Source organism: Eschrichtius robustus, chromosome 9 (genome assembly GCF_028021215.1).
Source record: "Eschrichtius robustus isolate mEscRob2 chromosome 9, mEscRob2.pri, whole genome shotgun sequence".
NCBI classification, from domain to species: Eukaryota; Metazoa; Chordata; class Mammalia; order Artiodactyla; family Eschrichtiidae; genus Eschrichtius; species Eschrichtius robustus.
Window position 1 is genome coordinate 64,051,335 of NC_090832.1, and position 72,089 is coordinate 64,123,423.

Sequence of the window (72,089 nt, forward strand, 5' to 3'; positions counted from 1 at the left end):
ATCAGTCTTCCTTTTACAGAAATGGAGAGAACTGATACCAACTTGTTTTCCATTAAGCAAATACGCATGACACATATGGATACTTAAAGATGATTGAATCTGTCACAAAATTCATGCTCAATTAATATGTATTTGAAGAATAAATAAAGTATCTAAGTAGAAAGATATATTGGGTTTGTTTGGTTTCGGTGGGACAGGAGAATAAAAATTTATATTTGAATTGTATACTGGCTAAGAATCAGGCTTTTAAAAATAAATAGCAGGTTTCCTATAATTAAATACTTATTATTAAATGATAATTTATAGCACTTTTAGAAACTGCATTGATTAGATTTAGACTTTCAGCTGAAGAACATCTCTCTGATGATGTAGTAAAATCTTTCATGAAAGGTGCTGGGAGACAAAAGACTGAAATTGAAAGATACAGAAAATCAATTGTGTTATATTGTTATATTTACAATGATTATGATATTAATCATTGTATATATATTTAACATGTATACAATGTTCATCATTGTTACTAATAATAATACTCATTTGATTTAGAGAGTTACAATGTGTTCTATATATTTTTATGCTCAAAGCATTAAACCATTCTTTGGTGTAGAAATACTCAATAATTCAGTAGTTATTAATGATTAGTACATTATGAATTCCACTTACCATACTACTCTCTTATATAATTACTGTATAGTATGAACCCTAGCCTACTGTATGTGCTATAATAAATATTATCTTTTGGTGGTCTTCCTGTAATAGTCTTAATATCTTTGAGCTTCCTTTATACAGTTTTGTCTTTGGGTCTCTCACTCCCCCCTCCCAACCTTGTTTTAGCAAGAAGGGAAGGGAAATGAAGATAAATAGACATAGTCTGCCCTTTTACAAGGTGACAAACATTCTCTATTAAATAATCCATGGTCGCGTACAAGTGGAAAATTAGGTGATACATTAGATACAGTGAACAAAATTTCTAGTTTTGTTAATCTGGATCTCATTCAAACCTCTACTCTTCTTTCTTCTTGGCTGTTATTGCTGGATGCTGCCTTTATTTTACTCAGCTACTTCTTTCTTCCTTTCTATTATTGATATCAGGAAAAAATATATTATGCTTACATATGTGTGTGGTTAGAGATACGTATATGTATGTACGTGTGTGTGTATATGAGAGAGAGCGAGAGAGAAACCTTTCAATCATAAAATAATTATATATTTTCTAAAATATATCTTCTCTAAAACTTCAGCTTTGAAAATATTTGCTAAAACTTCTTAATAAATCAGTATAAGCAAACAATAAATAAAATGCCAACTGCTCAATGAAAAAATATTTATTCTAGATTAAACAACTATATTTATCAATTATATTGCCTTTTATACTACTGTGGGTAATCTGATTCCATAGCTTCTCCAAATGCAGTTAATATATGATGGATTATAAATTGTTTTTAAGAAAAGTATACTTGCAAGTTGTTGAGTGTTTTAAAACATTCAACAGAAAGTCCTGTCATGTATTAATTACAATGAATAAACCTCATAGTGTCAGGAGGCTCATATCTTTTAAATATAAGTTCTCAAAGCAAGAATCACTCTAATTTCATTCTTTTCAAAACTTTCCCATCATAGAATTGGCTCAAACATAAGCAGCAAAATTGAAAACAAAGACAAAATAGTCTTCTTCAATCCATTAATCTAACCTATATAACGAAAATAAATATTACAAATAATAAATGGGTTTAAAGTTCTCTGTTTTTGAATTACTAGAAAACATATTACTTAGAATTTTAGTATGTTCAGATTTCTCATGGTTTTTAAAATAGCTTGAAAGCTGAACGTTTTACATAAATTGTCAGGACTCAGATTGATATATCATCAGTATCTCTATTTTACAAATGAGGAAGGTGAAAAAAAGAACAATAAGTGATTTAAAATATTTTGCACACAACTGTCTACTTTATACAAAGACTAATGTCAGTGCTTTGTAGGATGATATTATGAATCAATCAATTTTGAGACCGACCATGTTCTACATTTGAACAAATCTTAAACATCAGACCCTGAGGATCTTGAGTGCTGAGACTCCAGTCCATAAAACAGTCAAGTGCTTGCAATTTTGAAAGCATTTGCTAAACTGAACTGAAAAGAGTTTTTCATTGATGAACACCCAGTGAGAGTGTAGACTCTTTAAAAGACTCTCCTCATTCCTTGAACTGTGTTTTCTCATTTGAAGATGAAGTCACCACTAGACTATTATTCCTTAATATTCCATTTTCCAAGACTCAAATGTCAGTTTCTTTATATACTACTTCTCAAACATAGTTAGAAGAACTAACATCATCGTGCTAGTCTACTCTACATATGCTTCAGTTTGTCAATGTTTATTGTCAATTTTGTCACCTAAAACAAAGTAACATACTTTAGATGATTGAGATTTTTACAGTGAGAAATCATCTCAAATACTAGTGGAAGGGAAGTATTATTGTCTATGATTGGGACATTGTAATATTTCACCTCTCTGAGAGTCACCTATTCAGAAACCTCAAATATTCACAGGAGACACAAAAACCAGACTGTCTCTCCAGGCTTGTCAGGGCAGCCGGGAATCATGGCAGTCAGTCAGAGCAGATGGTGTAGACCATGCCTTGGCAGTGTCAGATCCCAAGACAGCTGGATTTAAGAATGTAGAGATGGACTGAACACAAGTCAAATACATGCTGGCCAGTTGAATGTATCAAAATGAACACAGACAAGAGGGGCACTAAGGTCAGTTCTGTGTGAGCTGCTATTACTGCTTTGTTCAATCTCGTAATAATTATCTGATTCAAGGCAAGAAAAATGTATTGTCTCTTTCCTTTGAAGCAGATCTTAAAGGGACCTTGATGTATTAGAGTGAAGTTGAAGTCTACTCCCCAGAGACAGTAAGTTTGGTTGTATAAGCATTTATCCTTACTTTTCCTCTCAGTTGGTATGTGTGCCCAGAAGTAAGATTTGAGACTGTAATGTATACCCCTAAGCCCTCTGGTAGTGTAAATATGATAAAATAGTAAGTGCAATTCTCATGTTTAAGGTTCATATTTTAACCAAAATGGGCCTTAAACACAAGCCAATTGCATCTTCTAACACTTAACTGAAGAAACAATAGTCTTTTTCAAACTGGAAGGAAAACTAGCTGGTTTGGATTTGTTCTGGGGTGGTGTGTAAGAGTGCAACATCACGGATTCATAACGTATTTTCAAGAATAATTTTCTTTATATGAGATTTTCTTCCATACAGTATTAAGAATCTGTAATTTCTACGATAGATTCTATTACTACAGGGTATTCAAGTAGAGTAAGCATAAACATAAATAGATAAATATCCAAGTCTAAAATCATGGCTTTATTCTGTCTCAAAATAAATGCAATGGGGAAAAGGATCAATAATAGAGAAAATAAACATCAGTCTTGTCAGCAAAATTGACTAGAACTTCTTAGTGGCCCTAGAGATTTAGCCTGGATTTTGAGAGAATTCTTATTGACAGAAGGTTATATTATATGGCCACAGAGTGGTCCAAATAAAGCTACATAGTGTAGACAATGTGGGTCAAGTTCTAAAACACTTTTTAAGTTTTTAGCATAGATGGTTCATTTGTTCATTTATTTATTCTTTCATTCCAGTAAACTCCAGTGTTGACTGAGTATGTAACATGTATCACACACTGTCCTTGACATCTTGGGAATAGCAATGAATCAGATAGACAAGGATAATTCCTTTAAGAATTTTTACATTTTATTTTAGGAAGTCTGACAACAAGTGCAACAAAACCAAGGGCAAATGAATAAACAAGAACAATTTTATATAAGAGTAAGATACTTGAACAAAATAGGAATGAGTCAGGCAAGGCGTCATCCAAAGACCTAGACTTATGAGACATAAGTGGCAGCTCAACAGCATTATTATTTTGCCTCTCAGTAAATGGCAGATTATAAATTGCAAGTGATGGAGGGGTCTACTGGCTAATCAGGATAAGAGAAATGTTTGGTGCTATATCTCCTATAATCTCCACGTGGGTGATTGGTTGATTTTATTATACACAAAGCAAACTTTTAAAAGGGAAAGCTAATGCTTTTGTTATCTCAGTTTTTCCTTCTCTTTTTTGTTACAGAAGGATTAACTTCCTGCTGTAAAAAGAATCATGTGCAGTTAAAATTTTTAGCATCGCATTCTGAACCAGTTTATTATTTAATACTCGATGAAAATGGCGTTATACAAACTGTATAAATAACAACTAAATTAAATATTATAATATAATCTACAAAATATACAGGATAACAAAGAGTAATTAGAAAATCTGTGCTCTTTTTCCAAAAAAAAATATGGTTAAAATCATAATTTTAGATGATTTAGTTACAATGTAATTCTTTCAAAATACCATGATTTTGGTTGGAGATTGTCTTCAGATCAACTTTTCTTAATTAGAGCTTGAAGACAAATAGACTTTATTTTTGTATGATCATGTATGAAGAAAAATAGCTGACTAATAAATCTATAAATGTATTGATAAACATACAAAGACTTGAAATTTTATTTGTTATTATTAATGACGAATACTTACAAAATTGCCAACACAAATAATAATTTTTGAATAGTTTCTAAAATGCTATTGGATTTCCCTTCAATATAAAAGTGCAATAATAACATTCTTTAAAAGCATACACAGCAAATGACAAAGTATAATTGACCACAAACCCAATAATGTTTCTTCTTGTTTGTTTTGTTCTAAGGAAGAAAGTATTTGATCATGTGGCCAATTTGTTCAATTTTGTGTGAAACAGACTAACAATGTAGATAATACATTCTAATTTGGAGGAAGAGTAACTGATGGTATAATATTCAGATACAGCTTATCTTTACATATGCATTGCATGTGACTAATTTTAAAGAAAATTAAAAGTTATTCAAAACATCATATTTAGATCTTTGAATTTTGTCTGAAATATATTAATACCAAGAATTCAAGAAAAAGTTTAATGTATTTTACATCTCCTTACTTTTATATATTGCTGACATTTTTGCTTTTAGAAGAAACTTCATATTAAAATAAATATAGAGGTGGATGGACCTAGAGTCTGTCATACAGAGTGAAGTAAGTCAGAAAGAGAAAAACAAATACCGTATGCTAACACATATATATGGAATCTAAAAAAAAAAATAAAAATGGTCATTAAGAACCTAAGGGCAAGATGGGAATAAAGACACAGACATACTAGAGAATGGACTTGAGGATACGGGGAGGGGGAAGGGTAAACTGGGACAAAGTGAGAGAGTGGCATGGACATATATACACTACCAAACGTTAAATAGGTAGCTAGTGGGAAGCAGCCGCATAGCACAGGGAGATCAGCTCGGTGTTTTGTGACCACGTAGAGGGGTGGGATAGGGAGGGTGGGAGGGAAGGAGACGCAAGAGGGAAGAGACACGGGAACATATGTATATGTATAACTGACTCACTTTGTTATAAAGCAGAAACTAACACACCATTGTAAAGCAATTATACTCCAATAATGATGTTTTTAAAAAAATAAATATATTTGGAAGATATTAGAAAACATGAAAATATATATATATATCCTATAGCTTTGTCTCATGACTGGGTTTCCTCTTCGTTTCCATGAATGATGCTTTTACCTGAAGCATCATAATCTGTCATCATGGAAATAGTAGCATATGCCAGCATCCCACTGCTTGTGATCAATTTGCAAACACTATGTGAAAGTTTGTCAGATTCATGTGTTTCCAGCATGCTACTTTGTCACCATCTTACTGGTTAAAATGCCACCACATCTACTGCTGCAGTTTTCCCAGAAGAAAACAGGTGTATATTGATTACATTGTCAGCAAGAAAGCAACAGATTTGTCTCTTCCTTACCATGTCATTATAATGTAAAGTAACAAATAAAATATGGCAACCAGCTGATATGTAGTGAACTGAAGGTAAAGTTCCCAGGTGTTTGGGAAGTTCTCAATGTGAATAGGTACACAGGTTTGATTCTCCTCATTTAATGATAGCATTTTGCTTATTGCTTTTTTGGAGAGCCCACTTTTCCTTTTACAAATATATATGTTATACTGGAAAGCAGTATAGCATGTTAGCAGTGGTTGGGGGAGGGGCATGGGATTACAGCTAATCTTTCTCCCCATAATTTTATTTATAAATATTATTTCTTCACTAAACATATTTCATTTGTAATTTTTAAAGTAGACTAATAGAAATATAGGGTTTTTGAGCAGAGACACTTAAGGATGCATTCTAAGGGTAATAGGAATGTGTATAAGTTGAATAACAGACATTTTTGAAGTATTTTTCTTTCCTTATAATATGTAATTAATTTTGTTTTTAAAATTGTTTTGAATGTCAATATGTAATTCATTTTAAGTGTTATCAACTAATACATACTTTACCACTGTAAAAATATTATTTTAGATGATGATTTATTGATTATGACTGCCACTATACATTTAATGACTATTATGATTAATTGTCATGATAATTAATTTTCTGGCAAAAGGTTAACTGGAAAATAACAAATTAGAAATTTACTACATTTAAAAAGTATATTAGATATTTAACTTAATAAATATTTTGCATATAGCAAAATAAATTTTAAAAACTTATGAACATTCACCTATCAATAAAATGGAGAGGAATTTTTATACAAAATATAAATGTGAAGAATAAAAATATATGGGTTTTCTAGCCCATAAATTAGCACATTGAGGTTCTGTTGTGGTTTGTGGTATTATTTCTTAGCAAGATCAAATACACTTTTAGATACCTACACATGGTATCTTCATGTCTTAGGGATATTGTCAAAATTTACTGAAACAGCCATATAGCTTAAAAAAAATCTTAGACATGGATTCTTATTTTCTCAACTTGTATTTCTTGAGTACCTACTAAGTGGTAGATTCTGGGTTTATTCTGTGAATGTAAACAATAAAGAAAACCAAGCACTTTTTCTCTCTACAAATCATTATCAGTCTAAACACAAACTCAGATGCGAATAATCCCCAAACTGTCTATTAAATGGTTTAACGGAGGTAAGCATAAAATGGTATGGAAGCACATAGAAAGGACTCTTTTGGAAATTAGCCCAGGCTTTTGTCTTGCTCACACCCATAACCTGGTCCTGTCCTGCTTTTTCCAAACCCTTCAAACCATCTTATATTTTACATATAAATATTTTTTCATTCTTTATATTTAAAAAGTCTTTAAGCCTTATGTCTACTATGAAGCTTAATCAAGTATACTGTTTTACAAATGTTAGTAACAGACTTAATTGTGGCAACAGTAATAGTGGTGGTAGCAGCCAAGGCAGCTACAGTATGTGTCATGCATAGGAGCCCTGTGTCCTGAGTACTTCTGACTGTATACAGGCATCGTCTCTTTTGATTGTTGCACAAACTTATGTAAACGTGGAAGTGGAAATTGAATATGAACCACTCAGAACCATATCTGAATTTATGCTAAAGAGATGACTCGGTGGTCCCCTAGATAGTTTCAGGATGGGAGCTCACCATGGGATTAGAGAACCCTCAGCCCCACCCCTCCCCCTCAGACCAAGTAGGAGAGAGGGGCTGGAAACTGAGTTCAGTCACTAATGGCAAATGATTTACTCAATCATGCCCACGTGATGGAACCTCCATAAAAACTGCTAAATGAAGGACCCCAGAGAGCTTATGGATTGGTGAACAAAATGAGTGCACCCCGTTGCTTGCCCTATGAATTGCTTTTGCTTGGCTGTTCCTGAGTTGTATCCTTTATAATAAACTAGCAACAGTAAGTAAATTGTCTTCCTGAGTTCTGTGAGCCATTCTAGCAAATTATAAAACCTGAGACGCGGGTCACGGGAACCAGTGATTTATAGCCAGTTGGTCAGAAGTATGGGGAGCCTGGATTTGCAATTGGCATCTGAAGTGAAGACAGTCTGGTAAGACTGAGCCCTTCACCTGTGGGGGCTGCACTAACTCCAGGTAGTTAGTGTTAGAACTGAAAGGAATTGTAGGACATCCAGTTGGTGTCTGGAGAATTGGTTGATGTAAAGAAAATCCCACACATTTGATGTCAGAAGTATGAAAGTTGCTTTTATACAAAGTATTCTACCTGTTCCTCACAGAAATTTTTGTTTAGAGTGTTTCGTGTATATATGTAAGACTATCTACAAACAAAACAAAACAAAACAAAAAACCCACTACAGCTAACACCATAGTTAATGCTGAGAAACTTGAAGCTTTCCTACAAAGATCAGGTACAAGGCAAGGATGTCCTCTCTTACCACTTATTCTCAACATCATACTGGAAGTCTTTGTTTATGCAATAAGACAAGAAAAGAACATAAAATGTATACAGTTTGGGAAGAAAGACATAAAACTCTCTTTGTTTGCAAATGACATGATTGCCTAAGTAGAAAATCTGAAAGAATTGACAAAAAACGTCCTAGAACTAAAAAGTGGTTATAGTAAGGTTGCAGGATACAAGGTTAATATACAAAAGTCAATTGCTTTCCTAACCAAAAATGAACAAGTAGAAGTTGAAATTAAAAACATAATACCATTTACATTAGCACCCAAAAAATAAAATACTTAAGTATAAGTATGAAATAATATATACAAGTTCTATATGAGAAAAACTAAAAAACTCTGATGAACAAAATCAAAGAACTAAATAAATGGAGAGAGATTCCATGCTCATGGATAGGAAGATTCAACATTTTCAAGATAAAGGTCTTGATCTATACATTCAATGCAATCCCAATCAAAATTGCAGCAAATTGATCTATACATTCAGTGCAATCCCAATCAAAATTGCAGCAAGTTATTTTGTGGATATCAACAAAATGATTCTCAAGTTTATATGAAGAGGCAAAAGACCCAGAATAGCTAACACAATAATGAAGGAGAACAAAGTTGAAGAATTGATGCTACCAGATTTTAAGACTGATTTAAAGCTACAGTAATTAAAGTAATTAAAGCTACCAGATTTAAAGCTACAGTAATCAAGCTTGGTGGGAAAATAGCCAAAATGATTAATAAAACTGAATAGAGAGCCCCTATATATTGTCAACTGATCTTTGATAAAGGAATGTAGTCAACACAATGGAGCAAAGATAGTCCCTCCACAAAAAAAAAAAAAAAAAAAAAGGAAAAAGAATCTAGACACATATACTCTTCACAAAAATTAACTTAAAATGGATCACAGACCTACCTAAACGTAAACCCCAAAACTGTAAAACTCCTAGAATATAACATAGAAGAAAACCTTGGAGACCTGGATACAGTGATGTAGTGATGTCTTTTTAGATACACCACCAGAGACACAATCCATGAAAGAAATCATGCGTAAGCTGGACCTTATTAAAATTAAAAACTTCTGCCCTTCAAAAGATAATATTAAGAGAATTAGAAGGCAAGCCACAGAATGGGAAAAAATTATTCTCAAAAGATATATCTGATAAAGAACTGTTATCCAAAATATACAAAGTGCTCTTAAAACTCAATAAGAGATTATTATACTAACTGAAGTTAGTCAAACAGAGAGAGACAAATACCATTTGATATCACTTATAAGTGGAATCTAAAATATGATACCAATGAACTTATTTACAAAACAGAAAAAAGACTCACAGACATAGAAAACAAACTTATGGTTATCAAATGGGACAGGGGGTGGGAGAAGGATAAATTAGGAGTTTGGGATTAACAGATACACACTACTATATATAAAATAGATATAAAACAAGTCCTACTTTGTAGCACGGAGAACTGTATTCAATATCCTCTAATAAACCATAATGCAAAAGAATATGAAAAAGAATATATATATATATGTGTAACTGAATCACCTATTTGTAAACCAGAAACTAACACAGCATTGTAAATCAACTATACTTCAAAAAAAAACTTAACAAGAAAACAAACTGATTAAAAAATTGCCCAAAGACCTTAACAGATACCTTACCAAAGAAGACATACAGATGGCAAATAAGCTTATGATAATATACTTCACATCATATGTCATCAGGGAAATGCAAATTAAAACGAGATAACACAACCACGTATTAAAATGGCCAAACTGGAAGACTGATGAAATCAAATGCTAATGAGGATACAGAGCAACAGGAACTCTCATTCATGGCTGGTAGGGAGGCAAAATGTTACAGCCACCTTGGAACAATTTCTTACAAAACTAAACATACTCTTACCATATGATCCAGCAATTGTGCATTTTAGTATTTACCCAAAGGAGTTGAAAACTATGGCCACATTAAAACGTATACAGGTGTTTACAGCAGCTTTATTTGTAGTTGCCCAAACCTGGAAGCAATCAAGATGTCCTTCAGTAGTTGAATCAATAAATAAACTATGGTATATCCAGAAAATGGAATACAATCACTGCTAAAGTGATTATGATGTATAAATGTAGGTTCATTCTTGGTTTATAAAAGTACCATTCTGTTAACTAAACTTATTGTGGTGATCATTTTGCAATGTATACAAATGTCAAATCATAATGTTGTACATCTGAAGTTAATATAATGTTATATGTCAATTATACCTCAGTTTTAAAAAATGTACGATTCTGGTGAAAGATGTTAATAAATGGGGAGGGTATGCATGTGTAGGGGCAGGGATATATGGAAAAATTTCTATACTTCCCTTTCAGTTTTGTTTTAAACCTAAAACTTCTCTCAAAAATGAAGTCTTAATTTTTTTTAAAGTAGGAAAGAAGTGATGGTGCATTCACCAATGGAGGCACATTCCAAAATTTAGCTTTATGAGGGTGCCTTATGTTTGGGGTACAATTGTCCCACCATTAATAAGATAACTATTTTTATCTTTATTTGATCTGACAATATTCTAATTGTATTATAAATGTATGAAATAACCTCACTGGTGGGGTTAGGGGAAAGGATGTCAACCTATGTAGTTAATGAGTCACATCACTATTGTCACAGTCTGGATTCTGTCCTGTGATCCTCTATCTAATTGATTTATTTTTAAATTTGCATACACTAAGGTCATTGTGCTGTGCCCTTCTAAGTGTTTGATGAATGTTTCATGTATCTATTATTATAGTATCATAAAGAAAATCTTGGTTTGCCTAAAATATCCCCTGTGCATCAACTATTCAACTCTTCCAATTCTCCTTGAATCCATGTCAAACACTGATGTATTCAGAGTCTCTATAGGTTTGCCTTTTCCAGAAGAATGGAACACAGCCCTATCTGACTGGCTTTTTTCACTTCACAATAAGCATTTAAAATTCACACATGCCTTTGCATGACTTTATAGAATATTAATATTTATTGCTTAATAGTGTTCTATTATATGGATGTACCTCAGTTTGTTTATCCATTCACCTATGGAAAGGCATCTTGATTGTCTCCAGTTTGGGGCACTTGTGAATAAAGCTGTTATGTATATTCATGTGTGGGCTCTGTGTTGACAGAATTGTTCAAATTAATTGGGTAAATAGCTTCCTGAGATTTTGATCAGCATTTCATTGAATCTATAGATCAAGTTAGGAAGAATTAACAGCTTAAACATATTGAATCTTCCAGTCCATGATAATGAAATATATCTCCATTTATTTATATCATCCTTTACTGTCTTCATCAGGGTTTTGTAATTATCTGCATATAGATCCAGTACATATTTTGTTATGTTTACACCTAAAATTTATTTTTGAGGGGTAGGGAGTATAATCATGAATGGTATAATTTTCAATTTCAAATTCCAATTATTCATTGCTGGAATATAGGAAAGCAACTGACTTTTACATATTGACCTTGTATCCTGTCACTTTGTGATATTTGTCTTGTAGTTCTAGCACTTGTTATGTAGATTCCCTGGCATTTTCTATATAGTAATTTTTATGTCTTTCGGTGACTTGGTCTATTTCACTTATGATAGCAAACTGTGGATGGATATTTGTTTGTAGACTTCATTATGTTTGTAGACGTCATTATTATCCTTTAGAAGTCCGTGTGAACAGTAGTGATGAACACTATTTCACTTATAATATTGGTAATTTGTGTCTTCTCTATCTTTTTTGTTAGCCTGTTCAAAGATTTATCAATTTTATTGATTTTTTAAAAGAACCCAGCTTTTGATTTCCTTGATTTTTTTCCCCTATTGTTGGTCTGTTTTAAATTTCATTGATTTCTGCTCTAATTTTTATTATTCATTTTCTTCTGCTTGCATTAGGCTTAAATTGTTCTTCTTCCTCTAGTTTACAAAGGTGAAAGCTTAGGTTACAGATTTTAGATCTTTCTTCCTTTCTAATATATGCTTTTAAGGCTATAAATTTCCCTGTATATGCTGCTTTCACTGTACCCCACAAGTTTCCAAAAGGTGTATTTCATTTTTATTAAGTTCCAAATATTTCTTAAATTCTCTTGAGACTCGTAATATGACCCATGTTACTTAGAAGGGTGTTGCTTAATTTCTAAATGTTTGGGAGGTTTCTAGATATACTTCTCTTAATTCATTTCTAGTTTAATTTCATTGTGGTCTGAGAATATACTTTGTATGCTTTGTATTCTTTTTATGTTGTATCTTATGAATCAGAATGTGATTGTCTTGTTGAATGTTCCACATAACCTAGAAAAGAATGTGTGCTCTTCTATTGTTGGATAGAGTATTCTATAAATGTCACATAGATCAACTTGATTGTTAGTGCTGTTCATGCTATTTATATCCTTACTGATTTTCTGCCTGCTTGACCTATTATTTACAGGATGATTACTAACTATAAAAGTATATTTGCTATTTCTTGTTTCAGATCTATCAGTTTTTGTCTCATATATTTGATGCTTTATAGTAGGTGCAGCTACATCATGGGTCATTATATCATCTTGGAGAATTTACCCCTTTATCTTTATGTAATGTTCCTCCTTATCCCAGATAGTTTTCCTTGTTTGGAAATCTGCTTTGTTTTAAATTCATACAGCTACTCCAGCTTCTTGCTGTTTGTATGTATTACATGGTATATCTTTTCCCATCCCTTTGTTTTTAATCTATTTGAATCTTAGTATTGAATCTTTATACTTACAGTAGATATCTTATAGGTAACATACATAATTTGTATCCATTCTAACTATGTCTTTTAATTGGTACATTTAGACCACTCACATTTAAAATTATTTGTAAAGTTTCATTAATATCTCTCATATTCATAATTGATTGCTTTGGTTGCATTTGTTCTTTGTTTCTTTTTCTTTTTTTTTTTTTTTTTTTGCCCTGCATTTCCTGTCTTATCTGGTTCTCATTGGGCATTTAATACCATTCTTTTATATCCTCTCTTAGTCTCTCAATTATACCTCTTAAAAATGTTTTTAGTGGTTGCCCTAAAGTTTCCTATATACATTTTCCATCTACCATCAAATAGCACCATATAATATCACATGTTGGGGCTTCCCTGGTGGCGCAGTGGTTGAGAATCTGCCTGCCAATGCAGGGAACACGGGTTCGAGCCCTGGTCTGGGAAGATCCCACATGCCGTGGAGCAACCAGGCCTGTGAGCCACAACTACTGAGCTTGCGCGTCTGGAGCCTGTGCTCCGCAACAAGAGAGGCCACGATAGTGAGAGGCCCGCGCACCGCGATGAAGAGTGGCCCCCGCTTGCCACAACTAGAGAAAGCCCTCGCACAGAAACGAAGACCCAACACAGCCAAAAATAAAATTAACTAATTAATTAATTAATACATATATATATATATCACATGTAGTATAAGTACCTATGAGAGTGTATCCCAACTTTTTTTTTCATATCACTTGTGTCATTGCTGTTACTCAGTTTACTTATCCATGTGCTATAATGATCCAGTACTTCCTTACTGTTTTTTTAAACAAACTGTTATCATTTAGATCAATTAAAAGTAAGAAAAATAAAAGACTTTATTTTACTTACACGTATTTTTTTCCTACATTTCACATCCTTTTTTATGTAGAACCAAGTTTATGACCCATATCATTTTCCCTTTGCCTAAACTTGGTTTTACCATTTCTTTCAGGGCAGGTGTACTGTTGATAATTTCCCTCGGGTTTATTTCTTTGAAAAAGTCTTTATTTGCTCTTCATTTTTGAAGTATAATTTTGCTGGATATGGAATTCTAGGTTGGCAATCCTCTTTCATCTCTTTAAATATTTCATTCTACTCTATTCTTGCTCATCTGGATTCTGATGAGAAGTCCATGGTAATTCTTATTCATATTCATCTATGGGTAAGGTGTATTATTTTCTTCCTTTTGACCCCAAGATTTTTCTTATCTTGGTTTTCTGTAGTTTGAACATGATATGCCTACATGTATTTTGGGGGTGTGTTTGATGTTGGTTGTAGCTGTAATTTAATCTTCATAGTATGTGCCATAAATTTCAAGTTCCTCTGGGATGCTTGTTTTTGTTAGCACTCTTGAATTTGATCTACCCTAAGTACTTCTAGAGAAAGAGTTTGTGCCTATAGCTCTTTCAGCTGTAATCCACTGTTATACTGCACTATTGTCATGCTCGTAAAATGTAGAGGAGGGAAAGTGTTCTGTAATCTTAAGACAACATCTTAGTTTTTTAGCGGATCTATGTCTCTGGGCTGTGATTTTTACAACTGTATGTCTAGCAGCGGACCTTTTTCCTCTGCCCTTTCATCTCTTCCCTGGTTGCAGCATTCCCAATCAATTTCCTTGAAGCCTTGACCCTTGTTGATTAGGGTTACTCTCCTTCCCTTAGGTAAGACAGAAATGCTAGAAGGGAAGGAATGAAGTGAGAGGAATGATCTTCATCCAGCTGGGATAAGTCTCAGGCAAAGTCTTTTTTCTTGAACAGTAGTAGGTTTTCTGTTTATTTTTTGTGAGTGTGTGGAGAAGTCTCTGGGAATACACCTGGGAAATAATGATTACTCTTTCCCTCACCCTGTTAGAACCATGAAGGCATCTTATTTAGATCTTCAATTTGAGAATATGGCGGGGTTCCTGGAGGTAAAGCCCAAAAAAGTATGTGGCTCTCTAAGAATTTAAACCTCAGGAACTTCCCTGGTGGCGCAGTGGTTAAGAATCTGTCTGCCAATGCAGGGGACACGGGTTCAATCCTTGGTCCTGGAAGATCCCACATGCCATGGAGCAACTAAGCCCGCAAGCCACAACTATTGAGCCCACGGGCCGCAACTACTGAAGCCCATGCACCTAGAGCCCGTGCTCCACAACAAGAGAAGCCACCGCAATGAGAGCCTGCTCACCCCAACGAAGAGTAGCCCGGTGCATAGCAATGAAGACCCAACACAGCCAATAAATAAATAAATAAATAAATAAATAAATAAATAAATAATTTAAAAAAAATTTAAACCTCAGGAGTTTCTCATGTTTACACTATTCCACACTCAGTGTCCAGCTATTCATCGAAGCTACCTTTTAAGAATTAGTTTATGGCTCTAGAGTCTTCTGCTATTGGGAAACAGGTTCTAAGCTGTGACTCTGAGGCTGCACCTGTCTCTACAGATTTCAGGTTGGTGGTTTTTCTCAACTACTAGCTGTCTGAAGCATCTAAGAAAATTCATTCGTTTTCTAATTATAAGAATGGGAGTTCTGACTTCTAAAATCTTTATATGTTGGAACTAAAGCTAGAAATCTTATTCCATTACATCCTCCTCCTCCCCCACCACCGGGTTTGTCTTATTTTGAGTTGTGAGAGGTTTTCTCATTATGCACAAATTTTCTCTATTAGATATGTTATTTGCAAATATTTTTATTAGACATTATTATTATTGTTATTCTCCTCAGTGCCTTTTGCAGAGTCTTATACAAAATTTTTTAATAGAGTCCAAGTGTTTATGTTTTGTTTGGTTTGGTTTGGTGTCATAACCAGGAAAACCTTGTCAAATTCCTAGACATAAATATTTTCTTCTATGAGTTCTTGTAAAGGCCTTATCATTTCACTCTTCACTCAAATCTCTGATCCGTGTCAAGTATATTTTTCACATGGTGTAAAGTATGGAGCAAGGTTCATTTTTTGCATATTATTACTTTTTCTGGTGTACTTTGTTCCTTTCTGTAGATCCAAGTTTCCCTCTGCTATCTTCTCCTTTCTTCCTGAAGAACTTTGTTCAACAAATCTTTTAATATGGTTTTCTTGGGGAGGAATTTTTTCAGCTTTTATATATCTGTAGAAGTCTTTATTTTGCCTGTTTTTGATAGATATTTTCATTTGATACGGAACTTTGAGTAGTGTTTTTTGCTCAGCTGTTTTCACTGGACAGCCTACTGTCAATCTTACATATTTTTTCCCTTTGTACGTAGTCTTTTTTCTCTTCTGACTTTTGAGATTTTTCCTTTATCAGAAGTTTTGAATGATTGGATTATAATGTGTTTTGGTGTCATTTTCTTCAAGATTCTTATACTTGGACATGACTGAAAATCTTGGATCTGCAGGTATCTTCATATTTGGAAAACTTTCAGTAATTATTTCTACACATATTTTTCTGGCCTCCCCAATTTGAGAAGTTCAGTTACATGTATATTAGCACACTTGAAGTTGTCCCACAGCTGTTTCTCTTTTCATTAATTTTTATTCTATGTTATATTTTAATAGCTTCTATGTATTATTTTGAAGAATTTCTATTACTATGTCTTCAAGTTTTCTAATCTTTTCTTCCTGCAATGTTTAACTAGCCTATGTCTCATCCCAGATATTGTAGTCATCTCTAGAAGTTATATTTGGGTCTTTTCACATTTCTATGTTTCCACATAACTCTTTGAACATATGGAATATAGTTTTAATGTCCTATTTTTCTAACATCTGTATCAGTCCTGGGTAGATTTGGTTGACTTTTTTTTTCTCCTATTCATGGATTATATTTACCCATTTATTTGCATGCCTGGTAATTTCTGATTTGATGGCATACATTGTGAATTTTACACTTTTGGATGCTGAATATTTCTAGATTCTCTAATGCAGTTAATTTACTTTGAAGTACTTATTCCTTTCATGTCAAGGTTCATCAGGATTGGTGCAGTGTTTATGGTTAAATATTTCCTACTACTGAGGGAAAACTTTTCTATATACTCTGCTTATTATCCATGAATTATGAGATTTTTTTCAGTAATGGGAACAGGCACTATTCCCAGCCCTTTGCAAGTGTTGGGCTCTTTTGTCTTTAATTTTTCAAATAATTATTTCTCTAGCCTTGGGTAACACATGCATGCACTGATCAGTATTCTTCTGAATATTCAGGGAGTTCCCTCTGTAGAACTCTGGAGTTCTTTCTTGCAAAGCTGTGTCCTGGTTTATTTGTTTGTACATTCATTTGTTTGCCTCTTAAGAGTTCTTTGAAACTATGGATTATTATATTTTATTACTTTTAGAAGTTCTCAGCCATTTCTTCAAATATTTCTTCTGACTCATTCTCCTTCTGGGATTCCAAATACATATATTAGACTGCTTGATATTGTCCTATATCTTTTGCACGAGTATGATAATGATGATGATTGATGATGACTTTCACTCTTTTGTTCTCCTTTGTTTCAGTTTGAATAACACCTATGGACTTATCTTTAAATTCACTGATTCGTTGCTCAGCTGCATTCTTACTTTTGGTAACCTGTCAAAGGAATTCCTCCTGTACATCTTGTATCATGTTTCTGAAATTGTTTAGCATATTACCTATAGTTATTTTAATGTTCCTGTGTGATAGCTGCAACACCTGTGTCACACATATTATATATTTAAAATGAATATTATGGGCTTCCCTGGTGGCGCAGTGGTTGAGAATCTGCCTGCCAATGCAGGGGACACGGCTTCGAGCCCTGGTCTGGGAAGATCCCACATGCCGCGGAGCAACTAGGCCCGTGAGCCACAACTACTGAGCCTGCGCGTCTGGAGCCTGTGCTCCGCAACAAGAGAGGCCACGACAGTGAGAGGCCCGTGCACCGCGATGAAGAGTGGCCCCCGCTCGCCGCAACTAGAGGAAGCCCTCGCACAGAAACGAAGACCCAACATACCCAAAAATAAATAAATTAATAAATAAATTCACAAAAAAAAGAAATGAATATTATGATATATTCAGTATTTCTGGTACAATTGGCATGAAAAACTATATAAACCCTCAAATGTATGCAAGTCTCTATGTTCTAAATTGCCTTCTTAAATAAGATTTCTGCAACAATGAAAATGCTTAGTTTGGTAGCCACTAGCCACTTATACCAAGAGAGCATGTGAAATATGGTTAGTGTGACTGAGGAAGTGAATTTTAAACTTCACTTAATTCTAGTTAAATTTAAATAGCCACATCAAGCTGGTGACTACCATATTAGCACAATTGTAGAATTTATCAAATCTAAGCATAGGATTCCTATTTTCAATTTAAAAAATTTAACTCAGCAAAATTGCTCCAGTATACACTGGAGGTACATATAAAGAAAATACTATAAAGCTCTTAGTAGCCCATTATGTGAAGGGTCAATTTAGATGTGTTCACGACTAAGACTTTATCAAGCATGACCAATAACCTTCCACGTCTATACCTAAAAATATTCATGAGTACCAAAAAACTAAATATTTTACTTAAGAAATATGTATTGTTTAAAAGTTCAACAATAAAATATTTTAGGTTTCCATATTATCCCTCTAATAAGAGACCTCAGGACTCCCTGGAGGATTACGGGATTTTTTTTTCTTTTATGTAATATAATGTGTATGAGTTTAAATGTAATTACTTGAAATAAAGGGATAAACTTATTTTATCATGGCACACAATTTTGACATATTTGTAAATAACATCATAGTCCAGTACAAAGAGATCAAAACTGGGAATTAGAAATGGTCATCTTGTCTGATTGTGCACCTGTCTTGAGCAACAATTCTTTGAGTGTCATTTACCTTTTGTGTAAATTGGAGACAATGGACTACCTCATGCAGTTGTTAATAGTGCAGAGGAACTATACGTATTTCAAGGATTATGATCTTTCTGTGGTTTTGCTCAGAACAGTCCCCAGGGTTCTGACATTACAACTCAATATAACCACTGACAACATTAAAATTTACATTTATTTGTAAATTTACGTGCATAGTACAAAATATTACATATGCATTTTAATTACAAGTACATCTACATGGTAGTGCCTCTAAAATACATGACCAATTCTCATTAAAGTAGCTTCCTTTTTAATCACTTACATGACTTAGGATGTGTGAGAGTGAGATATAATTCAGGTGTCCATTAACAGAATCTATTTATCAATTTGAAGGTTTGCCCCATTCACCCCCTACTGTTCTCCTGCATTATTTCAACTAGATGAGGTGGTGTACACACTACTGGTAATTTAGGGAGCTGAGAATAGATGCATACCATTTTAACATTGCTGCAGGGAGCCCTTGTCTTGCCTTTTCGGTTCAGAGCATTGTTACTCAAAGTAACACCAATTAACACTTGAGTGATAGAGTTTCAGTTTCTCGGTAAAAACTGGGAATCTCTCTTTCATGCCTCTGTACTAGGGCTTGTGTAGTTATGATATTTAATCAGCTGAAAGCAGAGGGCATGCACTTGTAGTTGTGTTATTATTTATAATTGAGTATAGCACTGCTGCTGTGGCAAACCTTACTGGCATAATCTGTACAAGGTTTAATGCTTTCTGGTGCTGCTCCTTATTGCTCACCCACCAGGCTCTTCTGCTATAATGTGGCAGAGTATTCTAAAAGACTTGTTTGTGACTGAAGTCAATTGGGGGAGGGGGTGGGGAAGTTGGAGAGTAAAAACAGTAGTGAAAGCTGAAACATATTAATTAATTTTCAAAAACAAGCATGATCCTTCTCCAATTCTGGATAATTTTCAAACTCACAAACATGATATAGCAATTCAGATAAGCATAAATAGTAAGGGTCAGAAGAGAATAAATAATAATAAGCCACATGTCCATTTTGAAGTTTAAAAAGACTTTAGCATCTGTTGTAATTACACACACACTCACACACACAATATACAAATGAGGAAAGAAGTGAGATTTCACAAATCATGTCCTAGAAACCTAGTATTCTGAGTTTCAATGTGCTAACACTTGGCTGTATTCACAACAGGACCTCTGGACGGCTGCTAGCATGGAAATTGGCATCACAGTTATTAAAATGTACATTTTGTACAAAGATAGCAGTATTACAATACAATAGCATCTAAAATAGGCCTGTACAAGTTTCTTTCACTAAATATACATTAAGTCCTTAGGCTATCATCTTTATGGGAACACTATGAAAAAAATATTTATTAGACAAAAATAGAGGCTACTATTGAGGTAACTTCACAATTATAAAAACTTTATCTGCTTTGTGTCTTCTTCCAGTATCTTTCCTCTGATTTTTCCTTGCAAATCCTCATTGTATTATCCAGGTGGTGCTCTGATTATTTACTGATGTCTTCAACAACGCAAAATTTGTGAAATCTCTACTAGATGTTAAACTTTAGCCAATATTTTTGGGATGCAGCATTGAACAAAATGAATTCAAATTTATCCAAGCATATTCTACAGCTACAAACTTCTACTTTCATAGAGTTTATATTCTACTGTAAATATCCTTGTGAGGCAAGCAATCATTCTCCCTTCCAATGATAGGTAAACACAATGAAGAATCACTATATTAGAACCAGATTGATTGGCATTACACATAAATATCCTTGATCGTGAAAAGCTGTGGCCAAAAGACAACCTAATCCTTTCTGCTCTGCTAGCTAACTTCTTCCTTAATTTTGAGATTCTGGTAACTATTGCAAGAGACTGGTTTTTGCTACTTCAATAGTCTTTCTATAAAGGAAAAGCTGCTTTAAGAGCAGCTGCTGCTTACACACTGGAGTAGTAATTTGAAAAATAAAATAATATAATTGAGTTGTTCAAATATATTTTAAATATCACACAAACAACAATGGCAACAGATCTTTCTAGTATAGTTGTGAAGATCAAATGAATTTGCACTTGGAATGCTTCCTTCATGGTTGCAGCACATTGTACACACATGTAAATATTAGTTTGCTGCTTGTATTACTTCTACCAGCCAGAGAGCACATTATGTCATGGTCTATATTTGTTTACAACATCTTGTGATCTGGAAATTAATAAAATATATTATGTGGTGGTCCACATTTGTTAATAATACCTTATGATCTAGAAAGTAATGGCATAGGAAAGAAAGAAAAGTATAGTAGAAAAAATCACTAGATGAGGATTTAAAAGATGAGGTTAAAATTCAGATATGCTACAATTAGCAGATTTTCAATTTCCACAATTCTCAAGGGTTGAGAGTAGATGAGCTAATAATTAAAGGATTATTTTATAATTTTAGAGAAAATTAATTGCAAAATAGTTTAGTCTTCTTAAAGTACTGAGTTACATGATACAAATATTAGCTTTTCATTTATTTAAGTGAGTAAATATATTTCCCTGTGAATTAATATATTAAATCTAATCTAAGATGTTTATAATTGTATGCAGTGTTTCATTCCCACCTCCATCATGGATGATGAATTAACAAGAAACTAACTTTGTTTTTAATAATTTGAAATTTTTCGATAGGCATAAAAGATAAACTTTATTAAACTGATGAACTAAGTAGGCATCATGAGTAAGTGATGATATATGTTATTTATCATTATATGTGAGATTGACCAATACCATCATTGTGTTTAAATATGAGAGCCAATTATAGAGCATCAATTCCAAAAAGGAAAAGAGAAAGAAATTGCTTCTGCACATATTTGTTCAGGTAAAGAGAGTCATGTGGCTGGACCTAACTTCCAATGGGGCAGAGAAATGTAGTCTTACCTTATAGTTAGTAAGCAGAGAGCTGGAAATGCTTGAACAGTATTAATAAGAACAATTTTATAATATTTTTAAAATGTGCTCTTTTTAACATTAAGTTTATTTTTCATTCTTTGTAATGTTAATAGTATTTTATATCATTTTGAAGAATATCTATACATATTTTTATAAGCTTTGGGCTAGTTAACTCTTCTTAAAACTTTAGAAAAGTTTACATTACTTCATATAATACAATTCTGTTTTGTAATGTCATATACATTTTAGTAATGTTATATATTATAATTTTAAAAAGTTCCAATTTGGAAAATATTTTATTAAGTAAATTCTGTAATTATGCCATTAAGAACTATTCTTATATATTTGTGCATGTTCTAATATAATCTTACCATATAGAGTTAATTAATCATGATTTGCTTTTGCAGCATTACTGCTATTGGTCAATAAGTCCATTTAAAAAATAATTTTTAGTTAACCATTTTGGGTTGTGAATCAGGATTTTCCTTCAATGGTTGCAATAATGAAACTTGAAAGAAAAGAGTAGTTGTAGAAGTGTGAGATGGTTTGTGATAGCAGTCCTCAGCAGAGAGTATGCGTTGGAGGTACTAGTTTTTGTCCTCCACAGTCACTTGACAAAGTCTGGAGACATTTCTGATCGTCATTACTGGGGAGTGCTACTTGTTTTAGGGGGTAGAGGCCAGCAGTGATGCTAAACGTCCTACAATGCACAGGATAGCCCTGCACAACAGAGAACTCTCCAGTCCAAAATGTCAATGGTGTCATGGTGGAAAATCCTGTGCTAAAAGATCAAACCAGATAGTGGGGCACCCCCAGGATAGCTACAGAGGGACACAGTTAACACCTCAAGGACGTCAGGGAAAAAGGAGGAAATAGTTACTGGTGCTCAGTAAAAGGTAGAATCTTGGATAAGTGTGCCTGCTAGTGGAAGTTATTACCACAGAGGGATGCAGTGACAGCCAGGGACAAATACGACAGCATGGACTTAAAACGAAGATAACTATGGACCTCTGTAATGCCTTGAGGAATTATATATTTTAAAAATATGTTAATGAAGCTCTTCTGATTTTAATAGTAAATAGGTCCTCCAGTTTAGTGCTTATCGAACTTTAGTCTGCATCAGAATCTTCTGGTATGGAACAAATACTTTAACTTCTGTCTCCTCCTTTAAACTGCCTATGCTACCATTAAACAAATCTAACCAAAGATAGCTGTCAAAGGAATCTTTTTTTAAAATTTTTATTGGAATATAGTTTACAATGTTGTGCTACATTCTGCTGTACAGCACAGTGAATCAGTTATACATATACATATATCCACTCTTTTTTAGACTCTTTTCCCATATAGGTCATTACAGAGTATTGAGTAGAGTTCCCTGTGCTATACAGTAGGTCCTAATTAGTTATCTATTTTATATACAGTAGTATGTATATGTCAATCCCAATCTCCCAATTTATCCCTCCCCCCTTTCCCCCCTGGTAACCATAAGACTGTTTTCTACATCTGTAACTCTATTTCTGTGTTGTAAATAAGTTCATTTATACCAATATTTTTAGATTCCACACAGAAGCAATATACAAGCAGCTCATGCAGCTCAATAACAAAAAAAAAACAAACAACCCAATCAAAAAATGGACAGAAGATCTAAACAGACATTTCTCCAAAGAAGACATACAGATGGCCAAAAAGCACATGAAAAGATGCTCAGCATCACTAATTATTAGAGAAATGCAAATCAAAACTACAATGAGGTATCAGCTCAAAGGAATCTTAGAGATACAGTGTCCAGGGGGTCAGTCTCCTGGACTGAGAGCAATACAGTAAAGGGCGGAGAATGGAACTGAGGTGGGGTAAATTGAGAAAAAGACAACACACCTATCAGATGTGGTTTGTGTTGAACTTTTACTGTGCTATTTAGATTAACTCAGTCTCCTAAGATAACACACAAAAGGGAAATTTGGATAAAGCGATCTCTTCTTATTTCCAAGACAGTTTGTTCCCACAGATATATATTTTTAAATGAGCAATTTGAGAACTTCTAAACATATTAGAGCATAATCTTTTCTATCTTTTTATAGAAGAAAAACATTTTACATGAAGTTCCACAGTTTAAGATGTTGAAACAGTTGATTTCCATTCACTTTTTTTGTTTAATATACATTTCCCAGGAAAATGTTCCCCACTAATGGCTTGTAGCAATTAAACCTGTGTGGGAGCCTAAGTTTTGAGAAACTTGCAAAATGTTACTACCTTATAATCTAACTATATTAAAAGTCTGCATTGTTCAGAGAGCTGATTTCAGTGTACAGGACCCCTCACTGAGGATTAAATTAAAATAACTCTTTTCATAGATGGCTCCCACTGGAATGTAAATTACAATTCTAAGATTGCTGGTTCTCATGGTCTGCCTTTGCTATTTTTCTATTGAAACTTCTAATTTTAGTATACATGATTAGTGTGTTTTGGATCTAATGAGAATGGGATGGCCAAAATGGACAAAGATTAACAGGTAAATCACACGGGTCGGATTGGTTTAGGTCCAGAGGCTGACTGGATATACTCATCAGCACAGAAACATGTGGAGTTTGTCTTTCACTATACAGAAACTATGCAAGTGAAATACTTGGGTTTTTTTTGTTTGTTTGTTTTCTATTTTCTAGGTAGACATTCAGCTTCAAAAGTAAACAAATACACAAAACAAGAAGTATTGAAGCTGAGAGCAGATCTAGCTCTTTTTCGTATTTTGATCAACTGTTTTATTTTTTGCTTCATTTCATGGTATCTCAATAGTCTTAAATGTGCACTATAACAATGGCCTTTGAAGTATGAGTCATAAAACAGCAGCATTAGCATCATCTGGGGGCCTGTCACTAAAAAATGTCATAGGCCCAATCCTGAACACTGAATCAGAATCCCTGGGTTTGGGGTCCAGGAATTGGCATTTTAACAAGCCTTCCAGAGATACATTATTCCATAGTTCCAGGCAAAGGCAAAGCTTCACTACTAATTACTACTGGGAGCTAACAAGTTTATTTTAATGCATCCCATGTTAAAATTCTACTCATCACTCCATCCACAACATATAGCAGAATGTTGGGATAGAGCAGGAGCTCATTCAGATGATCAAAGAGGATAAAGGAGCTGCATAAACATATGGATGTGCACATGAAGGCAAATAAGACAAGATATCAGGCCAAAGATTGATCTCAGTATAATTTCTTACCTGGTACAATTGTTTCAGTGAGGGGCCCTACTGGGCTGCTTTCGTTATCACAGAGTTTCTTAAAGGAATTAGGGCAAGTCACTTGAAACCTATGGGAAACAGGTATTAACAACTGAGCTAAGGTTAAGTTTTCAACATAAGAGTTGGCCTGTAACAGGCAAATCATCTTAGAATCTAAAGTATATAACAGAAACTGTCTCCATACACAACATAGACTTGGGAAAAGCCTAAAGCTTACAGGAAAAAATATCCACCACTGAAAATCTATGGAGGTCTTCCATGCCAATTATAATCAAAGGGGCCTTTGATGGGTCCTAAATTTGACCAGAATACCTCAACCTCAGAATATAGACAGCATGAAATATATTTTCAGGAGATAATATAAATATGCTTGCAGGGAGAGGTGAATAAGGATGGAACTTTTAAAAATATGTTTTCTATCTCCCCTCTCACCTGAAGTACCAGTCAGCAAAATTTTGCCGTATTTATAATAATATCCCAAAGGTCTGTTTCTCCTGACTTGAGGAAACAAAGGATGTTTCTAGAATTCTTTCAAACTTCAGGCTATTTCTGCTATTCTCTTCCCTAAAGAGTTTCTCTAGCCATCTCTGAGACTGGGGAATTGTCATTTTATAATCAGACATGCTGTTTGTAACTTTAAATAAAATCTTTCTCCTCTTATGTTCACTTTGTTTGCTGGCATCCTACTCTGCTCACTGTCAACAGCTCTGCCCCAAATGGGGTTGTCCAATCTGTCAATCTCTCTGTTCTTTTCTCTCCCCGCCCCCAGCATGGAAACTCCTTCCTATCTCTTTATACTCAACTCTTTCAGATAAGTTATCCACAGTGGAGCTCTTGGGCCAATAGTGGTACAATTCCTTCGTCTATACCATACCTTTAAGGGTAGTCAGATCAAAGAGCAGTTGGGCATAAATGCACAGTATAGTGAGAAACATGACTTAATCTTACATTCAGTCCTTGTCTTCCTTTGTGGCTCACAGTCCTACTACCTCACTCCTATGACTTTTCTCTCTTAGTTTTCATGATCTCTCTCTACTTCCAGCTTCTGGGGCATCTAGTCTCTTAGACAGATTTATTCTAATTAGAACCCTAATAGTGGATTAAGATAAACTCCTCTCCCCATTAAAATCAAAGGGCATCACTGTGTATGTTTCAATATCCCCAACGTTCTGAGACTACTAAGATAAACCTTAAACTTTCTGCTATTCATGAGAGTAGGTTATAGAGAACCATATAGGCATTTTTGCAGAATTTCTCAAAATAAATTTAGATAGGTTCTGACCCAACCAACATATTGCCACAAATAACTCTCTTATGAAAATTGGAATTTTGAGCACTGATACAGAAGAATTAGATTGGATGCTATGAGGTAAGAAGGAGATGGTCATGGTCATTCGATATCACAAGAAAAACAGCAGCGAACTTCTAAATCAAAGGGAAATATGAAGGATGGAAAAATTGAACTACATGAACTAGCTGTTTTTGTAGGCCAAAAGTAGTTGAATATTGTAAATTTAGTAATATTTCTTTTGATTTCAATCATGGGAAGAGATTCTGAGATTGGTTTTGCTACTTTTTGTAACCTGTATTTCTATTCAGGTACTCATGGTCAAACAAATCAGTACATTGACATTAAAGGCAATAGTCAATACGATGAGGCATTAGAGCAACATTGTCTAATTAAATAAGATGAGTGATATGTATAATTCTAAATTTTCTAGTAGCCACATTAAAATTTTTTAAAGTAATTAATTTTAATAATAAATATGTATAAAACACTAATTTTATCATCAATCAATACAAAATTATTTTATTTATTTTACTATTTACTATTATTATTACTATTTTACTTATTTTTTTACCAAGTCTTTGAAATCCACTATGTATTTTTTTTTTTTTTTTTTTTTAGAGGGAAGGATTATTTATTTATTTATTTATTTATTTATCTGGCTGTGTTGGGTCTTCGTTTCGTGCGAGGGCTTTCTCTAGTTGCGGCGAGCGGGGGCCACCCTTCATCGTGGTGTGCGGGCCTTTCACTATCGCGGCCTCTCCCAGTGCGGAGCACAGGCTCCAGACGCGCAGGCTCAGTAGTTGTGGCTCACGGGCCTAGTTGCTCCGCGGCCTGTGGGATCTTCCCAGACCAGGGCTTGAACCCGTGTCCCCTGCATTGGCAGGCAGATTCCAACCACTGTGCCACCAGGGAAGCCCCACTATGTATTTTACACTTAAAAATATCTCAGTTTGGACTAACTTCATTTCAAACGCTCAATAGTCACAGATGGCTACTGGGTACTCTACTAAGGGTGAAGTACTGGATTTTTGAATCTGTCATTGGTGTATTAAATTGTATTTATCTATTTTAATTTCTCTTTTAAGCCAGAGTAGTAATTTTTTATGAGAAACTAACTCATACGCAATGTACATTTCCCCAAGGTATTAAAAATAGTATCAGTGACACTGGGAGTATTATAATTTAATTTTGAAGATAAATACGCTTTGGATAAACTGGTTCTTATGCTTTTTGTACAAAATTCATATATTTTTGAAGAAAAAATATTTTAAGCAAGCAAAATATATAGTAGCATTCTAGAATTATGAAACATAGTATGAACACCATGATTGCACTAATAAAAGCATAATTGTCTAATAATTTTAAAAATTCTATTAATCAATTCTGAAGAAAGAAAGTATTAACTGGTTTAACATGAAAAATAAATCTCATTTCAATATCAATTGGCTTAATTTTGACCTATGAATCTTTATCACCAATTGACTGTGTCCTGTAGAGATACAACCAGAGCCCAGGTTTGTGAACAGTTGGTGAACAAAGGCCATCAGGCACATTTTTTCTGCCTATGTTAGCAATGCTGATTTCAGTGAAGGTCATTCAAATCATCCATATTTGATCACTGCCATCTGACTAGTGATTCTAACTGAATCACTAAAGGCTCAAGGTTCCTTGTGAAACTGGATTAAATCCTTTAGGGAAGCCTCAGGAGCACTGCAGAAGCAGGTGAGACCGATTCACTAAGCTCAAGCGGCAGGGAAAAGGGTCCTTAAACTAAGAGCTCTGGTGGTGTCCAGCATTTTGCAATGCAGCAGCAAAGTCTGGGGCTGAAGTGCCCACAAAGGAGAGTCTTTAGATCGTTCAAGTGATAGTGATTACAAGATATCCCCTGGAGTAGAGTGGTGACTGTAAAATAGCTGCCAGTGCCCGTCTACCTCTGCTTAAGTGGGAGAGGCACTCATGTTTCATCTAATGCCCGGTTTCACTGGATTGTAGTGACCAGTAATCTCTGGGAGGACCATTAAGTCTGGAGAAATGGAAAGGGCCTTAGACACTCACTACTATAATTCTCAGATTTATTAGAAGCTTTTTCTTCTATCTTCTTATTTGTTTAAAGTTTAAGCCCCAAATTAATGGCCCAACCATGACAAAACGTTTTAATTTTGCATTAACAGAGCCCAGATTAGCTTTACCACTGTTGTAACATATGTGGTTCCTTGGTGTGACTATATTTTTGATTTTCATAACTTGAAAAATTAATTTTCTGGCCTTAACTTAATCTGCAATATAATAAGCACCAAGCATAAAATGGCACAATTGTTTGCTAAAAATAATTAGTAGAATTATTTGTGGGTGGGAGGGTAAAAGCAAAATGAATTTATTTTATAAAAAGAAGACCAAGTGTCCTCTTTAATTTTACTTTAGTAATGGGTTTGAATTAGACTTGTAATTATAGTTGTGTTGTTGTACCTAAACTAGCCATGCATAAGAATTATTTGGGAAGGTTTTAGAAATACTAATTCTGAGAATCAGATACAGATAGTGATTATGATGGCCTTAAAGTTCTTCTCAGCTTGATGAAATTTTAGACAGGTGTTTTTCCTGACTATTGGCACCTCACCTCCCTTTTATAAGAGCATTTACTTTAGAAAACTTACAATTATAAATTATTTCTCTGCCCCCTTGTGATGTAAATCTTCTATAACCCAGAAATGTCTTTCTCAAGGACCTGGGAGACATTCCTTTGAATGTAATCATCAAGAAATTTGGGTCCCTATCTCCCAGTCCCTGTAGGAGGTAGAAACCTAACTCAGATAAAGTGCCGATTAGAAAGCACAGATGGACTAATCACACTGACCGACCTCTCACTAATGTCCTCTAGCAGTTTTTCCACTAGTTCACTCTTATGTACTTATCTCTACTTTTGTTTCAGAGGAGTTGAGTTCAATCTCTACTGCACCTCTTGATGCCAGTCTTACTGCTTATTAACAAGTCCAGTGAAAGTTTTCTTTGACAATAGTTAAATGAGCTAACTGCTCTCACATACTTTCCTTCTCTCTATCCCTTAATCTCATTAAAGTGATCATGAAAGTATGTCAAAAGGGATAGATTCATAATGGCACTGAGAATAGGTGGAGTAGACATAAGTGGCTATGAACTTAAATGAATTAAATGAATTTCTAGAAGATAACAATGGGATAGTTTGAGGAATACACCAAAGTATATGAAATCATAGGTGAACATTTTGGAGATGATGGAATTGGGGATGGAACTCCTTCACCATTCTTCTAAGGAAGACTCTTTGGGGAGTGGATTCAAGGTGGGAGTCTACATATATTAGAAGCAAGATGGAGAAATAGGACACAATCAGAGTAATTAGTTAGTGGCCTATGTAGGAATGACCATGTCAGTTCTCTTATTCACCTACTCAACACCCTTGCACAAATAGGATTTGTGATGGCAGTACCGGCTACTGTGCTAAATTCAGAGACCTTTTCTTTAAAACTAATGAATAATCTACCTGACAAGATGATTTTGGATGTAAATTATAGAAATTTCAAATAAATATTGCTTATATGATGTGAATATTTATCTTACATGACAAGAAGTCTGGAAGAAGGATTACTTATGGTTTGGCCTTGAATTCTCCTTCACCTTCTTCAGCCTATGGTATAGTCCTTAAATGTGTACTATCATTGTTTCAAAATGGAATCACAGGCAAACACATTAACACTGAAACAATAATATATCTGTTTTTATTGGCAACTTTTTTTGCAATAGAAAAAACATATTTCTATCACAATTTTTTTCTCAAAAATATTTAAGTTGGATAAAGTCAGAATATAAAAATATAAGAGTGTAAGTGTGTGTGTGTGATGTAAGTGAATGTATGTATTATATAGCTTCTAAAGCTAAACATCAGTGTTCAATATTTACCAGTTTTTTTTTTTTTATCATCCATCCTATGAAGGGAATGTTATATGTTTTTCTAGAGAAAAATTTTTTAAAAAAATATCTTTTCCTTTAACTTCACTTTTATGATTATAGAGTAATTGTATATTTTAAATGTACTACTTCTACATGCATTACAACCTTTACTTGAAACTGTTGTTTCAAAGAGTAACCTAATTAGTAACGTAAAACATATGAGCTAAACAAAGGAGGATCTTTACTCATTTATTTTTAAATTATCTCAAAATGTAAATGTTATACAATAAGGTTCTATTTCTCTTAAATTAACATTAAATGAAACATTAAAAATATTTTAAAAAACACCCCAGAGGATGCTATTTATTTTTTATTTATTTTGAGCATTTTTCATTCAATTATTTTTTAAACATTTAAAGAGTGTCTACTTTGCATCAGGCACCGTATTTGTCACTGTATAATTGACTGCACAGATATGCAACTTAAAAGGAGGCAATGTAAATACATGCTATTTATTATTAAAATTTTTATTATAACAATGTAAATATTTATTATGACAATGTAAATATACTATTATTAAATATATATTTAAAATATATGCATTTATTTTATAATATAATCTCTATGTAATATAATTAATATATAAATTATAATTATATAGTTTATAATTATAATAATATTATATTAATTATATATTATATGTTTTGTATAATATAATTAATAAAGCTAACATGAAAGTGTAGTCAATGGCAAAGAGTGATGTCTCAGCAGGTGAGTTGGTATTTGAGATGAGTCTTAAAAGATGAAAATTTGTAGACCGGAAAATGTAGGGGCTGGACATTCTAGTCACTTTAACCACAAGAGGAGGAAGCAAGTGAAAAGCTACATTATATTTGTTAAGAACTGAGCTGAAGAAAGCTGAGCTGCCAGGTGTAAGACAAAAGCCAAACTGAAAGTAACAGTCAAGTCTTTAATCACTTTGTGTAATAGTACAAGTGAGAGAGAAAATAGAAGAAAGCCTCGGCTTTCCCCATGGAACAGGGCTGGGTGAGGGTCAGGTTGATCAATGCAGATGTAGGGGATTCTCAGTGCAGAGGGAACCTTGAACAAAAGGCTCCAATTATTTTATGGACCCAGGGACCAGAGACTGAGGGTTGAGGGAGAGGAGGGAAGGGGTAAGAATGGAAAAGTACTGAAAACTGAGTCAGAGTGGAGACAAAGTATCTTCATGTTCCCGATTTGGAGACTTGCAAATGGTGGCATCTAGGATACACAGGCATATATGCATAAGAGCAAGGCGGCCAGGGAGACCTGAGCTCTTGACTCCAACTCCCTTCAGAGCCTGCAATACACTGGCTGTACACCAAGACTGGTGTGGGGAGGGCAGCTTTTCCTGATAATACCTGTCAGGTAAATCCTTGGTAATTACCTATAGTTGGGCCTGAAGATTATGCATAAATTTTTGGCGAAGAGCTGAACTCCTCAAGAGTCAGGATATATTATTCATTCAGAGTGATTTGACCATACAATATTTGATGGAACATGAAGTTAGAAAGCTAGTTTTATGGAAGGGCATGGAAGATTTTTGAATGCCATGCGATGGAGTTTATCCTTAATTGCACAGAAACTTTTAAAGGAGTTTTGTATTAATCTTAGAAAGTTCTTACAGTCTTAATCATACACATTTATTGAAGGGTTTTAGCAAGTGACTGAATCAATAATATTTGCAGTTTAGAAGTGCAGTGTCATCACAAAATGTTACTAGAGATAAAAAGGAAAATTTCATAATGATTAAAAAAGTGAAATTTACCAGGGAAATATAACAATAGTAACTTTGTGCATTATTAGTAATATAGCTTCAAAAATATAAAGCAAAAATGGACAAAAATCATAATGGAAAATATTAACAATACCCTTATAGAAAATGATGGAACAACAAAAAATCAGAAAGGATATCAACAATCCATAATAAAAACAGAGTCAAACAAATTAGCAAACTGATTAGGGTATATAAAAAGAATAATGCAATATAACCAAAGTTGTTTTTTCTGGAATTATGAGTTTGGTTTAACATTTTTAAAATCAATGAATGCAATTCTCCACATTAACAGAATAAACAATTTACATGATTACATTGATAGATTATATTAAAATTGTTATGATAAAAAATTTAGCAAACTAGGAAGAAGGGACGTTCATTCATCAAACTGAAAGAGTATGGATAGATAAATAGATAGATGACATTTCTACAGCTACCATCACGTTTAATAGTATAATGTTTAAAAAAAAGCTTTTCTAGATTGGAAACGATTTAAGAATGTCCATTATCATCATTTTTATTTATTAGAAGGTGTAGCCAGTGAAAAAATAAAATAATACGGTAAAGTGATTGAAAATGAAGAAATAAAACTATTATTATTTATATTAATTGTGAAAAATTAAACCTACAAACCTACCAAAATATTAAAATTAATAAGTATGTCAGCAAGGATTGATGAATACAGGGTCAATGTACAAACATCAACAGTATTTTTATAAACAGGTAGTAAGCAATTAGAAATTAAACACAAAAGAAAGTAATTTTTAATAGCATAAAATTTGAAAATATAAAATTTAGAGGAAAAATTAATGAAAGAGGTACAGAAAAGCTTCAAATAAAACTTAAAACACTGCCAAAGACATTAATAAAGAAAGAAAAATGGAGGGCTATATTATATTATGAAATAGTTATCTTAATGTTTTAAAGATATTAGTACTCCCTAAAATATTTAATGAAATTCCAGTAAAAATCTCAAATGTTTTGTGATGGCAGTTGCAATGAAAATTCCAAAATTTATTAGCAATGCAAAGGGTCAGTGATGCTGCATATGTACTTGAAGAGGTAGAACAAAGTGGAAAGAAATTCATCACCTAACATCAAGATTTATGTTAAAGCTGTACTAATTTGGGGGAGAGAGCAGAAAAAGATCAGGTGTGGAATCCAGAAATAGCATCTAGCACTACTTTGTGGCCAAGGTTGCTTAACAGAGTGGGAAAATATTCTTTTTAATAATGGGTGCTAGATCAATTGAGTATACATGTGGACAAATAGATAGTCACAATAATGATAAACTTAATTCTTATAACAGATTCTACACAGAAAATAATTCTAGGCAACTTGTGGGAGCAGCAAAACAATAAACCTTCTAGAAGAAAACATAAGAGAATACCTTAATAATGTGGAAATAAACAATGATTTCCTAAAAATGATTAATCATTAAAGGATTAAAAATTGCTCAGCTGGACTACATTAAAATTCTTAAAAGCTGTCTATTAAAGGACATAAGATAGAGAAGGAAGCTGTAGAGTCAAAGAAAGTATCTAAGACAAAACGTTCACATCTAGAATTCAATAAGAAATGGCAGAAAAGCCAAAAGAAAAATGAGCAAGAGATTTGAACAGGCATTGCAGAAGAAGGATATCCAAATGGCCAATATACTTATGAAAAGCTACTTAATTATAAGGTGATACCAAGCAGTAACTTGTTTAAAGTTTAAGAAGATGGACAGTTCCAATGAGTGATGACAGGAATGAAAAACAAAGAAATCAGATGTCCTTGCAAAGAGGTTTAAGTAAAACCCGTGTAATGGTTCATGAATGCAGAAATGAAGAAAGCACTGGAGAGTAAGATATAATATCATGAAAAGACTGTCATGATGTGTGTTTGTGTGTGTGTCTGTGTGTGAGGGAGAGAAAGATTGAGAAATAGAGGGAGAGAGACAAGATAATCCGAATAATATTGCACACATAATAACTTGATTTTTAAAAAACAAGAAAAAAAACTAAGAAGATGTGAAGGAAAAATGTTGTATTTTTCTGTTAAAATAATAAAATAAAAATATTACAGAGATACCATGAAATAAAATAAAACATCATAGACATATTGTTTTCATATTTTTGCATATATTTTAAATATTATAAAATGAGACTATTTTGTATGATTATACTAAGCTACTGTCCACACTAAAAAACAAATAATGGGGACTTCTCTGGTGGCGCAGTGGTTAAGAACACAACTACTGAGCCTGTGCTCTGGAGCCACGAGCCACAACTACTGAGCCCGCGTGCCACAACTACTGAAGCCCATGCACCTAGAGCCCGTGCTCCGCAAGACAAGCCACCGCAATGAGAAGCCTGCGCACCACAACGAAAAGTAGCCCCCACTTGCCGCAACTAGAGAAGACCTGCGCGCAGCAACAAAGACCCAATGCAGCCAAAAATAAAATATAATTAATTAATTAATTAATTTAAAAAAACAAATATTTGTTATGGGGCATATAATTTCCTAATTCTTCTTGTTTCATATGACAGTGCCAGTACTAGCCTTTTGTCCTACCCCACTACCAAATTAAACACATACACACACACTTGCAAACACACACACACATATTCTCCACATTCCTCCAGGGAAACAGTACATTATCTGATGGGTGCTTTTAAAGAAGATACTTGTGAAGTTGTCGCTCAGCCCCTACTCTGGTATCTCCCACCTTCCGAGTCTGAGTCCCATGTCACCACAGCCATGCAGTGAGCTCAAGGGAGCAGGCCCTGCCCTGTGCTGGGCACAAAGCTGGCAGGGTTCTAACTCTGCCAATGTCTGTGTGAAGAAAAGACCCTTATCTATGGGTGAAGTATGAACAAGCCACTGTAGCCACCAGAGATCTAAGCAAATTGTTTTACCAATCAGTAATAGGACTCATATTCCCATCTCTGTCTCTCTGTCTCCCCTTTCTAGCTTTCCTTTGGATCTCAATTTGGACAGGGAATACAGTGTTACCTGTTGAATTGCCTACAATGCCATGAAAAAGATATATAATGTGTGGCATCATGCCTGTCCTTTGAGCCTAATTTTTCCTTTAAGATATTAATCTCTTCGTGACTATTCCATATTCTATTTGTATTGAATATTGCATCACATAATATGAACATTTTCTACTCCATTGCCTCAGTTACCTAGTTAACCTTGATGACCAATGAAAATTATAATGGAGTAATCACAGTTCAGGCGTACAAAAATGAAGTCGGGCGGCCATTGCGGATCTGGTCTCAGATGCCTCTCTGCCCCACTGAGAACTTGAAATTTCTCTGAACTGTACGAGGCCCAAGGACATCACCTGCCAGCTACAAGCTTATGGTCTTAAGGCCTCCCCTTGTAACTATGCAACCATTTCGAACCCAAATTAATCCTTATTTAACAGGCATCCTTACTTCTTGCCAGCTCCGGTTTTAATTCTTGATAAACAACTCATGTAAATAACTGTAACCTTGCAGTTTTTTGCCTTTATAAGCCTCCCTCATTTTGTAGTTCAGTGGAACACAATTCAAGTGTCTCTTGAATCTGTGTCTCCCAGGCTGCAGTCCTAACAAACCCCAAATAAACACCTTTTTTACTTCGATCAGATATCCGTTTCTAAAATTTTGGTTAACAAGCCAATATGACAAAGTAAAATATTTCTATGTTCAGGACCATTTTGAAAAGTAGCAGAATAACAGTTAACCGCTATTGAGACAAAAGTAAAAGCTGTAGACGACAGGAGAAAGGGGGTAAATTAGAATACAGGGAATGGAAAGTCATAAAGAATGTATCTACAATGTAATCCTTCCTCCTGATAATGTCCAATGTAATGTTTCTGCATTAATCTGTGCTTCATTTAATTTAAATTAATCAGATTTGGAGAAAGTGTTTCAAAGAATAGGCTCTAGAGTCAAATTCTCTGGGTTCAGATCCCGGATCTACTGCTTATTGGATCTGTTCTTCAAGGTACTTAATCTTTTTATGGCTGAGTTTTATAATCTATGGAGGAAGATAATGACTAAATCTACCTCATAGAGTTGTGTGGAAAATGTGAGAAAATATACATAAAGCATTTTATACAATATCTGTATGATGACCCCATAAATGTGAGATCTATTACCATTATTATTTATATTAACATCATTACAGTGCTCACATGGAATATTTGTCCTTCGTATTTTAAAAACAAAATTACTTAATATTCAATTTGAGCTGGCTATAAAGCTCCGTTTTTTTATTAAAACCCTTCTTTGGTTTGCAGCTTCTTAGGAATTCTCTTCTGTGCAGAAAAACTCCCAAGAGCCAGTGAAAAATAGAAAAGAATCACTTTGATTTTACACGAATCCACACTATCTTCTTCCTGTTTAGTAGACTGAAAATTTGTGGTAGAGATGAGTTAATGCACTAGCAGTCCAACACTATTAAAGTTTCCAGTAGCTTAAAATTAAGTGACTTTGCTTTTTTCCACAGCTTTGCCACTAACAGGCCCCCAAGCGCCGCTTGATAGTCAGGTTATCAGACAACTGTCGAGAGCCACAGTAAATGTATTCAAACCTCTGCAGAACCTCTTTCTTTCTGTCATTATTTCCATGGCCTATAAATCAATAAAAATATGCCAAATGCCTTTAGAGCGTTGTAACTTGATGCTTTTGGGGGTGGGCTCAGATGATATTTAGTACTCTTTATTATAAACTCAATAAAGAGTCATTAATGTCTTCAGTGGCTGTAGGACAGTGTCTAATTCCAAATGCTGCATATTAAATCAGTGATGCTATAGAACACACCTTTCCTAAATAGCGTTGTCAATTCCTGTCTGTGTTAAAAAGTTTCTTTCTTTCCCTACCTTCCTTCATTCCTTCCTTCCTTCCTTCCCTCTCCTTCCTTTCTTTCCCTCTCTTTCCTTCTTTCTCTTTTTTCTTTCTTTTTCTTTTTCCTTGTTTCTTTCTTTCCTCCTTCCTTCCTTCCTTTCTTTCTCTCTTTCTCTTTCTCTGTTTCTTTCTCCCTTCCTTCCTTCTTTCCTCCCTCACTCCCTCCTTTCTCCTCTCTCCCTCTCTCTCTCTTCCTCCTTCCCTCCACCATCACCTGCCCCACTTTCTCTCATTTTTGCCTTAGAGATGGTTGTAAGGTCCTAACCTGCAATTAGTGTCACCATTGCGTTTTGTTTATAAATATTTCTTAAATGTAATAAAGTCATTTTCAAGTGGTACATTTTAAGACGTTCAATTTGGAAAAATCAGGTAAATGTCTTAAAAACAAATGTGACTGAATCAGTTGTTATCACTGGGCAGTACATCCTAAGGTTCTATTCTTTAAGTTTTTCTGTATTTTTTTTTTCAAATTTTTCTTCAAAGGACAACCATTCAATAACAAAAAGAAATAATAAAGCTATGAAACAAAATATGATCTAAAAAGTACTTCGTACTTAGATCTTTTATATAAATATAAGGAAGTATTATAATTTCTCTTATATGTCCTATCAAGAAATATCCAAATAATGTTTTACAAGTTACATCTCCTTTCAGGAATAAGGATATTTTCTTCTTACACAAAACACCTCAAACTGCTTTTCAAACACAATTCTATCAATATTCACTACATTTCTTTGAGTTTATTAGTATTTTTTTAACTTTATGGTCAGAGGAAATAAAAGTAGACAGGTTGATTATTTAAGGCCTACAAATGAAGTCAGCTGCTCACACTCAATATCCAATTCAAATTTTATTGCCTTCAAAATGCTGATGGAAAAGGAAATCCATCAAGGTTTTTAACAATACTAAGAAAGTTCTCATGTAATCACCCACATGCCAAAGAAATATATACATCCCAAGATCTTTAAGAATAATTAAAGGAAAAGCAAATTTAAATGGGTTAGTTATACTGATTTCATTCTCTTAAATGCATAGAGAGATTAAATTTTCAAAATACTCTAAGGAATAAATAGTAAAGCAAGTACAGTATGCATACAATGAGATTGCAAGTAAGAATTATATGAAGCAGTGTGTTAATGTATGACGAGTAGTAAATAAATTACTCTAAAGTGTTTGCGTATAAACCTTTCTCCAAACCAGTTTCTTTGACTGTCTGAAATGAACAAGGAAAAAGATTCCTCAGCCTCTGGGATAAAACAAGACACTGTTATTATACTCAGGGAAAAACAAAACATGAAAATATGTGACAGGAACATATAGATTTTTGTGCAAAATGAACAAAATGAATGAGCAAGTATTATTGCATAGTATTTGAGAATCACACATTATCAAGACTGTGAAGGTGAGCAACAATGAGGAGAGGAAGACGTAATAACCTGACAAGATTTTTGTTCTCAGGGTAGCGATTTCCCACTCACTACAGAGTGACACTCAGGTTTGGAAAATAATGCAACCAGAGGGGTTTTTTTTATTATTATTTTACAAGACTGAGTTTTCTATTTTTGCTGTTTATTTTTTTAAATTAAGAGTATATTATGTGATAGTTGACTCTTTATGTTATTGGTAAGGTTTCTGGTCAACAGTAGGCTACTAGTAGTTAAGTCATCCAGGAGTCAAAAATTATAAGCGGATTTTCAACTATGCCAGTAAGTGCACCTAACCCCTGCATTGTTCAAGGATCAACTGTAATTCCACGTTTATAAAATGTAGCAAACTAGATATACATATGTATATATATTTGCATTAATATCTGCGATCATGTTTATATCTATATCTATTTAAATTAAAATATATAGTTTACATATGCATTTATAAATACAAATAGTCATTATTTTCTCAAATAATTTTAGATTTTTTTGCATATAACAACCATAAAATATTTTTAAAAAGAAATTGTACCTAGGCATTGTAAAATAATTGTTATAAAAATCATGGTTATCTCTGAAAGAGAAGTATAAATTTATATGGTGAGCAGACATTTGGTGCTGTTCAAAACATCTATAAGACATTTTGTGCACAGCCAGAAAAGCTGGTACTTGAAATTTGGTCCTAAAACATCCATGAACATATTTGGTCCATGCCAAATTGTTTTGGACAGGACCAAATATCAAGGTCCTTTTGATGTGGACCAAAAGTCTTATGGACAAAATGTTTTATGGTTTTTTTGGACAAGACCAAATGTCCTGCAAGGATTTATATATAAACATAAAAATAGTAATATAATAATCTGCATCAAAATGGACATATTATTCTATTTAAAACTGTGGGAATACAAATCTTCTTTCTGTTAAGCAAGAGACAATATGAATCAAGATATATTTTTAACTTTATGCTCTTTTATCATTAATTTCAGTTCTAGAAGCCTATCCTAAAAAAAAATCAAAACCCACTTAAAAAAAAACACATATACATCATATTGCTCATTGCAACTGTGTTTATAAGAGTTATAAATAATCTAATTTCAAACAACAGTTTAATGATCAAAGAAAGATTGTTCAGAAAGATGGTGGAACTTTATCTTCCATTGTAATTAAGTTTTCAAATATATTTACTCACCTGGGGAAATGTTATTAACTTCATATATGAGAAAATCATTTAACAAAATGGTATGTATTGGGGGTAGAGCTCAGGGGTAGAGCATTTGACTGCAAAATGGTATGTACACTTGTTAAATGAAAATCGCAAGCTATAGAATAATGGGTACAATACGGTATCATAAGTAAAAACCCCTGTATAGTATTTATCTGTGCCTTTTTATATTGACTTGTAAAAACATAGAAATATGTTTGGAATGGTTACAGTAAATATTTTTAATTTATTTTATGAAGCACTGTATTAAGAAGGGGAAATAATTAACTTTTCCTTTATATATATGTATATTGTTCGTTCGTTGCAAGCATGTATTAAAGAAAATATATAGTTATCCAAATTTTTAAAACTACTATGAATATATGCACAAATATACATAAATTTTAAAAATGGAGTAATTTGTCACAAAACATTAATAAAATTATTCATTAATTTTCTTTTTTATTTTCAGTGTTTTTGCTAATTTCTCAATTATTATGTATTACTTTTAAAATCATATTATTTTGTCAGAATGGTAACATCCCAAATTTGTGTTTGAAGCAACAGATAGCAACCTAAAGATTTTAATTCATGTAGGCATCCATACACATCTATATATAATTTCCAGAAGAAAAAGCTAGAACTAAAACCTAATATTGAAAGTGGTTACTTTAATGTCCGGGATATAGATAATTTACTCCTTTATACACTGTCTGTAATGAATATTTTATACACTTAGTCATTATTTATTTTATAAACGATTCAATTTATTTTCATTTTTAAAATGAGCTTATGGATAAAATAGTAATGCAGTTGTGAATACCCAAACCGTAACATCTAGTTGTACTTTTCAAGAGCTAAAGGACATACAGCGATCTATCATAAAACATAGATTTCTCGTTTGTCTGAAAAAACAATATCCAAATTTACAACAATAAGCAAGTGTCAGTCATGCCTCGACCAGATCAAAGTTGACAGACAAGCCCCAGAGCAGGTGGATTGCTTCAATTATATGCCATCTATGATGAATACAAAATACGTTCTAAAAGCTTTCTGGAAATCTGTGGGATGCTGGCGCTAGCTCAGAGCAATATGACATTGATGATGAAGCTTGGGCAAGATAAAAGTTCCAAAAAAAAGACAAGGCATTGTTTTTTGTGACCTTTGGTTTGGCAACAATTTAACTATAAATGCAACAGCTGGCCACTGAAAGGATGGTATCAGGACCAGTTGAAGGGTGCTGAGAATGGACGCTATTGGCAGGCCGCCTATGTATTTGAGATGAAATAAGCCCAGCAACCGGACGTTTTAGCAGCTGGCCAGACAAAGGATATTGTTCAGATATTTAACAGCTGATAATTGAGCATTCTAGTAATATTTGTTGAAGAAAAAGCTGGTTACCAAATGGGTTGACAATCGATATTCAAAGTTTGAGAGAAGGCTTTATCGGAAGATAAGCCAAGAAGCCTGAGATTGTCATTACCTCAACCCTTTCAGGAAGACTTTCAAAAAGATTAGACTAGAGATTCCATAGTATAAAATGAAATGGATCATTCTTTAACTCCAACACTGAATAGCCATTTTATACTCTTTGGCCTTATCTTCACTCCAAACCAATCCTCTTGCCATAATATAATTCATTTCTTATTTATTGCCATTTCACTTTTTCCTAAATTGATAATACTCTGTGATATACCTTATTAAACATTCTTTTTGTAACCTTACAATGCAAAAGTGTGCCTACTGTTTATCAATTAACATATTTAACTGTTTAATAAGTCCATTTAGTTAAAAATATATGAAACACTTGAAAGAGCATTCATTCATAACGTAAAATAAAGTAAGGAAAAATATAAACATTTAATTGACAGTAAAGATGATGTCATCTTGCTTTACTAGAGATACACTTAAATAGAGTAGAAAGATGTGGCAATTTAAAATCTCTCTCTACAATTTTGGTTTTCAAAATTTAAACTATACCTTATAATTTTTACATTACTTAGAAAGTTTTGGTGTGATGCAATGACTATTTATTTTTAAAATTAAGACTCATCATGATATATATTAGCACTGGTTTACAAACCCAAGGATTAAGTAAATATAATAACACTGAATATGGATTCTCATGCAGATACTTGCGATTTGTTTTTATATACCTAGCTTTTTAAACATTTTCTAATTAAAAAATCATTTTCACTCAAACTCACTATTTTTCTAATTTATTTATTTTATTTACTTATTTTTGGCTGTGTTGGGTCTTCGTTGCTGTGCGCAGGCTTTCTCTAGTTGTGGCGAGTGGGGGCTACTCTTCGTTGCGGTGCGCGGGCTTCTCATTGCAGTGGCTTCTCTTGTTGCGGAGCACGGGCTCTAGGTGCGCAGCCTTCAGTAGTTGTGGCTTGCAAGCTCCAGAGCGCAGGCTCAGTAGTTGTGGCGCACGGGCTTAGTTGCTCCGCAGCATGTGGGATCTTCCTGGACAGGGCTTGAACCCACGTCCCCTGCATTGGCAGGTAGATTCTTAACCACTGCGCCCCCAGGGAAGCCCCAAACTCACTACTTTAAAGTTGTCTTCTAGCATCTATCAAGGATCTTTTCTTCTAAGAAATGTTCCATAAAACCATAATTGTTTAAAGAACCTGGTAAAATTTGATTACAGCAATTCCCACTGACTTAACTTGTAGAGATTTCTGACTTATTCTCTGATTTGAATACCTAATGAATTTCCCAGGACTTGAAGCCAAATGAAACACAGCATACAAAGTTAAGAGGAAAATAAAGAGAGATCTCATCCTGTCTTATTTTATCTGTTACATGCACCATATTGAAAACAAAGGTCAGATTGTGAGAGAAGAATTATCTATTAGTCTGAAAGGACATATGGGCAGAACAATGAATGTAAAGACATTAAACAGAAAAAGAGTTCAAATCCATGAAATGGTGATTTGAGGTCTTTAGAGTTTAATGAGCATTGGAAAGAGTTTATAAGCTTTGTTCAAGTGGGGTCATGTTTCACTATAAGATTCATGCTGGCCAACAAAAGAAGGAAAGAAGAAAACCCTTCTTGCTTGCCTTAAAAAAATTCCATAATCCTTAAAATACCTAAATATTTGTGAAAAATAGAACTTCCTGAATGATAATGCCTCCATTTTCCATATTCTTTTTCAAATCATAGAATTTAGAATAATTGTACTTTCAAACTCTTTCAAGGCAAAACCCTTAATAATTTTCTCCATTTTACAGAAACAATATAGACTACTTTTAAAAAAACACTATAAGCGTGTATGTTGTGTGTGTCTGTAAACTTATCCATATGTATATATGCATACATGTGTATTCACCTATCTACCTACTTTCAGAAAGATAATTGGTTAGTGTCCAGAATTCTTAAAATATCCAATCATTTTTGTCTTATAAAAGTTATCAGAAATTTATTGTGTATTAAGCTTTTTTAATACCTTCCTGGTGTTAGTAGAAATAATAATTAAGAAAAGAAAATTGTTTATGAAGAGTTTTTTTGATTATCTCTTTCCATTATTGAAAGACTTTGATGTCTTCAAAACACAAACTAGTGTAAGAATTTTAGGGTCATTATTATTTTATACAACCCCTTGGTTTGTAAATCAGCTTATCTTATGACCTTACAAATGATGTTATTTTCTTAGAGTGAAATTGTTTAAAATACGATTCTATTTCTTCCTAACTTAGAAAAAGTATATATTGAACAGCTATACTATTTCATTAAATATATTTTAAGAAAGAAAATAATTTTTGCCTTACAGTTTATGAGTGTATATTTTATTATTTTGCCTTCATGGCTATATGCATAATATTATTATCCTTATTTACTGATAAGAAAATTGGGAAAGAAAACTTAGAGATGTTGACTCATCCAAGAGAGTGTGTGCTTGAGTGAACACTCAAGTTCAAATGTTCTTTTTACTTACAGAGAATTATAATAATGAGCTCATATGTTCTGGATTTCATTAATTATAAAACAAAAAATATTTTGTTATATGTAACTAATAAAATTCATTTTACAATAGAAGTTTAGTAGAACAGAAATTAATAAAAGTTCTTCATATTAAGATATGAAAATTAAGACCTAGGTAGGCAAGTGACTTGCTAGAATTCCAGCTATAGCTAGTGTCATAGGCAGGATAGTTACCATGATTTCTTAACTCTTAGCACTCAACTTTTTCAATTAGTCTGTCACTTCTTGTCTCTTATACTAAGTATACATGCAGTATGATATACAATACATTAAGAATAGTCTATTAAATTCAGGCCCCAAATTTTAGTTTTCATTATTCCTTACGCTTTACATGTCCAAAGGTAAATATGGTGAACAAAATTCAGTAAAATAAAAGTTCAAAAACAGATATTTAATATATATCCCTCAGTTTAATTGACCTATAACTCAATAAATTTTCAATCCAAGATCAGAGACTTGAAACATATAATCACTTTTAACTGCTCCCTACTTTCCTCTTCTGGGCCATCCACCTGTATTTCTGCTTTGGAGAAAAGTAGAGAAAATTAATGTGACTGTGAATCGAAATGATAGGTATGAAAGAAACAGAGCTCAATCTTTGTGGCTTTTGTACTGACTTTTTGGGTTGAAAGAAGGAAAATACAATAACTGAGTTTCATTTCTTGCCTTACTCCCATTTAAACTTCAAAACTATCTTTGACATTAAAAAGACACAGGAATCTCTTGATACCTTGTAATAAAGGGAAAATTGCTCCTTAAAATCTGCATGGTAAATCTTATACACATCTAATCAGAGATTACAATAAAACAGAATAAGCCACCTTTGTATTAGAATTAGCAGTATTATTACATCCATAAATTATGACAATGACTTGTTTAAGTAGAAAAAGAGACCAATGTGATTTATATGTAAACCCTTTTGAAATTATGATTCAGTGTTGAAGATCTGAGGAATTTTGCACTTATAACAAAGTTTAACAGTCAACCATTCAGTTTAAAGGAAAATGCATTCTTTACATCTATCACTCAAAACACATCAAATGTGAAGCAATACCGAACCCCCCAACATTTCTTCTTACATCCTCTACAGGATTGGACTCATTTTATCCAGACTACACTGTAGAGCCTATTTTCTCCATCTTAAATTTTTCTTTCTCAGTTCCCAGCCCATAGGACTTTTACCCTCTCTTCCCCAACAAGGCCCTCATAGTTCTTTTATATGCAAATTAAATGTAAGTGTTTCCCATTCTTTTCCTGGCATTGTAGAAGGTGGATATAAGAAAGAAAAGAAAGGAAAGAAAGAAAGAGAAAGAAAGAAGGAAAGAAAGAAAGGAAGGAAGGAAGAAAGGATGGAAGGAAGAAAGGATGGAAGGAAGGAAGGAAGGAAGGGAGAAAGAAAGAAAGAAAAAGAAAGAAAGGAGGGAGAGAGGGAGGGAAGGAGGGAGGGAGGAAGGGAAGAAGGAAGGGAGAAGGAAAAAGATCTGTGAGCATTTGCTTGGAGGCCAAAGAGTGACTAGCAGGAACACTGTCTTGTATGCTTGAAAGATGGCAATCAACATTACACAGTGGCAAAAAATGATAAAAGGTGTCACAAAGTATTTGAAGGCAGAAATGCATGAAATAAACTTGTAGGATGAGGAGAAGGAGATATGAAACGATGTTATTAGTGGGTGTCTGTTTGCAACGACCTCTCTTTGATGAGAAAGAGAAGAGCTCAGAGAGAATTTGTCAGTTTGCAAGCAAAATAGCAAGATTTTAGAGAAATGTCAGAAATTCATGGCTTTGCAATGTTGGAAAAGCCAACCAATTTTTAGACTCCAAACAATAAGAAAAGAACATAAAATTTTTAAGGGAAAAAAAAGGATTGATTTAGGGGCATGATATCACTTATATTATTAAAACCCAGAAATTGATAAAAGTCTTTCAGACAAAGACCAATTAAGGATCTAGGAACAACCAAATCCTTTCAATCAGACAAAATGACTCAGGGAAGGAAAACAGGAATACTGACAGTCCCACCAAAGTTAGATAAGCTCTAGGGATAGGCAAACACAATTGTGTAAGGTGGAACCAAGATGGGGATGCAAAAGCAAACAAATATACTGCTTCTGGAAATTATGTCCCCCCCAAAAACTGTGGGCTTGTTATTTAGCAATGGACTTCGCTAAGTATTTTTGTGAGGTGTACTGCTAAATGATTCACTGACATGGGCCAGAAAAAGAGAAAGGTTACTATTGAAGACTTAAAATTATCTTTAGACCCCTAGTAGACCAGGGGCAGGAAACAAACTGAAAATGCTCTCCTTCACCCATTCCTTAAAGGCCCCTTCAGATAGGGTCAAGTACAACGTGGAAGAATGAACAATTCCCAGAATGCAGCACCATGAGAAAGCTGATGTATTACAATAAATTGCAACCATATATATTTGGGGAAAAACAGCTTACATTTTAATTTCAAGTCTATAATGTGAGACTCATACTGGTTTTAGCAAGTTTAATGATGTGTTTCAACTTGGTGAAGTCGAAATAAGAATTGGTTTAATTTTTCTCCAATTACTGTCTTAAGAGGGCTCTCAATAGAATTTAAATTTAAGCTTCACAAAGACAGACATTTTTGTTTGTTTTGTTTACAGGTGTGTCCTCAACAGCTAGAGCAATTCCTGCTACAAATATTCTCTGACTAAAGGAATCAATAAATACTCTTTTAAATTTTGTTTTGTTCCCCTCCAATTATATCGTGTACAGATCCCATAAATTTTGAGGCTCTTTCTATTTTTAAATGCAATTTAAAGTTGCAATTCCAAAGTGGATTTAAACTTCATCGCCTCCTGTGCCCTCAAGGCTGACTTGGGCTGGGATTCTGGACTATATGGAATAAAGGAGAGGCATGGCCTGGCTCTGAGATATTTTTTCTCTTTTTTAACTTCAAGGTTTAGTTCCTCTTGTGTATTGGACTGGGGAGAAAGAGGGAAACTTGCTAAACCCTGCAAAAGTCCTAAAGTGTAGTTGTAACATTCTTAAAGTTTCTCTAAACAACCCTGAAGAACAGAGATGCTCTTTGTAGGCTAAGAGTTCAAATGCTTGTCTTCTCCTGGGTAAATGCGTGAGTTTTTCAGTGTCTTCTTCATGCATCTCCTGCCTATCAGTTTTCTGTGACATCCCCTGTAGGACATCCTCCAAAGCCTGATGTTCCATCCCCTTTAACTGGCTGCAGGCACTTCTCGCTATGCACCTGATGAGCAACATGATCAGAGATGGGTATATATTTGTAACTGTGTAAAAGATACTCTACAGTAATATTTTAAAACCATTTCATATATTTTTATGTTCAATGGTTAAAATTAGTTTTCCTTAAGAATGAAGTGAAGGGCCATAGAAATTTCCAAAACCTCAGGATCTGAGAAGTTTTACTGCATATTAAATAACCCAATGAGAAGTTTTACTGCATATTAAATAAGCCAATGAACAAGCTCTTTATTTCATTGGCAATGCATTATAAAACATTTTTAAACTAGTCTCTGCCTCTCAATTTTGTTGAATTAAGTGTATAAGTGAAAGGAGCCCCATCTTTCACAGTCAACCCCAACTCCACTCCACTTGAGCACTTACTGAATTTCTGTGGATTACAGGGTCCCTTGGGAAATTAAGAACAAGTAACACACACACACATGCACACACAGAGTCACAGTGCTCTGATCTATGTGATTGATATGTAAAAATCACTACTTCTTCCCTGGACAAAAAGAAGTGTCTTGAAATTTTGGAAAGATATCTTTCCTAAAATAGTCAAGATGCTTTTGTATTCATGAAGCTGTTTTTGAGCTAATGCATAATTTTTACATTAAAAGTAAAGTGCTAATAAATAAACATGGCTTATGTGCCTTGTCACTCACATATAGTTTGACACAGGAAGTAGCAAACAGAGTTTGCCTAAATAAAGGGTCTCTGAAACACTAGAAATTAAGAGAAAGGAAAGCAATGCAGAGGGAAGGGAACTATAACAGTGACAAGAGAAAAATGACTATGATTTTTCCCATACTATCTGGAAGGGCTCTCAGTTATAGGTGTTTAGAGTGTGTTGAAGAAATCATTATATAGCTGAGGAATATCAGAAGCCACCAAATGTTTGTTAATATCAAAAGTTAAGATCCTTTGGTTTGGAGCAATTTTAGGGTTATGAAGGTAGAAAGGGATTTATCATGGTTCAATAATAACTGAGAGGCAGAACAACAAAACAATGAAAATCGGTTGTCATGGGAATGGGGCACTAGTCAACTTCAAAGCCTAGACACCCCTGAGTCTCTCTTGCAACACGTAAGATGCAAGGGAAAGAAGTACCTTCAGTGTAAAATGGATACTTATAAAACCCCAAACAACTAGAGGGCCTGCCTGTACTCCGTATTACATTCATTCTAAAATCCTTTGTCATCAAACGAGGCAAGAAGAGTAGAAAAAAGTTTTTTTAATAGTCAAAAACATTTTATTATGGCATTTCCTGTATTCTGAATAGAGTAGTATAATTTTCCTCAGTTAAACTTTATATAACTCCTTCCATATCCGAAGTCTAATGGAGAGAAAGGGAGGGATTAAATGGTAAGAGACTAAGGTTTTGTTTCTGTGGTCTTGAAAGTTGATAACTTAATAGATATAGATTTTTCAGTGTAACCTAATATGCTTTTCTGTTATATATATGCAGACCCCGGGGTGAAAATCCAAATTTATTTCCTGAAACTTTGAGAATAATTGAGTTTAGACAACAGTCCTAAAAGAAATTGTTTCAGTAAGTCTAAGAAACAGAGTCTTCGCACGAAAGCCTCTCACAGCACTTGTCATTACTGATTACTTCCTCTTTCTTAAAATACATGTTGCATTTGATATAATGGTTAATTTTATGTGACAGTTTGACTGGGCTAACAGCTGCCCAGATAGAAATAAAACACTGTTTTTGAGTGTGTTGTGAAGGTGTTTCTGAAAGAGGTTAGCATTTGAATCAGTAGACTGAGTAAAGAAGACGTGCCCTCAACTGCATGGGCAGCAGCTTTCAATTCATTGAGGGCCCAGCTAGAACATAAAGGTGGAGGAAGAGCAAATTCTCTCTCCCTTCTTGAGTTGGGACATCCATTTTCTCCTGCCGTCAGACATCAGAGTTCCTCTTACAAAACTATATCTGTGCGCTATAGGTTCTGTTTTTCTGGAGAACCCTAGCTAGTACTCTTGGTTTCGTAAATACCACACACCACTGGTTCCCCTCTTACCTCATTTGTTGCCCCTTTTCAACTTCATTTTCTGCATTGTTCTCTCCTTGCAGGACTTTTAATATTAAATTATTCCAAGAGTTAATTCTTCATCTACATTTTCCCCTTGATTGATTCTGTACAATCCTGTGGCTTTAAATGTAAGTGATATGCTATGACTTACAAAATAAATATATCCAGCTTAGACCACTCCTCTGAGATTCAAACTCCTATAACTAATTGCCTACTCAATGTCTCCACGTGGTTATCTAAATGTTACCTCACTCTTTATGACAAAAATATTTTTTTCTCCCTCCCAAACCTACTACTTTCTCAGTCTTCCTCCCTTCATCAAATGGCACTATCATTAATCCAGATGCTTTTGTAAAAATCTAGGAAGTCACCTTTTAGTCCTCTTATTCTACCTCATTCTACATCCAGTCCTACTTTATCCCCCATTATCTTTCACAGGGGTCGTCCCCTCAAAACCTCCTGCACTTCCTGTGTATTGGAGGACCTGGACTGACACATTCTCCGTGGTTTATAAGACTGTCAAGCATCTGGCACTAATATACTCAATTATCTTACCTAATTATCTACCACTCTCTCATATTCTTGCCATTTCTTTAAAAAAATTCTTCAAGCTCTTTTCTTTTACTTTTGCAGTTCTCATCAATGGCAAGATCAGAGCTCACCTCAAACTAAAGTTAGCCAGAAACAAATTACTAGTGGCAGTTGTGTCCAATCGGTAAGAACAGGTATATGTTATGTTAAATTGCAATTTGTTGTCTAAATTTTGCACTAGCCCTTTACCTATCCCCACAAAAAATGTGTGTATTCTGCATTATAAGACTGCTTTGTATGAATGATTATTTTAAGAAATCAAGAATAATGAAGCCCCTTCCTCATTTCGATTACAAATGGAGATAAAAGACAAGCTACAGAAAATGAAATTGAGAATTGTTCTTGGTCACTATTTGGGAAAATATGGGTCTCATCCTCAGTTTCTATGACAGACTATAGGGTGGGGAAAGAAAAAACAAACAAACATGAGTCCTTGGCAAAGCTGACATAGCAGGATATGAAATCAAACACTGAAGAAGATTTTTAGGAGACTATAAAATGTTAAACTTACTATAAATTTCTTACTGCATCACAAAAGCATAAGCCTAATAAATCAAACCATTTTGGAGAGCTCCAGACCTAACTTTTAGAACTGATAATAAAAATGGATTTTGGGCTCTGATTGTAAGTTTTGGCACTCACAAGAAAGGGCGTAGATAAACAATGATGTCAGATATCGTTCAGAATTCTTACATCTTACACTTTACAGCATTTGAAATAAAGACACTGGTTTCCTGGTGCCTAGTGTCTCATGAGTCTGTATTTTTCTTCAAATGGTTCATTTGATTTAACTGCACTCAGTGAATGTTTTAGCTACTAGAATTATTGATGTCTAGTCTAATGGGAGAACTGTGACTATATTGATGATTCCTAGCCATTCTACGAATGTAAGTCATGTTTTAGTCTAAATGCACTGAACATGTTGTCTATATCTGTGCTGTCCAATAGAGTAGTCTATATATCTCTTACAAATATTATTCCATTGCGTGGTTAGATAGTCCATCATGCGATAGACCTTATTAATGAGTTGCCAGATAGGCTCACCTTACTCTAGTCTACAAAATATGAAAAAAACAGGGATGTAAACATAATTATCCCATTATTGATCATTGTGATGCTCTATCATCTCCTGAAACATTTTGCCAAGAAAAACAAAATTATCTGTAGCATTATTGACCTTTCCTGACCTTTGAATCTATTCACAGGAATATTTAATTATAAATCATGATAAATATCCTACTAGTTCTCAGTTATTAATTCTTATTTAAATATTTATATTGTTTTGTTTTCCTCCATTTTATTATGAACATTTGCAAACACAGAGGAAAACTGAAAAAAAAAAATATATTGCACTGAGCACATGTATATCCAAGCACTTAAATTCTACCATTAGTATTTTTTTTCAGTCATGAAGTGTTCACTGAATGTTTACCATGTACTAGGTCTCAGGGCTACAGTGGTGAGTAGCAAGAATTCAGCATCATGGAGGACATGGTCTAGAAGGCAAATAAACACAAAAAATATAGACACATAATTACAACTTGTGATAAGTTCTAGGAGACAAAGGCACATGGTGTAATGAAAAAAAAAAATGCAGGTGATGCTTAGCTTTGATGTTGGAAAGTTCACACTCCGAGGATGGGCATGAGTGGTTGGAGAGGAGAAGTGCTGAAGTTGGGGAAGCAATAAAGGCAGAAGGAACAGTGGGCACAAAGGCCTGGAGGCAGTGAAGAGCTTGCAGGTTTGAGAAACTGAAAAAAGGCCCTGACCAAAGCAGACCAGGGAAAGATGACAGAAGCTGAAGTCACAGAAATAGGAAGGATTGATCTTATAGGACCTTGTTGCCTGAGGAAAGAAAACTGAATTCTTTTCTGAGAACCATGAGAAGCCATTGGATGTGTTTTATCTTTTTATTTGCCTTTTTCAATTGGTATTTTCTTCTATATTATTTTTAAAACTCACTTTCCATTTCTAAAATGTTGTTAGTCCATTCGTTTTGCTTTGTTTTGTTTTTAGAATAGGTCTCCTGGAAACAGGTTCTCTTAGTTTTAACTTATCTGAGAATGTCTTGATTTCCCCTCATTATAGTTGAGTGAGAGTAAAAGTTCTGTTGGGAGCTCACTCAGTTTCTTAAATCTGTAGAATTACAAAATCGGTAGATTTTGCCGAATTGGGGAAAATTTTAGCCATTACCTCCTTCAGGTTCACCTTCTTTCTTCCTCTCTTTCTGTGACTCTGGTGAGATGAATGTTAGATTTTTCTGATATAGACTTACAGGTCCTGAAGCTCTGCTTACTCTTGTCAGTCAATTTTCTGTGTATTGTTCAGACTGGATTATTCCTATTGTGCTGTCTTCAAGTTCACTCATTCTTTCCTCTGCCTTCCCCATTCTCTTGAGTCATCAATTTGTTTTATTTTTTTCTTTCAGTTACTGAATTTTTCAATTCTAAAATTTCCATTTGGTTCTTCTTTACATCTTCTGTTTTCTTCCAAGAATGTCTATATTTTCATTTGCTTCAAGTATATTAATTTTTATGATTACTGCTTTAATACTGGTCATATAATTCTAATATCTATGTAATCTTGGTTTGCTCATGAGGGTTACAGTGAGTCCACAGCTATTCTGTGGTGTTTGGCCAGTGTGGGGAAGTTATTACCTAAATGTTTTCTGTCCTGCTAGGCTGTCCTTTCCTGGTTTTTCAACCAGAGAGGGCAAGTTTTTACTGAGGATTTTCTTGTCTTTAGCCATTGGTGTTTTGGGGTTGCCAGCTTCTCTACCACCAAGTTAGATATGTGAGGCAAAAAGAAAACCTAGGGTGTGCATTACCATGACATTCCTTGGTCCAAAATTTCCTACACCGTCTGCCTTATTCTCTCCACATTTCATAGTATTCTTATATTTTTTTTGTTTAATTATCTATGTCTACAGTGTTTAGCTATATTGATGGGAGGAATAGGGATAAGTATATCTACCCCATGTTGTTGAATATACCTACTTTTAATACTATTTTGAAAATCAGAGGTCACACAATTTCCTCACACACACACAAAATAAGATATAAACTTATATATATTTGTATCCCTTCATATAACTTATGTCTTAACAACCAGCAACTGTTTTCTGATTATGTGAATTATGTCCCATTTCCCATACTAGATAAAAAGAAAAAGCCCTCTTAAATACTTATTACATAGTTTTGTTTTCACAAATAGGTTAATCTTACAAAAAATTGTCTGATGTCAACAATTCTAAAATAATTTATCTATGCTTCCAACATTTAATGGGGTCATATTCAATAAAGATATTCAGAAAAAAATATTTTAGGGGCAATTCTCAAGGTAATTATTCTTATTATATCACAGATATTACTGTGATTTCAATATGTTGATAAAAATTATGATTACTCTTTCCTCTCTATAATGCTCTGACTTTAATACCTCCTTTGAAATTTTCAAGCTTACTTTAACTATGCTACATAGTTTATAACTTTAGGAACTTACTATTTCTATTCTCCATTTCATTAGGTCATTTGTATTCTTATAAGCTATCATACAAATCTTTGTGGAAAAAATAAATGGAGTTTGTCCTAGGTTTTGTTCTTATGAGAAGTAGTTCAAGTAAACATTGGAAAAGGAATAGAAGTGAGACATGGAAGGAAAGAAGATCAACCATAGATACATTAATATGAAAGTTTGTACTTTGGGCAACTGCAGCTAAATCAGTGGACCTCTTGGAAGCCATAGAAAACCTGTCCAGAGATGTCTTACCCCACAACAGAGAAACTGAATGAAAGTATTTAGTCATTGATTTCTACCTGTTATTTGTTGTGAGCTGAACTTGGGGTATATGACTTCCTTGCATCTCTAATGAAGGGAATTTCAGATATTACAGATGAAAACTCTCAGCAGGCAAGGGAATAAGAAGCACAAATGTGACACCAGCAGGCCTCTGATTGTGTGTGCCATTTGGGAGTGAAAGTAAAAGTAAAAAAAAACAAACAACAAAAAACTTTATATTCAAATAAACAGCTAATATAAAACTATACTTATGTGTTGGAGCAGGATCAGAATTACTTTATTAGAAGTCTTCTACTTTTGTTTACAGAAACTCCAACTTAGGACGAAGATGGTTCAATTTTTGTTTCAGGCAGATTACTTTTTATGTCTTAATTTTAACAAAATGAGGTCCACCCCACCATCTATCAGTCCTGTCTCTAAAAAGTCTTTCTGCTTGAACGAAACATAGAATTTCAGCATTGAAAGAAACAGCTAAGGTAATCCAATTAACAGCAAACATAAGAGTTGCTTTTAGTCTCTGCTTAAACAAATACTTTGAAAACATTATAATTTATTCCATCGATGGGCAATTATATTACTTATAATAATAGTTATATATAATAGTAATAACAATAGTTATAATAGTTATATTGCCTACTACCTATCAATCCCCTAAATTTTTCCTGTGTTACACTTATGAAAAAGATAAAAATGAAAGGGCTTATATCACTCAGAAAATTATCTTAAGTTATTTAGTTTTTAACATTTTTATTACTGATATTTTGGGTAAAACACTAATCTCATCCTGTCTCTGGCCCTTTAAGGACATAAAGACAAGTGCCACAACGAAATCTACCGTCTGACTACAACCTCATTCAGCCATAGTCCTGGACCTTCCCCATTTGTATTTAACATGTTCGCGTTCAAATCCGGTCTCTGGACAACTCTGAACTCGGTCTCTTCTCCAGCAGTTCCTGCCTCATGTTCTCTGAATTTATTCTCCATTGCAAGGAGACTAACCCTGCCATTTGGTTCTTGGCTTTTTCCAAAGTGACTTTTGTTGATTTCATCACTTTAGTTTTCTCCTAGTTCTTTTCACCCCCAACTGCTATTCATAAGTGTCCTCTTGTGAATTTGCTCCCCCAGACTCATGGGCATTTTTCACATGTCTTGGGGTTTAAGACGATGGGAGAGATGGTTCTTTCCATACATCCATATGGATTTAAGCAACATGAAGATACAAATCTATACTCAAGGATTTAAATGCTCAATCTCACTTTCTCTAGAACAGACAGAAAAAAAGTCGTTTATATTCCTGTATATATTCATATCAACAAGAGTTATAACACTGGATAATATATTTTTCTTTTCATTTATACATTCAGAGTTTAGGGTACATGTCCAATTAGTTAAGGACATGAAATTACACCTTCAATTGCTGTTTTTCAATAATTTTGCCTCTTCATAGCTATGACTAGTGTTGAAGTAAAGAAATGTTTAAAATTCATTTATCAATATGCATGTATAAAACATGCACACCTACACACCTGCACAGCTGCACACCTTTTAAAAGTGCCCCTTCACAACAATAAAATTGGTCTATGCACTTTATCTGTTCAAACAAAATAGAGTTTAATACACTCTGGCACTGCTGTTTAGGTTACTGCCTACATATTTTGCCCTTTATTCTCTTTTGCTCTTTTACCCAGAGGAGTCTATCAAGAGACCATGTACAGAAACATCAAGTAAAATATATCATAAGAAAGAACTCTGAGAACCTAGTGACCTGAAAAAATGTTACTTATGAAACTAATGACCTAAGAATGCCTTTAAATCGGAGAGCATCTAGTACAGCAAAAAGACCTTCAAAATGGCCTTGTAAGCACTGATCCAGATAGAAGATTAAATAGCACAAGACATTAAAACGCATAAGGTGAAATAGGAAAAGTTGGAATTTTTCACTGCACACAAGTATTTCATGCTGCAGCTGAGAAAGCATCTTTCTCCCTTCCTTCTTTCCTTGTCTTCTTCCTTCCTTCCTTCCTTGCTTCCTTCCTTTCTTTCACTCTCTTTCTTTCTTTCTTACAGCCTCTTATAGTTTCTTCTTGTTTTGGTGTTAGGTTAATTTATACTTTTCCTATATTCAAAGAAACTATGATAAGGTATTTATACAGCAAGTCAAATATTGATTCATGGATATAAAATATACCATCACACTATGCTTACTAGGATTTTCAGGGGCTTATGAGTGCAACTATTCTGAGGAATAAATGCCAATTATCTTTGGATGCTTGTATGCATATAGTTCTCTACTAATTTTTGTTTTTAAATTATAAGAATTTCTAGTAGTAGACTTCAAAAGTAATTATTAGTAGACTTATTAGTTCTTAATATGTCTGATTATAGGGATACATTAAATTTGATGTTGGCCACAGTGAATAAAACTATTGATTTTCCATTCTCTAATCAATAAAATATTAATAGACTTTAAAGCCAAGTGAAAAAACCAAAAGGAGACAGCCACAACACTTAGCTAAAGATTAAATCAATAGATGAAGTTCTTATTAATGTGCAGAATGACAGTTTTGTTTTATTTGACAGGAGAAAACACAGGTGTTATGTCCTTTTTCATTTAGAAAGGAGGGGCAGAGGTCAACTATGCATAATGAATTTGAATCTACAAATTCTTTAGATCAAAAAAACCCTTGAAGCTCAGAAATTCATTTTTAAACAGATGTATTATCCCTAGTGTACAGTTCAATAGCTTTATTAGAGATTATGGATGAACAGTTACAATTCTGAAAGAGACCACAGGCTTACTTATACACAACTCTCAATAATCGCACAGTATTTCACTGTACAGTATTTCACAGTATTTCAAAGTACACTTTCTGTTTATATAATCAGCTGATTATTTTTCTTTCTACTTCCTAACAAAATTAAATAAATATAAAATGTTATTTATTATGCAATATTTTGTGCTTCTCAAAAAAGCTTCATAAAGATCTACATCAAGTCTCAAAATTTAACCTAATTATAAATCAATTTGTTTCAGATTTGCTTTCTAATTCAGGATTGCTAGAGAAAGTAAGCAATATATATTGATTCCATTTCTAATTTTGATTGTCACTTACTAGATCTAAAGCATTTGTTTTGGGGGTTTGACAATGCTCTTCTTCCAACACATTTTTGTACATTTTTATTCATTTTCATAATTTGGTGACTTTTAACAGGAAGCCAGTTTATATTCATTGGAAAATAAATTGGTTGACACAGAAAAAATTTCACCCATAATTCCATATCCCTGAGTAAAAGGTTTCTGATATTTTTGCATAAATACACATGCCATAATTACTACACATTCTGCTTTTGGGCTTGCCTTCAAAGCTTGTTTTCTTCAGTCACAAAATAGCGTTCTACAACTTGACTTTGAATAACTGTATACAATGTCAGTTACCTATGCAATTTCATTCTTGAGAACTGAGATTGTTTCTTATTTTGTATTATTGCAAATCATATTGTGATGAATATCCTTATAAACTGCTTAATTGTTTACATTCTTTTTATAATTATAAATACTTACATGAGGATTTTCTTTTTAAATGATATGTGTTATTTTTACACTTTTTCATTCCCACTTCCTCTGGATTTCCAGATGCTTGTACCATGTTATACTGCTAGCAGCACTGTCATATTACATCTCCTTACCTTTCCCCTTACTCACACTGGCAGATATATGGATAAATAGCTACATAAATAAATCTTTCAAATTTAATAGGTAGGACATAGTATTTTAATAGTATTTAATTTTGTATTTTACTACAAAAGAGTTTAAACATTTATGTTTACTATTAGACACTGATATTTTTTCTTGTGTAAATGTTTATTTATATTCTTTATTAAACTATTTTTTCAGGACATTCTCATTGCTTTTGTCAAATTTATGTCAATTTGCATTTTATCAATTCTAATAATACAATGTATCCATCATCTGCAATATACCAATTTTCCTACTTTGTCCTTAAACATTTATTTTCTTAATTTTAAGAAGATTTAGAAATTTTTTATTTTATGCCTTATGCTTTTCTTCCTGTTCTTTTAGTGTACTTCAGGTACATATTCTTAGTTATGTTTTTAAAGGATTATATTTTGACTCTATGGCAAGAGACCAAAGAAGGGTCAAAGAAAAAATAACCAATTTTACCAATCAGATTTTACTCAGTTCCAAAGGTTAATGTAGGTTTTCATAAGGTCTGCTTTAAACTGTAACCAGAGATGATAATTGAGAATGAACTCTGGTATCTTTTCAGAGTAAGAGAGGAGCGCTAAAAGAGCATGAAAAATCTCAGAGACAAGTCATTTCTGTGACAATAACTAGCTGAAGACAGCAGTTAGCAATAAATTAAAGGAAATTCAATTCATTTCTATATTTCAATGTTTTGGAAGTCCATGAGGTAGTTATTGCTAAGAAATACCATTGATGAAGAATCATGAATTTCTGCAACTAATGTTAGAAGACATGAATCAAGGAATTGACTCTTACAGTGGAACAATGTGACTTCTAAATTGTCTGGATCAAACCAAGATGATTAGTTAGTGTAGAATAAGGAATTGGGTAAATTCTGAAACAGGACAGATACATTTCCCTTAAGAAATTCTGGCTAAGAATTCTCCTGATCACTTGTTCATTAGGAATTGAGAGGTAAAACTACAACCAAATTAGTGATGCTTAATAGTGTGCTTTAAGTTCAAACACAGAAGACTTCCTAGGTATGAAGGGGCTGCTACCTCATAAAAATGACAAAAAGAAAAAGGGATATCTATCTAGAACTTTGGGAGGACTCCAAAGAGTAATTGCATGCAAAATTCTCTCTCTATAGAAGGAACAGAACTAGTAAAAATTTTAAGGATTACTACAATAAGGGTAAAAATTAATAAATATTATGTGCTTAACATACATGCAGCTCTACATTCAGTACGTTACAGAGTTCCTTAATTATTCCTCTTAATAGCCCTATGAGGTAACTCTACTTTTATATGTATTTTATAGATGAGAAAACTGAAGCTAGGAAAGACAAAATGAATGAAGGGAGAAAGAATGACTGAATAAGTAAATAGAATCAGGTGTTTTTGTCCTGAGAACCAGTGCTCTCAACTTTGCTGGTTCTTTCAAAATGTTTACAAATAAGTTGCTAAAATTTAAAAATATTTTTCTTAGTGACTCTCTAAGGATTTCCCTGAGACACTTATAATTTTTAAATCTTCTTTTTTTCCATAGATTGTCTTTCATCCTACTTGATCTGTACATATGAATTTGAGTCCATATGCCTCAGGTGAAAAATTGGGCTGTTAACATTAATACCTCTGTCACAACCCTGTTGCAAAGATCAATCATAATAATGGCTTTTAAAGTAATTTTATTACTTTTTAAATCACTACTCGAATATCAGTTATTATTACACCAGAGCTTTTACTCTCTGTGATGCTTAGTTTCATGTGTCAACTTGGCTGGGACATAGTCTGAAGTTGCTCAATTAAATATGAATCTCGGTGTTATCGTGAAGGTATTTTGTGCATATGGTTAACCTCTACAATCAGTTGATTTAAGTGAAGGAGACTTTTCCTTGATAATGGGGATGGGCTTCATCCAATCAACTGAAAGTCCTTAAGAACAAAACTGGGGTTTTCCAGAGAAATAAGTAATTCTGCCTCAAGGCTACAATATTAGTTCCTGCCCTACAGTTATGCCTCCAAGTCTGCCCTATAGATTTCAAACTTGCCAGTCCTCACAATTGTATAAGCCAATTCTCTGAAATCTATCTATCATCTATCTATCTATCATCTGTCTATCTATCATCATCTATCTCCTACTGGTTCTATTTCTTTGGACAACCCTGACTGATACATTCCCATATCAGTTTGAATGTTCCTTGAGGACAAATGCCCATGCAGTAATTTTCTCCCAATTCATCTCAGAGCCTGTGAATGCACTTTAGGCTCTCAATAAGTGTATGCTAAATAAGTGAAATGTCATGACATTAATCCCAGAGAAGGAACATAAAGCTCCACAATAGCTTAAGGAAAAAGTGGGGATATTAAGAAAAAAAAAGTATCAAGAAAATTATATTTTATTCCATCCACTCTATAGAAACCATGTCCAATGAGATGTCAGTTTTACTCGGTCTCCAAAAAAAAAATGTTCCTTTACTTGTATTTGTCTTGTTATTCTAATTTTTGTGGTCAATTTTTTAAAAAATTTTTATTGGAGATAGTTGATTTACAATGTTGTGTTAGATTCAGGTTACAGTAAAGTGAATCCACTATACATATACATATATCCACTCTTTTTAAAATTATTTTCCCATATAGGCCATTACAGAGTACTGAGTAGAGTTCCCTGTGCTATACAGTAGGTCCTTATTAGCTATCTATTTTATATATAGTAGTGTATATATGTCAATCCCAATCTCTCACTTGGTCAAATTTTTAATATACTTATTTTTCAAATGATCTAGATTTTGAAATAATACGTGCTTAGGTTCTCCCTACTACTTGTATCTACCAAGCAAAGAATGTAATGTAAGCATATTTAAAAAAAATAATCCCTGTATGTGTTCTCCAAATATTGGTAATAAATGAAAGGTATTTTTATAATGCCAAAATTCATAAAACATACATAAAAGATAAGGTATATATGCACATATGTGTGCTTTTGTGTGTATACACATAACTTTATAATTATATCTATATATATATATATTTAAATGAATAATGTTGCCTTTTATATCTATCAACATCCAGGGCTAATTTAAATGGAAATGACACACAGCAGCATTCTAAAATCCACTTGTTTCTTATAAATATATTTTTGTAACTTTTCCTGCCTGACACTTGTTCTTTAAGTCAAAAGTACTTATGAGAAAGCAATTTGTTTTAATCCATCTTCTCTGAAATCGCGTAGGAGGAAGCGAATTGCTACCACTCAATCCTTGACATTAATTCAACGGACACATATTTTGATTTCAGAAGAATTATGGAAACATTCTTTCAGAAGAGAACAATGAAAGATAACATTCTGTGTTTAGCACATTTCCCTTTTCCAAGTGGCAATGGAGCATTGTAACGGCAAAGTAAATTGTTTCCTACTTCTATCTGCTTTATAAAACTGTGACACTGACTGAGCTGAATCACTGAGAACACATCTGTACACAGCTGAATGCAAAGTTTTATGTGATGGTACAACTAGGCAGAATGATTTTGTCCTTGGCTCTTCTGATGACTAATAATGCTTAGGCCATTAATTTGCACACAGTAGGGTAACATTCAGGGTACTGTCAGGAAACTCAGTTTTTAACTTAACAGATTTTTATGAAGGGTCTCTTTACACAGGTGTGACCTGGATTAAGGGACATAGCAAGGTATGGTTGTACACCAGAGACATAGTGAGAGGCCTCCTGGGTAAAGGGTAGAATCATGTTATTGAAGCCTCAAAGAGGGGTGAAGCAATAGAAGCAGAGCTGCCTAATAAGAATTTCAACCATAGAATGCTGCCTTTGTCCAAATTGAGGCAAGCAAGACAGAGATTGTTAAGAGTGATAAACACCTTCACTTTCCTCTCTTCCAGCTCTCTGATATCCTGTGATACTATTGACCATATCCAATCAGAGGCTAGAAATCTAGAGAGCCTGGGTGATGCCATGTGTAGAAATAAGCCTCCCTGACCACAGAACAGGGCAGGGAAGGGTGAAGAATAGAGTTTTAAGGAGAGTAGGAAACCCACATATAGTAGACATATCATGTATATATACAAGCTGAGTGGTAGGTACTTTACTAAGTCTAAGCTGTTTAACGGCATGGTGCCAGGCACAAAGGTCATATTTCTGAGTTATCTGGATGCAAACATTTTATATTTGAAAATATAAGTAAATGAACTGATGAATATAGAATGATGATGATGCTTATAACAATATCAGTGCTTTTCAGTATTGAATGACCATTAATTCCTACTAGCACACATTTTCTTTAATCTTCACAGTTAGTCTTCAAGATAGATGTTATTAGATTTATTTTATATATGACATAACTGTGTTTCAGAATGGTTAACTAAGTTGCCCGAGTTCACCCAGGTAGTAAGTAGTGAAACCAGTATTCTTCACTGGGTTTTAAGAGTTTCAAAATCAACATTCTTCATGTGATTGTATAGTGGCTTCCAGGTATGAAAGTAATTTACAAAAAGAGAAAGAAACAACATTAGATTGAGGACCCGGAGTAGTGTCCAAAATTTCATGACAGTGATTTCAGTGGCTGTTAATTATTTTTAATTGAGCTCTTCTTTTACAACTTGAATGAAAGCCATAGAAAACTGCAACAGCTCATCCCTGGAAAAATGTTCATAATAAACCATCTCTACTTATGTTCTTAGAGGAAAAATGAGGATAGGCTCTAGATGTCAAAGCCAAACTACATTTAAAGGACCTCCACTGTTTTCTCAGTACATAATTCAATATTCATACCAACAGTCAAGATTAATTCCTCAGGAAATATGAAGGAGCAGAGAGAAGATAATCAAGATATAAGTGCATAGCCTTCATTTTATTATTTTTGTTCTCTCAGTTTTAGAAACTCCTGCTTCCATATGCAAATACAAATCACCAATAAAATGTCTCTCTTTATATGAAGAAATGTTAACTTGAAGAAGAATAATATAATTTTTTGAAAAATTATCAGAAGTTTCGGGATTCTGTTTTTTCTAAAGCCTCACAAAGAATTCTGATAAACTCTTCAGGCAGGGATGGATATTCAACTTGGGAAGGAGATTTTGTAACCTGTGTTTACACTCCAGACTTGTGTATTCAACTGCATGTTTGACATCTATAATAAGCATCCAAAAATTAACATGTCAAAAAAAAAATTTGATTTTCTCATCCCTTACTCCAAACTTGTTTCTCCCCCAGTACTTCTCATTTTTGTAAATGGCGGCAATGATTCATCCAGTTGAGCAAAGCCCAAACCCCAGGAGTTATCACTGGCCCCTGTTCTCTTTCTTGCCTTTCCTAGTTGAATTCCTCGTCAGGTTCTATTGTCTCCAAATTGAATATATACAGGATATAGAATCTAAGATTCTATTCTCAACATTTATACGCTACTCGAAGCCATTAATATTTTTTGCCTAAATTAATGCAATAATCCCTGTTTCTCCTTTGTCTCCTTGTTACCCATTCTCCAAAAAGCAGTCACAGTGACCTTTTAAAAACAGAACTCAGATCATGCCAATGCCCTGCTATAAACTCTCTAATGTTTTCCCATCACTCTTCACCTGGAGGCCTTTGAACACCCCTCCTTCTCATTTCCTACCCCTTTGCCTCTCACTTATTACTCTTCAGACACACTGTCCTTTGGTTCCTGGAATTGGCCAGGTGCTTACCCAAGTCTTCCCTCTGCTTAAAGGGGTCTTTCTCCAAATCTCTGACCATCAATTTTCTTCTTATTATAATAGTCTCAATAGAAATATCCTCAGATAAAAATAAATTAGAAGTTACACAATAACCCCAAAAGAGATAGCGCTATGCAACAGTAGTAAGTCAAATCTGTTCAATAATAGAAAAAAAATGTTTTCTATCAACAAGGATTGTCCTCATAATTACAAGCAATGGGTAGCAGCTATTATGGAAAGTGATGCCAGAGGTATGTAATTCCTTAGGCTGGTATAGGAAAATAAGAATGGTATAATACTTGATTTTCAGATTAAGTAGGATCTTATAGGCCCTGTGACTTAATTATTTATTCATATTATTTTGTAAGGCTTCTTAATTACAGTCAACAACTTGAGTAAATGAGCTTTATTAATGTATGAGTGCACTGCTTCTATAGTCATTTTATGTTATTTTTAAGCTGTAACTTCTGGCTTTTCAAATGAAATAACTGATAGTCTTTGATTATCACTATGTGAAGTTTTAGCACTTAACAACAGCTTAAAATCTCAATTAATTTTGCCAGCAGGGTTTTGTTAATACTTGGGCAATTAGAAAACTGAAGAAAAGAGATAACATACAATTACAGATTGTAAAGGTTTAGTAAGACTACAGAATAATTTTTCTAACACCTTTCACCACTGACTATATTTTGAATTCCTTCCACAGTAACCAAAAGAATTAACCTTCAAAACTATTCTCTATTGACTATAGGAAATGACAACCCACTTTATTACTGAGAAACCATTTGCTTCTGGTTACTTTCATACTTCGGTCAAAATTTTATCAGTTACATAACTTCAAAGCTATCTTTCAGATATTTTTCCATTACAGGTTATGCAAGAGATTGAATATAATTCCCTGTGCTATACACAGGGGGTAGGTCCTTGTTGTGTATCTATGTTATATAAAGCAGTGTGTATCTGTTAATCCCAAACTCCTAATTGATTCCTCCCCATCCTTTCCCCTTTAGTAACCATAAGTTTGTTTTCTATGTCTGTGAGTCCGTTTTTGTTTTGTAAATAAGTTCATTTGTATTATTCTTTAGATTCCACATATAAGTTCATATATGTCTTTCTCTGTCTGATTTACTTCACTTAGTATGATAATTCCTAGGTCCATTCATGTTGCTGCAAATGGTAATATTTCATTCTTTATTATGGCTGAGAAAAATTCCATTTTATATATATATATATATATATATACACACACACACATATATATGCTGCAATGAACATTGGGGTGCATATATCTTTTTGAATTAGAGTTTTTGTCTTTTCTGGGTATATGCTCAGGAGTGGGACTGCTGGATCATAGGGTAACTCTATTTTTGGTGTTTTAAGGAAACTTCATACTGTTCTCCATAGTGGCTGCACCAATTTACATTCCCACCAACGGTGTAGGAGGGTTCCCTTTTCTCCACATCCTCTCCAGCATTTATTATTTGTAGATTTTTTTGATGATGGCCATTCTGACCAGTGTGAGGTGATACCTAATTATAGTTTTGGCCTGCATTTCTCTAATAATTAGCAATGTTGAGCATCTTTTCATATGCTTGTTGGCCATTTGTATGTCTTCTTTGGAGAAATGCCTGTTTAGGTGTTCTGCCCGTTTTTTTGAAGGGGTTGTTCATTTTTTTGATATTGAGCTGTATAAGCTGTTTGCATATTTTAGAAATTAAGCCCTTGTCAGTCACATCATTTGCAAATATTTTCTCCTAGTCCATAGGTTGTCTTTTCCTTTTGTTTATGGTTTCCTTTGCTGTACAAAAGCTTATAAGTTTGATTAGGTCCCATTTGTTTATTTTTGCTTTTATTTTTATTGCCTTGGGAGACTGATCTAAGAAAGTATTGCTATGATTTATGTTAGAGAATGTTTTGCCCATGTTCTCTTCTAGGAGTTTTATGGTGTCATGTTTTATATTTAAGTCTTTAAGCCATTTTGAGTTTATTTTTGTGTATGGTGTGAGGGAATGTTCTAACTTCATTGATTTACAGGGGGCTGTCAGCTTTCCAAACACCAGTTGCTGAAGAGACTGTCTTTTCTCGATTTTACATTCTTGACTCCTTTGTTGAAGATTAATTGATCATAAGTATGTGGGTTTATTTCTGCGTTCTTTATTCTGTTCCATTGATCCATATATCTGTTTTTGTGCCAGTACCACACTGTTTTGATTACTGCAGCTTTATATTATTGTCTGAAGTCTGGGAGGATTATGCCTCCAGCTTTGTTCTTTTTCCCCAGGATTGCTTTGGCAATACTGGGTCTTTTGGGGTTCCATATAAATTTTGAGGTTATTTGTTCTAATTCTGTGAAAGGACTACTCTCTTTATTACTGTGGTTTTGGATTAGAAAATAGACGTGTGAACCCTGCAGTGTTTTTTCTGCCTTTAGTCAATCGGATCTACCAAATATTAGGGACTATGGTACTTGTGTGGTCAGCAGTGGTGAAAGAAAGAAATGTGATTCCTGCCCTGATTCCTGGCTTTCTAATGAGGGATACAGATTCTATAAATTATAGACAATTACATTAAAACAGTGATAAGCTCTATGAGGGGATCTAACAAAGTAGTGATGCAGAATAGAGTAAGGAAATCTACATAGACTTGATAGAGGAGTTTCTCAGAGCAAGAATTCTAAGAAGCCAGTTATGAAAAGAGTGGAGAAAATGTGATCCAGGCAGACAAGGTACAGGTGTCTGAGGCAAGAAAGACCTTCTTGCCTTTAAGGAACTAAAATGAAGCATGACTAAAGAACAGAGGGTGAGCAAATGAGAGGAAAGAGATGAGGCTTAACAAGCAGGTAGTAAACAGATTCTCTTTATCCCAGCTGATATCCCAGCTGATATTCTCTACAGTAAGGGCTTTCCAATTTAATCTAGTGTTTTTCTCTCTTTTCCCTTCCTTCTCTATATTATTTTAAAATCATCAGCATTTAGTCCACTAATGGCTATGATTATCTATCTATCTATCTATCTATCTATCTATCTATCTATCTATCTATCATCTATCTATCCATCCATCCATCTCTACCCTCTATCACCAACCCTAGGTTAGTTTTTCTATGATAATAGGTATATTTTGTGTTTCAAACAATATACATAGACAAAAGTTCAGTTTCTGTATGATTATTTTTATTTTATCTAAAATCCAAACTATTTATCGTATAAAACAATGGAAAAATGATCTTGGCACTATCTCGTCTAGATTCCTGCCAAAAACCTCAGAGACTCCAAAGTTGCTTCTTGACTCCCTGTCATGTCATTTACTCCTTTCTGTTTCTCTCTGTTTCTGTGTCTCTTTTTCCCTCTCTCTGGAATGTTTGGAGCATTTGATAAGCCTTAGTTTTCTCTGAGAATATTCCAAGCTCATGCTTTAGGGAAACCAAAATGCATCCTAACAGGATATGTCAGATCTCTAAGTCTGCATACAACTACCATCATATTCATAAACAGGGAGGCGTCAACCACTAAAAAGAGTACCTTGTTTCCAAAACCACATACATTTCTTATTCTTCAATACTTTCTGTCTATAAGTTATGGGTTTATAGAGTATTAGATATTATTATTACCTGTTACATAGCTTTCAATATAACAGAACTTCCTATTTTTTCTCCCATGCTTATCCAGTCTCTACATTTTCTGTTTGTGAATTATGAATCTGTTTCTGAATATTTGTGAAACTTATCTGTCTGTTCAAAATTTTATACATCATACTTTCCCTTTGACATTATATCCCCTAAGCATGTAGATGGACATTACCCAAGACTTTTTACTTTCTCCTATGTAAGTGGCAACTTGCTCTAATTTACCAAACATTTACATGGCTCTGGCAAATGAATAGATTTAACACACTTCATATTTGCTATTAAAACAGCTCCCTAGGTTCCATACCTCTTAGTTAAGTTTGAAGTGTCACATAAAAGTAGAGCTCTATGTGACTTCTTTTCACAATGCTTTCATCTTACTCCCTTAGCAAATTGCCACCAAACTGATGAAATCCCTAATTACTGTTGGGTACTGATAACGTCAAACCCTGAGAATTTGTTTTTAGCCATTTAATCGTCTCACAACCTCCTTTTTTTATTATACCAGCAGAGTAGGACTTCTTCCTTTGTCCATTGTCAAAAAATTACCTCTAAATAGCAATAGGACATTTTCTTTTTCCAACCTTCATCAGGTTACAATACATCCCCCAAATAAAGAATGGACATCTAAGCTTTGGTGATTTTATTTAAAGAAATACACTTAGAACAGAAAATCTAGACAGTCTTAAATAACTCTCTTTTTTTGATGTTTTAACCTGTGAATTATCAATGACCCCTGATTTGTTTTAATTCACAGATAAAAGACCATAAATAAGGGCATACCTAAATTACATGGATCCTGAATTTTATCTCTATCAGGTATCCTAAAAGAAATTCACATACATTGATTTGACTTTAATATTCAGGTCATAAATCATCATATTTATCATAGCATTTGCAATTTTGTAATGTCTTATATTCTATGGACATGTAAAACTTGTAGCAAAATGTTGACTCTCACATTTAACTAGTCATCTCTTAAGTGTATGTTCTTCATGACAGCAAAACCTTAGGATAGTCATTAACAACATGCATCACTAAAAGATATATTCAAAGCTTGCCCAACTGATACTGAAGCAGTTTTCTCAGTATTTATAAATACATATATGTAAACCCACATAGTCAATGTGTAAAAAGATGTTTATGTATATAAGCCTTCTTATAAGTACTAGAATGAATGTGTATAAATTACACTTCTTAGTTTATTTAAATAGCCAAATAACCAAAGTTTCCTAGGTTGAAGAGAAGTATATTCAATTTTAAATGAAAGCACATTTTGAATCTGTCTCCATGAGTTGTACATACAAATCTAAGCTCTTCACTGTCACTTATAAATAAACCTGTGCCTCAGTGTCTGCTTCAGCCTGAGGCAGAGCCAGGACATTGTTACAGAGAGAAGCTTTGAGAAGTGGTAGACCTGGCTTTATTTGTTCCAAATAACTCGAGGGGAAAAAAATGCTGGCTTAGAAAACAAAACTTCCTGTTCTGCTCCCAGTCTCCTTTGGACATAAATTTAACTATGATTTAACCATGAATAGATTAAAAATTGGACTTTTTTTAAAAAACTAAAACCTTGTTCTCATGCTTGGCTTCTCAGAGTTTTTAAAGCCAGTTCAGCCTTACTCATGGTCTCTTTAGATGATACCTCTGGATTAGCTGGAAATTGAAATTAAGTTGTCAAATCTGGTTAATTCTATGCGATCTTGGGTAATGATGAATCTATTCTCTTTTATTGTGTGTCTTGCACAGTAAAACACAGAGTTTGCATCTGCTTTTGAGTGAAATTAGAACAATGAACACCCAGATGCTGATAGTGTTCAAGCTGAGTTGCATGATCAGTTGTCAAGAAGATTGAGAAGAAATTCTTGAACTCTTTGGGAGAATTGGACTTTAAGTGATCACAGGGGTTCCTTCTAATTTCTAGATTCTACAATTACACAGAACTACTTATAAGCAAATTAAGACCAAAATACTCCAAATTAGGGTTATTTCAACAGGTTATCAGCTTTTGGGATTATACTGCCGAACACTGACTCAGAAAAGCATCTAAGGAAAAGGCAGAGTGTATCTACTGGATAATTGGACATCAAGCTGACAAACACGTTTATAACTAATCAATTGGCAATCTCCCTTGGACCTACAATTATGATGGAAAGTTTTCTCAATGTTATCTATTATTTTCAATATGCTTTATTGCAATAAAATCTCAAACTTCTTTGATTCTTAAGTTTGCATTGATTTATTTGGCAGATGCATGTTAATAAATAGAAAATAAAATAGAAAGCGTTCTTATTCCAGAAATGGTGAAGTAGCTTGTGTTGCACTAACGTTCCTACAAATTAAGAATTTGAAACTCTGGGGAAAAAATGAACACAAAAAACAAACTAACAACCCACTTTTTGAAGGCACTGGAGAGTGACCAAACTGAGATGGAGGTAGATACTGGAAATGATTTGACCAATGTAAGAAGGGAACTTGTTTATTGGCTTTTCTTCTGAGAGAATTTCACATTTAATGTTGCACAAGACAACTAGAATTCAAATAGAAACCTGCTGTCTTATTTCCTTGAGGAGTAGAATAAGAGCTTAAAAATTGTCAAAGTCGCTGGAAATTGACTGGAAAAATCCTGGAAAAGAAGGTGACACAGATTGGGAACTCTAATATTGGCATGATCCACACTCAAAGTCCTGGTTGAGCCTTGAACTGTGTCTGTTGGTGAGACCTATAAGGACTACCAGAAAGCATCAGCTGCAAGGCTGAAATTGCTGAGCAGAGATGTAAGCTGCTACCTAGTGCAGGAAAGACTGAAATTTGAGTTTGAGACTTGCCAAGTGATAGGATTTTCACTGACTTGGAGTAAAGACAATGTCCAAAATCATTTTTCCTAGGACAGAAAGTAAAACCAAACATATTGGCACTAGTAAGTAGAGAACCCCAAGAGTCTCCAAATTCAAGGGAGAATTTTCAAATAATTGACTATTATTTTATTACCTGTCTGGAAAAAATCAACATACTTCAGGAGAAGATACTATATTTGGATTATCTAAAATATATCATCCATAATTTCATGTACACAATCAAAAGTTAGTTAATGTAAAAATCAACGGAAAAATATATCTCAAAAACAAGAGATGAGATGATCAGTTAGTAAAAAAAAAAAAAAAAAGACAATTTGACCCATACATTATAAGTAGTAGGAGAGGGGTTTAATGCAATTAAATAAATGTGTCAATACCTTAAAGGAAAAGTCTAGATGAATGAATGGATGGGAAGTCTCAACAAAGAGAGGAAAACTGCTAAAATAAATGAAATAGAAATTTTAGAACTGAAAAATACAATATCTGAAATGGAAAAGTCATTGGATGTAATAACAGTAAATTGGAGATTACAGGAAATAAAATACGTCAGTGATTTTGAAGACTAATCAATAGACCTTATTCACTCAGAATAAAAGAGAGAAAAAACAAAGTTTAAAAAAATGGCAGTTAGACGCACTTTCTGTGATTGAAGAGAAAGTAACTAACAAATAACACTCTTGCAAATATCAACTGCAAACTCAATTTAAAAAATACATATTTGGGGCTTCCCTGGTGGCACAGTGGTTAAGAATCTGCCTGCCAATGCAGGGGACACGGGTTCGAGCCCTGGTCTGGGAAGATCCCACATGCCGCGGAGCAACTAAGCCCGTGAGCCACAACTACTGAGCCTGCGCGTCTGGAGCCTGTGCTCCACAACAAGAGAGGCCGCGACAGTGAGAGGCCCACGCACCGCGATGAAGAGTGGCCCCCGCTTGCCACAACTAGAGAAAGCCCTCTCACAGAAACGAAGACCCAACACAGCCAAAAATAAATAAATTAATTAATTAATTTAAAAAAAATACATATTTGAGGGTGAAAACACTCAGGAAGTTATTAGAGGGAAGTTAAAACTTGGAGGAAGCAACCAAGTATGCAGTAATATTCCAGATTTCTTTCTTTTTTTCTTCTTTACTTTCTTTTTCTTTCCTTCTTTTCTTTCTTTCTGCCTTTACTTTCACTGATTGCAACCATCAACGCAGGGATTTGGAGTAGCTAAAACTCTTATAGAAAGCACACTCTTTCTGTAAAGAGAAATCAAGACACTTAGAACTTACAAAGAAGTAGAAGGGAATCAGAAAGGAGAAAGTCAGGGAAGAGTAACCCAAATCAGGTTATACTTTCTGCCCAGGTATCTGAATAACCCCTGAACCAGGCATTAACAAGCAGATTAAAATAATCTGAACTAAGATATGAGCCAATGCCCACTGCAGGCATACAGAGATGTCAGTTTGAGTCTACACCTGTTAATTTTCTACAAAGACAAACAGGAAAATCAACACTTTTCAAGGGAATATAATAGAACCTATAGTTTCTATAATGTCCAGATATAATCTAAAATTAGTGAATACATATAGAAACAGGAAAATGCATCCCATCTCAAGGGAAAAAACAACATATATCAACCTGTTGATAGAATTTTCAAGCAAGGACTTTAATCCAGATGTTGTAGCTATTATCAATGAGGTAAAGTACAGTACACTCATAATAAATGAAGAGGGTGGTAATCTCAGGGAAGAAATTACATTATAAAAGAAATATAATAAATATTTTATAACTATAAATATAATAAGGTATGTGAAAAAATTGATTTAATAGCAGAATGGAAATTACAAAAAAAAAGTGTCACTAAGACTGAACATAGAATAAATAGTTTTAAACTGCAGAGCTAAGTGAAGGAAAAATATTTGAATTCTTGGTAATCAATGGGACAATATAAACAGATTTAGCATAGGAGTATCAAAGTCCTAAAGAAGAGGAAATAGAATGAAAAAAATAGTTGGAGGTATAATGTACAAAAATTTCTGAAATTATGTATATATAATACATACATATATATATACACATATATATAAAGCTTAGTATTAAACAGAAACAAGAATTAAAAATAACAAAACCAGATTATCGTCTCATAGTAAAAGTTCTAAAGTGAACAGAAAATCTTAAAATCAGACAGAGAAAATTACACATTAAATATAAGGAAAAAATGATTTTAATAGCCATGGACTTCTCATAAGAAAGTAGTAAAGCCAGAAGTCAGCGGCACGACTTTTATGTGCTAAAAGAACAAAACAAAACACTTATAACCCAAAAACAATGTCCATCAAAAACATGTTTCAGAAATGAAGGCAACATAGAGATGTTTTCAGATAAAAAAATTAATTCATTGGGACCAGACACATACTCTAAGAAATGAGAGAAGCATTTTAGGGTGCAGGGAAAATACATTGGAGGGAAACTTGGATGTTCAAGAACTAAATGGTGATTAGTCCTGGAAATGGTAAATGTTAAAGACTCTTATTTTTCTCCTTATATTTTAAAACACATATGGCTGTTTAAAGAAAAATTTAGAAGACTGTGTAATACAATTGCATAAAAGACAGTAGAGTTTCTAACTGAAACTATATGTTTGAAAGTTTCTACATACTATGTGAAATGGTATAATATAAACTCTAAATAGAAAGGAAAATTGACAAATGTATATTGTAATCCCTAGAACAACTGATGAAAAAGAATCAAAGAGGTATAGCTAAAAGCTAAAAGATACATTAAAATAAAATTATTAAAAATGTAAAAAAATCTAAAAAAAGACAGGAAAGAGGGACAAAGTTACAAATGGCAGACAGAAAACTGACATACAGAAAACAAATAATAAAATACTACACTTAAATACAAAGTACACTTAAATATAAACATTTAATTACATTAAATG